This window comes from Apodemus sylvaticus, chromosome 20 (assembly GCF_947179515.1).
Source record: "Apodemus sylvaticus chromosome 20, mApoSyl1.1, whole genome shotgun sequence".
NCBI classification, from domain to species: domain Eukaryota; kingdom Metazoa; phylum Chordata; class Mammalia; order Rodentia; family Muridae; genus Apodemus; species Apodemus sylvaticus.
The window spans coordinates 39,728,144-39,799,695 of NC_067491.1; the positions used below are offsets into that span (position 1 = coordinate 39,728,144).

The 71,552-nt window shown below is 45.8% G+C and overlaps 1 protein-coding gene across 4 annotated transcripts; it reads left to right on the top strand.

Moving 5' to 3' along the window:
* The first annotated feature begins 22,637 nt into the window (after positions 1 to 22,637).
* Positions 22,638 to 59,698, top strand: Socs2 (suppressor of cytokine signaling 2). Of its 4 annotated transcripts, XM_052165390.1 has the most exons (5): positions 22,638 to 22,880; positions 24,315 to 24,675; positions 26,399 to 26,850; positions 56,201 to 56,335; positions 58,491 to 59,684. In XM_052165390.1, the coding sequence occupies exons 2-4, from the start codon at positions 24,537 to 24,539 to the stop codon at positions 56,291 to 56,293; spliced, it is 684 nt and encodes a 227-aa protein (XP_052021350.1). In that variant the 5' UTR covers positions 22,638 to 22,880; positions 24,315 to 24,536; the 3' UTR covers positions 56,294 to 56,335; positions 58,491 to 59,684. The 4 variants fall into 4 exon arrangements, with proteins under 4 accessions (XP_052021350.1, XP_052021349.1, XP_052021352.1 ...); XM_052165389.1 differs by having other exon boundaries at positions 56,201 to 59,698; XM_052165392.1 differs by lacking the exons at positions 56,201 to 56,335; positions 58,491 to 59,684 and adding an exon at positions 45,694 to 46,116.
* Positions 59,699 to 71,552: the final 11,854 nt, after the last annotated feature.

Here is a 71,552-nt window from a genome sequence, read left to right on the forward strand (position 1 = left end):
CAAGTTAGGACATGAATGTTAGACAAGTCCCCTGCCACAGTTGAATCCCCAAGGCAATGGGGGCAGGATTACTGTACAACAAAGACATGTTCTGAAGGAAATCCCCTATCCCTAAATGCTGATTGGTAGAATAATTTGGCACAGATGTTTGTGGAATTTGGGCATAAAAAGCCTGTAGGATCTGATCCATGGCCCTGGTTGACCAGTCCTGGGACGTATGCTCAATTAATATCCCTGTGTAACAATGGCGCCATTATCTTTTCATACATAAAGACGGAGTGTCTTTTAGTCATGCTTATCCTCCTGTCCCCCCTCCCCACTCCTCTTTCCCACTAGCCCTCTCTTGCTTACAATGTCTTTTTCATTTTTATATGATCCGATGAGTTCCATTAGGGTTGTTTGTAGGAGTGTGTGTGTGTGTGTGGGGGGGGGTCGTTTACAGGGCTGTGTGCACCTCACCGCTGACTACACCACTGAAGAAAACAATTCTCCTTCCTTCATTGATTCTCACCTTCAACCTACCATGGACTGCTGGCAGGTCCAATCTTGTAGACATCTTGTGCTGAGAACCATAGAGGCTGTGAGTTCAACAGCGTGCCAGCCGAGTCGTGCCCAGAGGTCAGTGGCTCCCCGTTTCCTCAGGTTTTGACATTCTTCCTACCCCTTCTTCTGTGCTATTCCCTGAACCTCAGAAGAGGCAGTATAGATGTCCTACTCATGGCTACACAGTCAGTGGTCATTTACTCTCATTACTTTGACCCGTTATGAGTCTTGAGGACGTTGCTGATGACAGCAGAGAGAGGCATCTATGTAGCTGCTGAGATGGTATCTGAGTCTCACGATCAGAGTTCCATCACCGGAAGACAGGAGGAGGTGGAGGGAAAAAACTGACAACTCAAGGTGTTTTTTGTGACATCCACACATTTACTGTAGTTTAGACACACACACACACACACACTGAGAGGGGGAGCAGAAAGAGGGAGAGAAGGAGGGAGAGAGAGAGAGAGAGAGAGAGAGAGAGAGAGAGAGAGAGAGAGAGAGAGAGAGAGAGAGAAATACAAAAGTTCTGGTCCCTGGTTCCTAGGGAGAGAAAAGGGGCTTCAGACTATATTCAACGACTATTCTAGTTTGGCATCTTAACCAATCCCTTCAAGGCCACATGTTGACTTGTTCTCAAGACTGAAGCATAATCAGTTTATAGAACCTTTAAGAGGTTGGGCTACTGGAAGGAAGTTAATTCATTACTGGATTGCCCTCAAAGGTGATATCAACACCCCAGCACCTCCCCTTCTTTCTTTACTCTCTGGTTGTCACCAGGTGGGCAGTTTTCCTCTGTCACACAGTCACCGTGGCTCATAGCCACGAGGAACAAGTGACCACAGACTGAGGGCTCTGAAACTGCGATTATCAAGTTATTATTATTGCTACTATTTTGTTACAACAAAAAGCTAACATAAGGACCGGTGATCATTCATGTGATCATTAATAAAACTGACAGCACCCCTCAGCAGCAGGGTTGGCAGCACCTCTGCAGTGAAGAGTACATTCACCCTTGAGGAGAATAGCATATCACAAACCCATGGAGCTGTGGGCCATTGTAGTTAATATTTAATCTCAATCAGGGGTTTTCTACTCCCGCCTTTGATCATTCAGTTCCCAGATAAAAGACACAAAACCTTTATATTTGTAATAAGCCTTTAAAGCACTAGAGCTGGGCAGATATCTACCGTCTAAGCTATTCAGATTTCCCCGTCAATAACCCCAAGTTATAAGTTTCCATTTTTCATCTGGGCCATCTTAACTCCAACTGGCCAGCCCCCAGGGCCACATTTTTCATGATTCACCCAAACCATGGTGTCTTTTCCTTTTCTACCTTCCCTCCCTCCCTCTCTCCTTCCCTCCCTCCCTCCCTCTCTCCCTCAACACAGTTCTTCTCAGACTTCAAGCCTGGAAGAACTTCAAGACTGAAATTGCCTATTTCTCTTCTGCCCAGCTATAGGCTGGAGGCATCTTTATTCTCCAATCAGGGCTAACTTGGGGTGGGGGAGGGGGCAAGGTTACAATAGTATTACTTGGGTTTACTTGAGAATCTCCTCAGCCCTGGGGCAACCAGGGCCAGTATTTAGCATTACAACAGACCAAACCTCAACAAGTGTTTCTCAACATTCCTAACACTACAACACAGTCTCTCAAGTTGTGGTGACCCCAGACCATAACATTATTTTAATTGCTACTTTATAACTGTTAATTCTGCTACTGTTACGAATTGTAATGTAAACATCTGTGCTTTCTGATAGTCTTGGAGACCCCTGTAGAAGCGCCTTTCAACCTCTAAAGGGGTCTTGACCCACAGGTTGAGAATTGCTGACATAGCAGATCATAGTGGGCCAGGCTCCTGAGATGAACTAAAGTTAAGTTCACTAGCCCCAAACGAAATTGGTGTCTGACTTTCCAAGAAATCAGAAGAAAGATAACAGCTGGATTTCCCCAGAGGCAGCTTCAGTTGGCAGGATAATGGTGCCCTTTCTGCCTTAATCCTTTATCTAAAATAGGTAACCTGGAGTGACTCAACATTAATGATATATTTGTCTACTTTTGTATCTTCCAGCTCGATGCCTTACCAGGAAAGCAGCTGGACACAACAAATTCACCTTTTCTTCTTTACTTTTGCTTCCTTCAGATCCCTTAACTTATAGACCAGCGGTTCTCAACCTGTAGGTCGCCTCCCCTTTGGGGGTCAAATGACCCTTTCACAGGGGTCTCCTAAAACCAGCAGAAAACACAGCTATTTACATCACAATTCATGGCGGTAGCAAAATTAAAGTGATAAAGCAGCAATGAAAACATTTTTATGGTTGGGGTCACCACAATACAGTGAGGACCTGTATTAAAGGGTCACAGTACTGGGAAGGTGGAAAACCCTTGCTGTAGGACCAAGCCCCTCTACTGAGCTCACTAAGATACTTTGGAATACTCTTGGATACTCTTCTGCCCAGCTATAGGCTGTAGGCATCTTTATTCAACAATCAGGGCTAACTTGGGGTAAGGGAGGGGGCAAGGTATCACTTGGGTTTACTTGAGAATCTCTGTCTCCAAGTACTGGGATTAAAGGTATATGTCATCAGCTGGGTGGTGGTGGCGCACGCCTGCAATCCCAGCACTCTGGGAGGCAGAGGCAGGTAGATTTCTGAGTTCGAGGCCAACCTGGTCTACCGAGTGAGTTCCAGGACAGCCAGGGCTATACAGAGAAACCCAGTCGGGGGGGGGGGGGGGGGGAAGGGGAGGGGAAGGGGGGAAAGTGTATGTCATCACCACTGACTGAGATAGGAGTCTCACTTAAGGAACTGTCCAGGTCCAATTGACCTGATGTGGATTGTAGAGGATTGTCTTCTTTGTTAATTGTTGTAGGAAGACCCAGCCAACTGTGGACAGTACCATTCCCTGAGCGGGTGGTCATGGGTTGTAAGGTACCTAAGAGTTGCCTTCCTCTAGAATTAGAAAATAGATTAACCTCCTGGGGTTTCGCTCAGTCATTGATTGTCCAGAGTGCGCAGAGCACTAGATGCGATTCTTAGCATTTCATAAAACTGAGCATGGCTACATGCACCTGTGATGCCAGTATGTCGAGGCAGAGGACTGGAAGGTCAAGGTTATCTTGGCAAGGTTACTACTACTACTATTACTACTACTACCCAATCTACTTTTGTCGTTTTGCCAAGTGGTTGGTTATGTTGTCAATCTACCTTCTAAATATTTCTATTTATACCCATAGATTTATATTTCTATCAACTTTAGTCAGGAAGGCTCCTTGTTCCCAGTAGTCAAGAGAGGTTTGTAACTCGTCAAAGTACTGAGGATAATGTCGGAGAGTGTTCATCCGCAGAGGAGGGATCTGTATGAGTACTTCGTCCCAAGGCTAAGAAAGCATGGCAGAGGAGAGGGTGGAGAGAATGTGAAGGCCAGGGGTGTGCTGTCTTCTGGACGTGGCATGGGCGTTGGCCACTGAGCTCATGAACTCAGATAGTGGTTACCTACCAGTCAAAATCCCAGCCTGGACAGGGAAGGAACTTCAGTGCTGTTGGCTGCTGCTGACTGCTGGGATAAAGAGAGTCGTTTTGCTTTGGGAATGTGTTGACTATTATGCCCATGTTCCACTGGAGGGCCCCACACCGTGCATGTATGGGCATCAGTAGTTGGACTCTGTGGGTGTCCTAGTTAGCCTTGCCTGTCAACTTGACGTAGCCTAGACTTATCTGAGAAAGGAGTCTCTTGGTTGTTGGCAGTCCTGGTTGTCCTAGGGCTCACTCTGTAGACCAAGCTGGCCTCCAACTCATGGAGATCCTCCTGCCTCTGTCTCCAAGTACTGGGATTAAAGGTGTATGCCATCACCACTCGACTGAGAAAGGAATCTCACTTAAGGAACTGTCCAGGTCCTGTTGGCCTGTTGTGGATTGCGGAGGATTGTCTTCTTTGTTAATTGTTGTAGGAAGGCCCAGCCAGCTGTGGATTGGACCATTGAGTAAGCGAGTGGTCGTGGGTTGTAAGGTTATACGAAAGCTAGCTAAGTGTGAATCTGTGAAGGGTCCCCAGGTTGCATGCCATGGTGGTTTCTGCTGTGCTCTTTGGCTGTGAATGAGGTGATGATGTGTGGAACAGCAAGCAGGCCTGCCTTCAAGATCCTGCCCTGACTTCTGTTAGTGGCAGACTGTGATCTGGAAGTGTAACCCTAATAGGTCCCTAAGTCACTTTAAGCCAGTGTTTTATCAAAGCAACAGAAAGGAAACATGAACAGTGTATTACTGAAGGAAAAAGATGTGGAGAGAGGGAAGGGACATTGTGATAAAAGTTATATTGGGGAATTGCCATGTAGTCTTTGAACTCACTGAGAAGCCAGTAAACAGTGGGCCTGTGCTTCCTGGTGGATTTCTGCTGGATGCTGTGTGTGTTCAGTTAGATGATACTTTGTTAATTATCTATCTCTCTATAACTATCATCTATCTATCTATCAATTAATCTATCTTATCTATCTTTCTATCTTTTACCTATTACTTGCTATTCATTCTTTTACTTAAATTTAATAAATTCATTCATTCAAAACCAGAAATACAATGATCAGAGGTCATTCTCTGGACCATTTGGAGACTTTTTTTTTTTTTTTTTTTTTTTTTTGTCTTTTGAGTTCTAAGAGTAGTTGGAGGGGGGAGAATAGGGGTTAGACATCATCAAAATGTATTATATATATATGTATAAAATTCTCAAGGAGTAAGGTTTTTTTTTTTTTAATTTTTAATGAAAATGCCTCATTCAGCTGGGTGGAATGGCACATACCTTTAATCCCAGCACTCAGGAAGAAGAGGCAAGTGGATCTCTGTGAGTTCAAGGCCAGCCCGGTCTACATAGTGAGTTCCAGGATATAGTGAGACCCTATCTGAGGGAAAAAAAACCACAACCAAACAACCAACCAACCAACCAAACAACCCAACCCAACCCAACCCAACCCAACCCAACCCAACCCAACCCAACCTAAACCAAACCAAATGAAGAGAAAGAGAGAGCCTGAGTCTGTCACAAAGTTTTATCCCAGCTTGAGGCAAAGGAATGCCCCCTCCCCCTTTTCAGAGGTCACGTTTGTTGGGGTAATTTTTTAAAAAGAGGATGTGAACTTGGAAGAGACACATTTATTTGGGCACAGGGGTCTGGAGGAGTTGGAGGTATGAAGGGAAGTAGTAGTGGGTAGATATAATCAAAATACATTGTATATACACATAAAACTTTGAAGAATACATGAAATGTTAAGAAGAGAGACAGAGTTAACATGATTGGGGTGCCTGGACATTTTTGCTCTGTGTTGTATAAAAAGAGGGAGCCTGCTTCAGGGCCAATGGGAAACACCGGTCTCATCCTTCAGTGGGGAGGTTAATCTTTCCTCCCATGGATCCCAAGGCCCGCCTGTGGCACACGGACAACCCCACCCATAGGCTCTTGAGTTCAGGCCAGGACAGGGTGGGTAACCTGGTGGTGGGCATGGAAACAGGTCCCAGAGAAATGGTCCACGAGAGGAGGCTGGCCTGCCAGCCCGAGGTGTGGGCTGCACAGACTGCACTGTGTGATGTGCACCGATCACTAACCCTCTCTGTGCTCATGTCCTGGCTCCAGAAACAAGTGCTTCTTCTCATCCCAAGCCAGCATGGCTGCCGAGAAACCACTCCAGGATGCAACTGGAGGAGGGACCTGGTATGAACTGAAGCTCCAAGACCCGTTTCAATAGACCAGTAGATTTTCCTCCACAAGTGTTTAGCCTAAAAAACATAATAAAATTTCAGATGCATAAGCACACAGCCTGCATACTCAGGAATGAGAACCTGCCAGAAGAGACCTACATTTCTAACAAGTTCCCAAGTGACTCACAACACCACGTATTAACTCTCAATTTAAAAAAGGAACAAAGAATTGCGCAGCTATGTGGCTTTAGAGAGCAAAAGAGGGTGATAACTCCCTTCACCCATAAAAGAAACAAGGGCAACACCCTCACAGCACAAGACAGGAGGCTAAGAAAAGGCTGATATGTTGATCTGATTATGTTTCTACCTGACATGAGGTCCTTCAGAATCTAGGACTCTGAAGCCCATGACAAGTCTATAGGTTTTAGGCACACTGGATATGTGTGGAGAACTGCAATTGTATTATGGTGCATGATGTAATGGGGGTGACGTAATGGGGGTGACGTAATGGGGGTGACGTAATGGGAATAGTGAGGGAGGAGTGGGAATCCAACGAGGCCTGTCCAGATTCTTCTTGGTATCTCTCTCTCTCTCTCTCCCTTTTCCCTCTCCCTTTCCCTCTCCCTCTCCCTCTCTCATTTCCCTCTCCCTTTCCCTGCCTCTCTCTCCCTCTTCCTCTCTCTTTGTTTTTTCAAGACAAGGTTTCTCTGTGTAGCCCTGGCTGTTCTGGAACTCACTCTGTAGACCAGGTTGGCTGGAACTCAGAGATCCATCTGCCTCTGCCTCCCAAGTGCTAGGATTACAGGCCAGTGCCACCACCACCCGGTGTTGGCATCTTGAGTGCCACCACCACCCGGTGTTGGCATCTTTTTATGACCTTCTTTCCTGTTGTGTGTGGAACAGGATCTTTCTAGAAGGAACTTATGGTCTACCACTACACAAAGAAGGCCAGAGAATTCCTTTATGGTCAGGTCACAGAAGGTGAAGATCTCTGAATGATACAGAGTTCACGGATGCCTTTGGAAAGAAGGATTTATAGTTTCTGGGACTCATCTTGAGGAACAAAGATGGCTTCTTCAGTTTGCCTTGGAGAAAAGGCATGGGATGGGGGCAAGAAAACAGAGGTCTAGATGGTGGAAATGGATTCAGTCTCTGAGATCTTTCAGTGCCATTTAATTCAAGGTACTCAGTTTGCCAAGGTGCTATACTCTGAGGTCTTGTTTTCTGAGATAAAGCAGCATTATCTTCTCTTTGACTCTAAGATGGAAGCAGCATCTCTCTCTCTCTCTCTCTCTCTCTCTCTCTCTCTCTCTGTGTGTGTGTGTGTGTGTGTGTGTGGTGGGCGAACAAAGCACATAATAAATTCTAGGAAAGGGTAAGCATTAATAGTGATGATTTTTTTTCATAGCTACCTTTGTTCATGCTATTGTGTCCATTATTTCTCCTAAGCTTTGTACCACTCCAGTTGGAGAAGAAACTAGAGAAGTACAAAGTGAGGGTACTGGTGGGAGAGACAAGCAATTACAAAGCAGGAGGCGCTACAGAAGGATGCCCACATAGGCCTTAACACATCTAAACGCCAGACCCTCCAAAAAATGGGCACTGGAAAGAGGGTGTTAGTGGATGGAGTGAATACATAGGATCATTAATCCCATACTTGCCTGAAAGTTGAGGCTTCAGACCGTAAAAGATGTACAACTGCCTCTATGGCAGTGATTCTCAATCTATGGGTTGAGACCCCTTTGGGAGATCAGCTAAGACCACTGGAAAACACAGATATTTATATTGATTCATAACAGTAGCAAAATTACAGTTATGAAGTAGCAATAAAACTAATTTTATAATTGGGGGTCACCACAACATGGGGAACTGTATTAAAGGGTCGCAGCGTTAGGAAGGTTGAGAACCACTGCCCTAGGACATAGGAAGTGCCAGGTATTAGTAGAGAACAGGTAATGTAATGGAGATTCAGTTTCTAATGAATACCCTGTCCTGTATTTTCAGGAGAAACTAGAAGGATGCCACTTTCTCTTCAACATCTAGATGTCCTGGAACACAGGACCACAGGACAGCAGGCCACAAAGAGCTGCCTGGTTTCCATGAACCTATATACAACTATATACAAGGCAGGGCTACATGGTCTTCTGCTCCTTGGGGGCCATGTATCCTGTCCAATATAGAAAGTGTCCACTGCTCTCTAGCCTTGTGTCAGGAAGGCCAGGCCCTGAGGGAGAACAGGCCTGAGTTCTTCTGTATGGGTTCCTACTGGGGAATCTCCCTGGCATCTAGAGATGCTAATACCAGCTGGGCAGGGATGGCACACACCTTTAATCTTGGTACTCAGGAGGCAGAGGCAGGCAGATCTCTGAGTTTGAGGCCAGCCTGGTCTACAGAGTCAGTTCCAGGACAGCCAAGGTTACACAGAGAAACCCTGTCTCAAAACAAAACAAAACAAAACAAAACAAAAAACAAGACAAAACAAAATAAACAACAGAAAGATGCTGATACCTGGGTCCCACCACAGGGGCTCTGGCTGAATTAATTCAGGACAGTCTAGGCCTTCCACTATGGTATCCCAGGTTAGAACCAGTGCTGTCTTATTCACCCATGTTTTCCAAGGACCCTTTGCTAGATGGCAGATGTATAGGGATGGTTACTATTAGGGGCATCTCCATCACTTGGTGGCTGATCCTTAGCTAGCCAAGTCTTCAGAATGCCCGGGATGGAGATGAGGGCCGATCACTGTAGAGCAAGTCAAGGTTGGCTTGTCCAATCACGTCCTTCCCTCTGGGAGGATCTGCAGGTCAGCCTGAGAGGAACAAGACTCATGAGAAGATTCTGGGGTTGCGTTTAGGTTCTGTTCCCACGGTGGAAACTCGCCTCTGTACTGGACTGGTACCCTCTTGTTCACAGCATTCAAACTGGAACGCTGAGATTTTTTTTTCAGCACTGTATGCCCAGTCCCAAGGCCCACGTGGGCCCAAGTCCAGGAATGCTTGCCTTCCCCGCCCTCTGTTCTCTGCCAGGCGGAGCTGCTATTCCAGGTACAACCGCAGATCAATTCTGCAAATATTATCGGAAATCTATTCTCTGACAAGCACCGTACTAGGAACCTGGAGGTATGTGATCATTGTCCTGTTAATCAACATTGTTCTTGGAATGTTAAGACTGGACAAGTTATCGGTTCTCCAAAGTACAGATTGCTCGGTCTACAAAATGTAATCTGTGTGGAAAGACTTCAGGGCCAGTGAGTTAAAACCCTTAGAACAGTGGTTCTTAGCCCTTGGATTGTAGCCCCTCTGGGGGTCAAACAATCCTTTCACAGGGGTCCCATATCAGACATCGTGCATATCAGATGTTTACATTATGATTCATAACAAGTAGCACAATTACAGTTATTAAGTAGTAATGAAAGAAGTTTATGGTTGGGGGTCAGCACACTATGAAGAACTGTGTTAAAGGGTCCCAGCATTGGGAAGGTTGAGAACCACTGGCGTAGAATGATTCTGGGCCTGCATTAAGTATCTAATAAACAATAGACAATGTTGTTTCTAAGGTTATTGTTGGCTACTGTGTAAACACTTGTGTTCTCTTGCGGTTCACTACTCCCCGGTGGTGGGACTTGGTGAGAAGGCAGAACTTGGTGAGAAGGCAGAACCCCAAAGTTAGATTAAGGTCCTTGTAAAGCAGACCAAGGGGGTGTGTAGGCCTCTAGTGTTGTACAGTGTAACAATAAGAAGGTGCTACCTTTGAAGTAGAGAGCTAGCCCTCAGCAGACAAAGAATCTTGAAGACTTTCTCATTTCTCCAGTGCCAGAACTCTGAGCAACATAGTTTCTAAATTTCTCAATGTAAGGAATTATATTCTCCAACTTGAATGGGCTAAGGCATGATTATGGCTACTGCCTCCATAGTAAACAAAATCCTTGCAGCCTTCAAGCTGATGGAAGGTACAGGGAACTGGGAAAATAAGCAGTTTGAAATGTGTGGTAGGTATCTCCCCAGACCGGGATGCAGAGGCACCATGGAAACATTTGGGCCGGACAGGATTGGGAGTGTGATAGTTTGAATGAGAGTGGCCTCTATAGGCTCATGTTTGGTTCCCAGTTGGTGGACTGTTGGAAAGGTTCAGGAAGCATGGCCTTGTTGGAGGAGGTGTGTCAACTGGGGGTGGGCTTCAAAGTTTCAAAAGCTCACACCAGGTCCAGTCTCTGTGTGTCTGCTGTCTGTGGATCCTCTCCACATCTACTTGCCTGCTACCGTGCTCCCCATCATGATAATGCCAGACTAATCCTCTGAAGCTATAAGCAAGCCTCAATTACATGGTCTCTTCTATAAGCTGCCTTGGTCATGGTTGGTATCTCATCATAGAAACAGACCAGTAATGAAGACGGAAACAACAGCTTACATGAGACCAAGAAATGACTAATGCAATGATCAGATATTGGAGGAATTTAGAGGAGAGGAGAAAGATCATTCTGTGCAGAGCGACAAACACTGTTTTGTCGGCAAGGGACAACGGAGTGGCCCTGGAGAAGCAGAAAGGTGAACAGGAGGAGAGAGGGTCACAGAGCTGAGGTTATGCAGGCCATGAAACCGATTGCGGAATTGTCTCTGACCCAGTAATACCACTTCTAGATTCATAGGCAAGTAAGTCTACAGAAAGACTTGTATGTGAATGCTCATAACATTTTTGTAATGGCTAAGTACTAAAAGCAAATACATGTTATGCAGTAGCATCCATAAACAAACTATATGACATCCCAAGCATTCAGTAATGCTGTGTTAAACCATAAGCTATTCTAAAAATCAGTATGCTGAAATATAAGCTGTATAAAACTGTATACTATATTATTATATTATTAGACCTATATTATTAGACCTAGACAACATTTTGTAAGACAGATTTCTGGGAAATGGAGTATGTGTATCACTGGGCCAGAGAATAAGTGTATGTTTACTGTGATAAGAAAGTCAGGTATTTTGTTGTTAGACAGTTTATGAAGGGTAGGTGTGATTGCTTCACTAGGTGTTTGGCAGAATTCACCCATGAAGTCTTTTGAACCTGCTTCAGTACAAACAGGACTATACAAACTGTCCATTTCTTCTTGAGTAAGCTTTGGAACATTGCATTTTATTATGTTTATATGCTTGGGCGTGTGTGTGTGTATGTGTGTGTGTGTGTTGTGTGCATGTGCACATTTTGTGTATGTGTGCATATGTTTATATGCTTGGGCATGTGTGTGTTGTGTGTGTGTGTGTACACGTGCATGCACAGAACCCCACTGAAGCCAAAAAGAGAGTGTTGAATCCCCTGGAAATGGAACTTCAGGTAATTGTGAGTCATCCTATATGGGTCCTGGGAGCCAAACTCTAAGGAGATTTGTGCATTGAGCGTATGTTTCATAAGAGACATACTTTAATGCTTGTTTTAGAAATTTTGGCATATGGATACTCACATACTTCTTGTCTGGGAGTATGTAAACACAAAACAGAAAAGATCTGACTTTTCCTAAGAATATTCTTAATAATTTCTTAGGAAGCCAGGTATTGTGCCTTAGATCTGTAGTCTCAACATTCTGGAGGTTGACAAAGGTTGATCTGGTTCCGTTGCTTCCCAGAATCCCACGACTATGCCAGGAATAGCATTTGTTGTTTATCGATAGGCTTTTCTTTTGCCTGTCTGGATTACCACTCCATCGCAGCAACCAGACCTACAACGTTGAGACCCTGTCTCAGAAAACAGTCAAGCAGACAAACAAACATCTTTTGGAGAGGCTGAAGAGATAGCTCATGGTTAAGAGCATTTGCCGCTCTTGCAGAAGACCTGGGTCCGAGCACCTAACTGGTGGCTCACATCCATCTGTTACCCCAGGTCCAGAGAATCTGATCCCTCCTCTGAGCCTTATAGGCACTGGGCACTCAAAGTGTTCATACACATACATGCAGACAAAACACTCATACATGTAAAATAAATGTCTTTAAAGCCCTTTGAATTTGCACTTATAATTATTTAAATGACCTCTTTTAAAAAGCAACTTTCTCTGTCAACTCCTCCCCCACATGAAATGCTACCTTAGTACACACTACATCACGGTTCTAAGGCAAATCTGCTCACAGCTACAGAATCGCCTGATTAATGGACTTTAGCTTGGTTTTGCTTACCTGTGAGGTAGGTTTTTTTTTTTTTTTTTTTTTTTTTTTTTTTTTTTTTTTGTCAACAATCATCAAAAGATATTTACAACAACAGATATATAGATGGCAATGTAGTGGTGGAAAGATATTACAACCACCATATATAAAGGTAGATGTTTCTTCATATATAAAGGTGGCTGTTCTTAGGTCACCTTTTCTTTATGGTGAGGCAGGAGCGTTCTAACGTTACCACACTAACTAAGATATCAGAGAAGACTATGTTTCTATGCCATCACCTGGCTTTCCTTTGGAGACGGCATATGCTGCTCTCCCTGTGGTGTGTGTGTGGAGGTGGCTGCAACTCATGGGGCCTGCTTTTTTGGCTCTGCCACATGTTTACAGCTAAAGTTCCTCTTAGCCATGATTGGTTGATCTGGTTCGGTTGCTTCTCAGAATCCCATGACTAAGCTAGGAATAGCATTTGTTATTTATTGATACGCATTTCTGTTGCTTGTCTCGATTACCACACCATCGCAGCAGACTTTGGTCTTTGTGATTGTGTCTGGAAAGTCAAATATATCTAGAGGCCTAGGGCTAACGACACCATCACCGGGAGGTTATGGAACAGAAGTTGGTTAGTTCAAATGAGAAGAAAACCTGTGTGTGTGTGTCTGTGTGTCTGTATGTGTGTGTGTATACACAAATTTATATGTACACCAATACATGTGTGTGCAGAGGCCAGAGGAATCCGGTGTGATCCCTTGCACACTGTCCATCATGTTATTTTTGAGACAGGGTCTCTCATTGGCATAGAACTCATCAATTAGGCTAGTCTAGATTGCCAGTGAACCCCAAGGACCCCCCCACTCGTGAAACAGAAACTTAAGGGTTCTATGGAGAATCAGTTGTGTTGGATGGTGTTTTGCTGGGGCAAGCACTTGAAGAAGTGTTTTCCTAAAGTGGACGCAGGTGAAGGCAGACTTGTGAAGGAATATTTTATTGAAACAGACGCAAGAAAGAGGATGTTCCACTAAAGCAAACACGTGAAGGGACACGTGATGAAGGACTCTTTGGTAACAACACACATTTATTAGTTCCCCTTACATTGAGTAGTTGTGCTCCATTTGTCGGGAATCTGCATACTTGGGCTGATTAAATGCACGGGCTGAGGCAAGACCTATGCTGAGGCGAGGCATGTGGAGGACAGGCGATGTTTGGAGGGTAGAAATAACACTCAACAGCGTGACAGAGACTGAGCTTGGCTTGCTGGTACGGCTAGCTAGCTGTACAATGCTTGTGGGTCTCACATTTTTGCTGATCTTCACTTCCCTAAGAGAGACACAGCAGAAAACTTGTGGTGTTCCCCTCAGTCCCTCCTGCTGACTCAAGTTGAGACTGAGGCCTGGCTGTCTCTGCTAGGTCGTGTCACCACTGTTGCTAACCTGACTCTACTGAAACTGGACTGCTGGGGGATCTGTGAAGTGTTTGAGGGAACTGAGCTGTCGCTGCTGACCTGCGAAATGAACTGCTGATTTCCAGACAACACAGACAGAAGTTGCTCCAAAGAACCTTTCTAAACAGGTCCGCTTCCCCTGTATCCTTTCTTCTCCATCACCTCTAGTGGGTGATGGGCTACGAGAGAGATGAAAGTACTTAAAAACCATCATTAAAAATAGGATTTAAATAATTAAAGTTACACCCCTGCCTTTCCCTCCCAGCTCCGCCATTGCTGTCCTCCTTTTCATGGGCTCTGGGGGGTCAGACTCAGGTCCTTGTGCTTACAAGGCAAACAGTTTACTAAATGAGCAGTTCCTCCAGCCTGAGAAGAAAGCTTAACAGTACATTTAACCCTCACACCCCCTTTTTCATGATACTAATGAGAAAACAGAAGTTCAAAGGAAATCTCTACAGAGATAGTTCAATACATAAAACCATTGCCGGACAAGGTGATGAGCCTGGAATCTCTGGAACTCACATCAAGGTGGAAGGAGAGAACTGACTCTGACTGCCACACATGCACCGTGGCATATACACAACGACAACAACAACAACAGCAGCAGCAACAACAACAACAGCAGCAACAACAACAACAGCATATTAATATCTACCAAGGGTCTTGATCAAAGTGCCCTCTTTTGTGAAGTTAGATGATATTTTCTTAGGTGGTCTGAATGATGCTTCCCAAGTGTCTGCAAAGCCTCACTTTGTGTTCTCCTGCCAAGACTCAGCTCCTGTTGGAATTATCCTTAGATGGAGTCCCTCTTACTGCACTGACCTTCTTAAGGGGTGAACCCAAAAGCCCAGAACACTGAAAGAACTCACGTGTGTTTTAGGATCAGGTGGTCTTGCCTATGCTCTTTGCTCCATACTACTTGTGGAGGGGGGTCAGCGTCACAAGGGATTGAGGAAAACTTCACGAGAGCCAGGATCCTCTGAGTCACAGGCCCAAGAGAGGAGTGAATCACCAGAGTAAGCTGAGAGATATATCAAAGTGTAAGATGAAGAGGCGAAGGTTTGCAAGCCAGAAGGAAGGCAGTAGACAGGCAATCCTGAGTCAACAATGCACCTCATCCATTTTGGCCATGTTTTGGTGGGTGCCTACTATGTTGGGGCTGTTTAGAGTACTAGGGTTATGGCAGTGGGGACACAGACCAAGTTTCTACTACTACTCAGAGTCCCATGGGGAAAAAAGACAAACACAAGAAATGAACAACCGTTGTCATGCCAAGTATCAGCAAAGGCATAGGTAAAAGGTTAAGCCAGAAAGAAAGAGGTAATCGCCAACAGGACTCAATCAAGAAGGCTTTTCTGACCAAAGGCCTGAGTTCAGTGAATGCTGTATGGATACTGGTGAGGAAGGGACAATGGCCTCAAGGCAGGCCGGCCTTATTGAGAAAAAAGGTGACAAGAGGTTAGAACAGCTTGGGGGAGAACAAAGGAGATAAAAACTGTCACTGGTGAAAATCGTCACCTTCCCAGAACTGATTGACTGATGCACCTTTGACTGTGCAGTCCAAGTGTGTCACTCCCCTGCTAAAGGCAACTTCTGTTTCTCAGAAGTCCCTATCGCGTCATGCCACTCAGCCCTGGCAATCAGCACTCTCACCAGAGGCTAACAGGGGAGTCACAGAGAACCTTGAGGAGACTTTAACCAAAACGAAACCAAACCAAACCAAACCAAACCAGAAAATCAGGGTCTCCTAAGGCAACCCCTAGAGCCCTGGTTCCCCCTGGAACTCACTATGTAGAGCAGGCTGGCTTCACACTCCTGGAGATCTTGCTTCTGTCTCCTGAGGGCAGGGATCGAAGGTGTTTAGTTGTAGCCTGTACCCAGAAGCCTATAAATCTAGGTAGGTACAGAGAAGAATAAAGAGAGTGAGTTGTGAGAATCCAGTCTCTTAAACACAGAGTACTTCACTCCTACTGACGAATATGCTTCCTCCACTACTCATGATACAACCCGTCTTTTAAAAATGTCTTTGAAATTACATGTATTTATTTATTTGTTTATCTAGTGGGTGTACATGCATGCAGTGGCATAAACCTGCCAAAGGATATCAGAGAATATCCTTTTTTTTTTTTTTTTTTTTGGTTTTTCAAGACAGGGTTTCTCTGTACAGCCCTGGCTGTTGTCCTGAAACTCATTCTGTAGACCAGGCTGGCCTCGAACTCAGAAATCTGCCTGCCTCTGCCTCCCAAGTGCTAGGATTAAAGACATGCGCCACCACTGCCTGGCAATCAGATACCATCCTTTTGGGACTTAGTTCTCTCTCTCTCTCTCTCTCTCTCTCTCTCTCTCTCTCTCTCTCTCTCTCTCTCTCTCTCTCCTGTGTGGGACTCAGGGATAGAACTCAGTTGTCAGGCCCCATGACAAGTACCTTCAGTCACTGAGCTGTCTCACTGGCTTTATATTTAAACTTTTGGGGCTTTCTCATATTTCCCCACTATGGATAGTGAGTTATTTCTCCACTGTAAGATAAAACCGTAAGGGTTCCAAAAAGCAACTCCTGTCCAGTGCTGGAGAGGTTCCAGGATAGGCAAGGACTGTGGCCAATGGGAGGGCCACGTGCTGGCCAAAGAAGGCAGCCACTACTCTGTGTCTGCTGATCCTGTCTGGAGGGAATGGGACCTCACATTGACAGATCATATACTTGGGCTAAAGAAGAGATTCATCTGTATATATGGGGGGGGGGTATGAAATCAGCTCTCTCTGCTTCTGGGACCATTCTCTCATCTAGAGCACATGTAAGCCTGGTAGGATAAGTAGAACATTATGAATGGAGCATGGTATGAAGAAACCCCTGGTAGAAAGTGGGAGATACTTCTTAGCCTAGAAGATGGCTCCTGTCTGCCTCTTCTCAGGACTCTACACTCCTTTCTCTAAATCCCTCCCACTTAGGCCAGCCACGGCCTAAGAATGCCTTTGCTTGCTGGGCAGTGGTGGCGCACACCTGTAATCCCAGCACTTGGGAGGCAGAAGCAGGCAGATTTCTGAGTTTGAGGCCAGCCGGGTCTACAGAGTGAGTTCCAGGACAGCCAAGGCTAAACAGAGAAACCCTGTCTTGAAAAACCAAAACCAAACAAACAAACAGACAAACAGACAAACAAACAATGCCTTCATTTACAGTTACAGAAACCTGAATCAAACCAGGCCAGGGAAAAGTAAATTCATCAGCTCCCATACCCACGATGTACAGCTTCACACAGGTTGGATTCCAACGCATGAGGTCCTTCTCTGTCCCTCCAGCCCGTTGCCTTCTGTCTTTGATGTGGCTAAAAGCAAGTTGACCTACTTGGTTATCATTGCTGTTTCTCCTGAAGCATTTGTGCTCAAAGACAAGGATCTTGTTGCCTGAAGGGGTTGTGACCCTAGACAAAGCCTTGTGTCCCATGGCATGAGTCACTCTTGTGGATAGAGCTTACATATGCTCTATCTTACATATGCTCTAGAAAAGAGAATGGTCCCCAAATCAGAGAGAGCTGAGGGTACCTGCATGGTGGCAGTACAGACGTGAGACGTGGAACATTTGAAGAGGAGGGGTAGTGTATACTTAAACACGTGCTTTCTGCCTATGTGTACACTAGAAACATATCAGATTTAGGTGCCAAAGATCATCCGTTGTTCACCCAACTTCTGTAAGTTGATAGAAGCTAGTCAACTTCAGTATTAGCATATTGTCATTGCAGAACAAACATGTCCAGTTTGGTACACTTTAAATGGGTGTTCAAGTCCAGGCCATTCCTCAATGCAGGCAATGAAAGAAGCTCTCTGGTCCTGTGAACCACACTCCCATGCTCTCCCAGGGTAGAGCCAGAGTAGGGATTTGCCATTGTCAATATGCCGTCCAACTCAACAGACATGTTCTTGGACATCCAGTAACAGAATTATATCACTTTCTGATCCTCTGTAAGTTTTATTTATTTATTTAAAACTTGTATTTTTTTTTTTTATGTGTGAGGTGTTTTGCCTAGGTGTTTTGTGTGTCTTTGCATTGTGTTCATGCCTCTGCCCTCAGAAACCAGAAGGCATCAGGTCCCCTGAAACTGGGCTCACAGATGGTTGTGAGCCACCGTGTGGGTGCTGAGAAGTCAGGCCTCCGAAGAGCAGCCAGTGCTCTAAACTACTAGCTCAAACCTCTAGCTGCTACACCCTATACAGTTTAAAGTTGAACCAGAACTCCCTGGAGTTCTTGAGCAGGCACAGATGGAAGTTTGTGGTGAGAATGGGGTGGTGGGGGTGGTGGTGGTCATTTCATTCTATATGGGCAAAAGTAAGATAAACTTCACCATACCAAACTCTCTGAGAGTACAAGGGCAAATGAAACACCAACCAGTCTTTAGATCAAATGCGCTTAGCACCAAAAATCTTTTCATGGGCTATTTTAATTGTCAGGTATCTTGTGGGGCTACATATCTGTTCAGTGGGCACCAGGCACAACATCCCCGTAAGTTAGGTTCTCTCACTGTCCCTCTAAGAGCCTAACTTGCCAAAGATCACACATGTAACAAATTGATGGTCTACACCTGGGAAGTGCACTCGTAAAGCCTTGATGGTGATTCATTCATTCATTCATTCGTTCATTCATTCCTATTTACATTCCTTAATGACGTCTAATGCCTCCTACATGTTAAGGCTGGTTCCAGGTGCTCAAGTAGCAGCCATATCTGTGAGCAGTTGAAGGAAAAAGCACATGACGCTCTAAAAGAGAAGAAATATTGTAAGTTGGACAGGTACATGAAATTTTATCGAAGTTGGTGCAGCGATTCTCAGCTTTCTTTTTTTTAAAGATTTATTTATAATTACATGTAAGTACACTGTAGCTGTCTTCAGATGCCAGAAGAGGGTGTCAGGATCTCATTATGGTTAGTTATGAGCCACATATGATTGCTGGGATTTGAACTCAGGAACTTTGGAAGAGCAGTCAGTGCTCTTAACCACTGAGCCATCTCACCAGCCCGGCTCATACCTTTCATGCCTGTGCTTGGGAAGCTGAGGCAGGAGGATTCCCTTGAGTCTGTGGCCAGCTTGGGCTACTGAGTGAAACTGTGTTCCTCTCCAAGGTCCTTCCCAAATAAAACATCAAAACAGTGAATAGGTGTGTGTGTGTGTGTGTGTGTAAATTCTAAATTGGGTGGTGAGTCTTGCTAAGAAAGGAACATTAAATAAAGATCTAATGAACATACTCAGGAGTTAACCATATAGATATCTGAATGAACACAAGACATGGAGCAGACAATTAGACCTGAAGAAGCAGCAGGAAAAGAACATGTTGGAAAAGACAGGGAGCCCAGATGCCTGAGACTGGATCTGACTGAGGCACGAGTGGGCTATGAGTCTAAACAGGACTGGGTCTCAGAGCTGTAGGAGAAAAGACCCGAAAGGCAAGTGGGGATGGATCTCGTAAGACCTTGCAAGTCGCAGGGTTCCATCTTTGATTTGCCTCTAAAGTAGTCATGTGGGTTGGGCCAGAGGGGGGAAAATGTGAAACGACCCAGTTTCCACACGCACACTCTTGCTTCTCCGTTGTGGAGAGGCTGCAAAGGGGCCAGGAAGCCATGAAAGAGTCACTGCTGTGACTTGGACAGAGGTCAGGCTAGTTTGTCCCGGTGTGCACTAGACGTGGGGCAAGCGCTTCAAGTCTAAGTTGGTTGTGAAACCCTGAGTGGAAGGATTGGCCGGAGGTGTGTAAGGGAGTAATTGGTCGTGTAGAGCCTCGAGCCTTTCAGCCCGGGCAACTGAACCCTGGGATCTGTGGCAGAAGAGGCAGGGCCAGTGCAGAGGAACAATGTGCTTTTGTTCTAAGTGGGAGGGGTCATCGGGGCTCGGATCAGGGATATTTAATTAGAGATACCTATTAGGCCATCTCTAAAGGTGATGCCGAGGGTCAGGCTGGGAGCTCAGGGGAGGGGTCCTTGGACACCAAAGTTCAAGGTGAATAAGAGAAGCTCTATTTCTGGGCAACTGAAGATGTTGATTCACACAGGACTTTGGCCAAATGCTGATTATCAAAAAACAAACAAAACGAAACAAAACAAAAAAAACCCAAAAACTAGATTCAAGAATGTCAAGTTTAAAACTCCACCCCTATTCTGCCACCCTCAGATACGTACTTGGCTTTCTCTATATTCCTTCCTGGTTTTGCCCACATGTACACATGATTGCATAATATGGTTCTACTGTATTTGCTTGCTCGGAGCTCATAGACATTTCCTACATGGCTCCTGCAGTGTTTGTGGAGGATTTGAAAGGCTGACAAAACGCGGGGCATGAAATAGGCTAAGAACAAAAGTTGAAAACTCCTACCTAACTTGATGCCCTGTAATCTTTACAGAGGGTTACTCCTTGTTTCGGAGACTGAACTTTGATACGAATGAAGGCAGGCCACCCTGCACTCAATCAGAGAGAGATTCTAGAAAAGGAGTCTGTGTAAAGGCCCAGGAGGCAAAGAAAAGCACATGCTATGGTTTGAATTAAAAAATATCCCATAAAGGCATATGTATTTGAACATTGCTTCTTAGCTGGTAGCACTCATCTTGAAGGTTGTGAAGCCTTTCAGACAGCAGTTCCCAACCTGTGGGTCATGACCCCTTTTGCAAACCTCTATCTCCAAAGTTATTTACATTATGATTCATAACAGTAGCAACATTACAGTTACAAAGTAGCAATGATAATAATTTTATGGTTGGAGGGTGGGTCACCATAGGAGGAACTGTATTAAAGGGTTGCTGCTTTAGGACGGTTGAGAACCACTGTGGGGCTTAGCCAAAGGAAGTGAGTTGTGGAGTCCGGCATGGGAGTGGTAAAAGCAGCCAATGAGAGTGATTTCCTGTCCCTCTTCTGCAGCTGACTGCACCACTAATTCCTGCCATCCCTGGAGGGTGTCTTTCAGGTCCCAAGTCTTCCCTGCCCTGTTGGATTGTGTCCTGTAAACCATGAGCCAAGATCAATCTTTCCTCCCTTACATTGCCTCTGCCAGGTGTTTGGGCATAGTACTCAGTAAAGTAAGGAGGCTGGAAGATTGACCACACCTGACAGGTAAAAATTAATCTGTACGGTCTCTGGAAAAAAAATAACCCTTTAGGGATACAGAAACATAGGCAAACACTTTCTCCGAGGTTTCTTCCAAGAAAGCATCAACCGTACATAAAATGTAGTGAACCCCAGACATTTTAGAGGCTTAAAAAGTTTAATTCGGGCCTCCCACAACACAGGAACTCCAGCCCGATCTGCTTTGTCCGTTCATGTTAACCTTTCCCCGGCAGCTTGTTTTTAATTGTACAGAAAAGATTAGGGATCTAAAGAAGGTTAAGCGCCCTGCTCAGTCGCTCACCTGTTTTACACAGGCTTTTTAAAACTTCAGTAAGAACCATCCATGCCATCAAAGATGCCAAGAAAACAGCCCCCGCCCCCGAATCCATCGCTGATGAAGCCCCTGTAAGCTGGCTTGTGTTCTGCCCTCTCATTCACCTGTTCTGTAAGTGTATAGAATTATTTAAGGGGAAAAAATTACTGTGGATAAAAATTGGTTCAGGGTTCCTGGCCTTGGAATTGGTTGGTTGTGTTTCCTTCCAGGGCCGGCAGGCGGGGCACCAGGCAAGGCTTGGAAGCCGCGCCTCCCCCAACCTCTCCTGGCCTCCCTTACCCAACTTCTCCATAACCACAGCTTCAACTAAAAGTGGCCATTGACCTTTCAAGCTTTTGAGCAGTGATGCAACAGAATAGTATTTCAAAGAAAAATGGTTATCGAAATTTTGAATCCGGTTTTCCCATGAGTGTTATTTTTTTTTCTGTTAAAAAAAAAAAGTAGGTCACATTCAAAGTGGGTCACATTTCAGGGGACGGTGTGCAGGCTGGAGGCCAGGTGGCCTCTTATGGAGTGGGAGGCGAGGGTCCCAATAGCAAAGAAGTACTGGGATCAATACGAACCCTGGGTCCCCGGCTTTGCAGGGAATCACAGAGACAAACGCACCAGACCTGTCACCCTGCACCCTGCACCCCACCCGGGCACAGGTAAAGAAAGGCATCTCCTCTGTAGTGTGGCCCGGGTGGGTCTCCCGAAGGACAAGCTGGAGTGAAGCTAAGGAGGAAAAAAGGAGCTGGGCAAGGCTGATGCAGGGGACTACCGGTCGGAGCTCCAGGGGATGGGATTGATAGCAGTCCGCGCAGCTTTAAGGAGGCGCTCCGCTCTTTCTTGGCCTTCTAGGATGCTGGCAGAGGGGACAGCCTCTGGTTCGCTTGCTGAGGTGTCCGGGGAGTGGTCGACGAGCAGGGCAGTGGCCTGCTAGCTGGGGCTCTGTGTGTCTTAGAGAGGGAGGGACCGACAGCTGAGCCCCGCCCCCTCCCCCCACGCCGCACCCTAAGTACTGAGCAGAGGAGGGTCGCGTCCGGCAGGCGGACCGCGGGGTGGATGGCTGGCATAAAGGTCCCCTCCTCCAAGGAGGGCTGGGGAGAAGAGGGGCTGCTATTCGCGGGACCAAGGTTCCCAGCCGATGCAGACAGGGGCAGGTACTGGGCACTTCATAGGCATTGGCTGGGGACTTCTCCTTGTCCCCGAGCACCCCGAGGTGCAGGGTCAGAGGAGGGTGGAGTCGCAGGCATCCACACCCCGCAGCCACCAGCACCCGCACCGGTTCTCCACCGGGCTCCCTTGAAGCCTGCGCATTAGCGCCGGGGCCTCTTTAAAGCGCTGGCGGGGGCTGCGGTCACGTGGGCCGGATTCCTGGAAAGTTCCTGGAAAGCGGCGTCCGCAGCGGCCGGGCGGGGCGCGAGGGGCGGGAGGCGGGCAGCGAGGGAGGCGCGTCGGCCCGGGAAGTCGCGCGCACACTCGGCTCCGGGGACAGACGTTTAACTCTTGCCAAGTCTCGCCGCCTCTGCGGCTCGCGGGCCTCGGGCTTTTCCCCCCTGAAGCATGAGCCTTTCCTCCCGCAGCCGCCAACGCTGCGCGGGTCGCGGACAGGGCGCGCCGGGGCTCCAGGCGCGCGGCCTCAAGATCCCTTGCGCCCGGAGCCCGGAAGCTTGCGGCAGGTACTGCTCCGCGAAGCCCGAAGGTTCCGCCCGGAGTGGGGGGACTGTGGCCGGGGAGGGCGGCGGGGTGCGAGCACCGGAGCGGCGGACTGCCTGGGCTTCCGCAGTTTAGGGCGCCCCGGGAGAGCTCAAGTCCGGGCTCTGCCCCATCCGGACTCAACTGCTTCCTCTCCCGGGTTCCTTCTCGGTCTCGGGAAATCTTACTAGCACCCCCCACCCCCAACAACTGCTATCCAAATTTATAATCCTAATAACCTGATCTCCCGCTCCTCCCCGCCAGCCTCCGCCCTTGCTCCCCCACCCCACCCCTTCTTTTTCGCCCATCTTCTCCGCCGCAGCCGGAGGGAAACCCGGAGCAGGCGAGCAGGGGTGTCAGCCTGGGGCGGAGAGTGGGGAAGCTAGGCGACGATCTCTGGGATTTTTTTTTGTTTTTTTGTCTGCCTTTGGCGCAGAAAAATCCGGCTGCTTCTACTGAGCGTAGAGCCGGTTGCATCCCCAGGCATCTCGTTCCATAAATAAACGTCACCCGGGGAACTCAGACGGACACCCCTCCTCGCCCCGTGGCTCCCCCGCCCCTTGTCCGCTGGAGAGGCTGCCTGGTGCGGAGGCGGCAGTCGCTGCGGCGGAGGTAAGACCTCAGTCCCAGTGGATGGCACAGCCCGCTGCGCTCGCTGTTGCGGGCTCAGCCCCGGCCTCCTATGGAGCTGCGGCGGGGGCTGCGTGCTCCGGCCGATTCCTCGACAGCGCCCGCGGCGGCAGCTGCAGGAGCGGCGGTCCGCGTTTTGGAGCGACTGCCGCTGCGCCCCCCGTCCGCGTCCGGAGCGTGCTCCGGGAAGCCGCAGGAGTGGGGGCGAGGCCGCCGCCGAGGCGGGGATGCAGCGCTTGGCGCGCCGCTGGCGCACCGCAGCACCCTCGGCTGGCGACCCAGGAGCCCTGCGGCGCTTTAGGGCGTGGAACCAGGCTTTTGCCCTTGCATCCTCCCAAAGGCCCTGGGGCTGTTCGAAATGTGGGATGGAAATGCCAAGTGCGGAGAACGGCTGAGTTCTTTGTGTTTATTATGGTTTTTCCCCCCTCGACTTGCCCTTGACAAAGGCCTATCCGGACCCGCAGGTGACTGTTTCCTGGGCTGCCTGTGTGTGTGTGATTCCTGCACACAGTTCTTCGGCGGGAAAACACCTTGTTTATTACTCTCATCCCGTCTCCCTCCTCGCCCCTCCACTCTGGCCAACTTTAGTGTCTTGGATCTCTGCCCTTTCTACCCGTCTTTCTCCAGAGTTGGGCAGGGCGTTAGCTGGATGCTCGGGGTTAAATGGTACAGAACACGCAGGCGGAGGAGTCCCTGGGATTTTCCACGTGTCTATTTACCCACCCCCACCTCAACCGTAAGGGTTCAGCCCAGACTGACCCAATCTCTGTCCCATTGTTTCTTAACAGGCGATCTGTGGGTGACTGTGTCTGCGAGAGACTTTGCCATACCATTCTGCCGGAATTTGGAGAGAAAGAACCAGCCGCTTCCAGTCCCCTCCCCCTCCGCCACCATTTCGGACACCCCGCACAGTCTCGTTTTGGGGTACCCCGTGACTTCCAGGCAGCACTCGAGGTACACTGGCCCCGGCTCGGGCGACCACCTGTCTCGGACGTGTTGATTCATCTCCCATGACCCTGCGGTGCCTGGAGTCCTCCGGGAATGGAGCGGACAGGACGCGGAGCCAGTGGGGGACCGCGGGGTCGCCGGAGGAACAGTCCCCCGAGGCGGCGCTTCTGGCGAAGGCCCTGCGCGAGCTCAGTCAAACAGGTAGGGAGCTGGCGGCCGGCGAGGAGTGCGAAACGGGGCGCCCCCATCCCCACCCCACCCCACCCAAGGCGGTGGCGGGGAGTGCCGCTGGGACTCGGACCCAGGTGGGGAGCACTGAAAGCGATGGAACTACGTCTCCTCGCGTCTGGTCTCGGCTCCGGGGTCCGGGAACCGCAGAGGGGGATGCCCGGATCTTGGGTGACCACAAAAGCAAAGTGGAGGGACGCTGAGGCTTGGGCGAGAGCCCAGAGCGAGCTGGGCTCATTTTGGAAATGCTCTCCCAACGCCGTGGAGCCTAGGCTGTTTTCAGCTGGGGCTCCGGCTCGCACCCGCGTGGGAGAAAAGCGGCCATCGCCTCTCTTAATGCCGGGTGCGCGGGAGGCCAGTGGGCTGTGCTGCCTCCTGTCTGGGCTGCGTGCGCTCCCGGGAGCAGCCGCCGCTGCCGCAGCCCGGGATGGTGGCAGCCAAGTTCAGACTGTATGGGTCGCAGCTGCGGGGGTAGCCTGGCCTGGGGTAGACCGCACCCGCAATGCGGAAGCGCTCCCAGCATCTGAAAGCAAAGAAGAGAAATTGCTATTTTCTCCCAATAGCTGGAAAGCAATTTGGGTCTAAAAAATCTGGTTTCTGAAAACTTAACCTTTGCGGCAAGACAACTTTTGTAGCAGTAGATCTTGGGAGAGGAAAAAAAAGTTCTAGTCTTTCCTTTCTACCCTGGGCTTTCCTTGGGAAAGTTTCCAGGTAATTTTTTTGTGGTGGGGGAGGGGGGAAGCTGTCGGCTGAAACAGGGCGGGTGGGGGGGCACATTATTGTTCAAAGTTATTAAACGAAGTATCTTGAGTTACTTTTCTAAGTGAGATGAAGAATGTGACCAAGATGAATCAAATGGAGAATTCAGAGAACAGGGTTATAATACAGTTTGAACCAGGGCAAAGTCCAAAAGAATATAGTGAAGACTGTAAACTGTTTCTGCTCTTCCTCGGAAGCTTAGCTAGTTGTAATCAAAGCAGTCAGCAGTAGTGCCTTCTAGGGCTTCTAACAGGCTAAATGTTACAAGTAATAAGGTCAGGGCACTACCAGCCAGTCAAAAAAGTTGCTTCTGTTTTTACTGGAATTACTGGAGATGAGTTTTCCATTTTGTTCCCTATACTTCTAAACTTCACTTCTAAGTTAGTTCTGACTTGCTATTTTCTTAGGCTTTTGTTTCAGTTAAACTGTACTGAAAAGTCAGGCTCTCTCTCTCTTATTTTGGTCAGTCAATATGTCTGTCATATTGCAAAAGTTCTTTTAGCTCATTAGAAGAAAACCTTAACATAATTTAAAGAAAAACTACAGAAAAATCATTTGAAAAGAAAAAAATTGGTTTACAGTTGTGCCTAGACTGGACTTAAGTTTTTATTAAATACTTACCCAAAGATTTGTAGTAGGCCTTGGTAAACTTTCACTTACATGCTTAAAAAAAAAAGGTATAACAAGAGAAATTAGTTGAGCATGGTGGTATAGGCCTATAAATCCCAGGACTTGGGAGGTGAATGCAGAAGAACAAGAAATTCAAGGTTATCCTTGGCTACAAAGTAAAATTGAGGCCAGCCTGTGCTACAGAAGGTCCTGTCTCAAAGCAAAACAACTAGAAAAATGACTGCCAAGTACAGACCATATTCTAAAAATTCTTAATAATAACTATTTCACTTTCTTTTTTTTTTTCTTTTTGAATGAAAAACCCCAGGATGGTACTGGGGAAGTATGACTGTTAATGAAGCCAAAGAGAAATTAAAAGAGGCGCCAGAAGGAACTTTCTTGATTAGAGATAGTTCACATTCAGACTACCTACTCACTATATCTGTTAAGACGTCAGCTGGACCGACTAACCTGCGGATTGAGTACCAAGATGGGAAATTCAGATTGGATTCTATCATATGTGTCAAATCCAAGCTCAAACAGTTTGACAGCGTGGTTCATCTGATCGACTACTATGTCCAGATGTGCAAGGATAAACGGACAGGCCCAGAAGCCCCCCGGAATGGGACCGTTCACCTGTACCTGACCAAACCTCTGTATACATCAGCACCGACTCTGCAGCATTTCTGTCGACTCGCCATTAACAAATGTACCGGTACGATCTGGGGACTGCCTTTACCAACACGACTCAAAGATTACTTGGAAGAATATAAATTCCAGGTATAAGTATTGCTCTTTTTCTAAACACATGCCTCATATAGCATATCTCCGAATGCAGCTATGTGGAAGAGAACCCGGAGGCCCTCCTCTGGATAACTGCGGAGATAAGTCTTTCTCAAGAACACTTGAGCTCGGTCTAATTTAAAGTTGTGAAGATGTAGCTAGGTATTTTTTTAAAAGTTTCCCCTTAGGTAGTCTCAGCTGAATGATACTTTCTTTCCTATAGCTGATCAAGACCAAATGGCCTTTTAAATGAAAACAACAACAACAACAAAATGTCCCAAGGAAAGGCAAGAGAATATTCCTGTCAGAATGACTTGCCTTCTTTTTGGGGTCCCTATGCACTGGGTCAAAAGTCCAAGCACCATAGGAGAGGAAGACTTCTGTGTGGAGGGCTGAGGGAGGGAAAGACCCTGGCTGACCCAGGCCTCAGCTCCGCCCCTCGATGCCTGGCGATCAGTCTGTGTTAGAGCACGCTATAGTTTGCATCCTGATAGATCCGGTGGGACTTCCGTTAAGCCGGTCACTCACGCTTGTACTTAGCCCTTGTTTTTATGCAACTAATCAAATCAACCAAAAAGAAAAAAACCCGTCCCCATGAGATCCTGTATTTGTCTTTTTTTACTCCATGTGTGAACTCCCCCTGAATGAGTGCTGGAGTGATCCATTTCAAGGCAGCCTTACTTCAGAAACATTTCAAACTGGTGCAAACAGAAAAGACTTCTCTCTCTTTTCCTTTAAGGTTAAAGACAAGAATGTCACGCTACACAGGTGCAACTCAATCCTCGAAAACAAAAACCAATGCAGACAGAGACACTTTACCCCTTGACGTAGCTGTGAGGCCTAACCTATTGCCATTGGGTTTCTTTGTTTGTTTGTTTGTTTTTTTGAAAAGACTTTAGAACTTTCCAAGTTGTCCTTGAATTGTCTGACCAGGACATCAATAGCTGCCTCCCTTCTACCATGTAGAATTCTCTCACTTACTTTTCTTCCAGATATAGGGGGCTACCTGCCTGTTTTTTTCAAAGTGTTTATTTACTGCTGTTACTATTTGATTAGAATGTATTAAATAAAGACAAACCTGACTTTTACAAGTTGCACTCGTTGCTTTGAGTTGTAGATGTACATTTCCATGCTAATAAAAGGTTGCCATAAAGACTCAAGTGAAATAAACTGAAGCAATCAGCACAGGGTAGAACATTAACTCGCTTGCCTCCAAATAAGGTCCGCACCTGCTCTGTGCATTTTAGAATGCGTGCTTTATAAGCTAGGAATTGTCAAGATAGCCCGAGTGAGTGTGCGCAGGCTGGATGGGCATAGTCCTTGTGCCTTCTGTGTGTCCAAAAGGAATGGTTTAGAAGTGATAGAAATGATGTCAGGGTCTGAGCTTTAAGAAGTTGAACAGACACAATACTAAGTAAAAATGACAAGTTCTGCGGCAGCTTTCTCTTGGCCGTACCATCTCCCAACTGCTGCAATGTGCCATCTTTTCTGAAGTCTAGAGACTACCCTTGCCGCCGTTTAGTTTTCCTGGCCGTCTGTAGGCTCCTGTGTGCGGGCCAAAGGAGAACCTGTGGTATTGTGTGCACACTCTTGAGTGAATAGGAAAGTATAAAATCCGCAGACTAGTAGAATTTGCTTACCTTGCAGTTTTTGAAATCCCCAGTTTTACACCTGGAAGGGAACATTAAGCTTATCCAAACTGGGAGGGTTGCTGGGTGTGGTTTTCAAAGAGCCTACTATTTAAAGACCAGCCAGCTGCTGGGTGGTGGGGCAATAACCTTTGCATTGGGATGCTTAGATTGACTCTTTCCGATCTCCCTTTTTTACACCAACGGTTCTCTGGTAGAATGCTTCACTCGTGGGAAAACTCTCACAGGACTGGTAGCAAGGGTCTCCTGCCGCTCCTCAGATATTGGGAGTGAGGAGGGAGTCATGAGGCACTTGTGCCTGTGGAGTCAGGACAAGCTCTGCAGTATTGTGCTCAGCGGCCTGCAGGTGGGGGAAGCCCAGACTCACTGCATCGGGCTGTGAAATGGATCACCATATGTCTCCAATCCTGAAGGCAAGGAAGTTGATAAGCATCACGGGACAGGTTTTTTTTTTTTTTTCTTGCTTTATGGTTTCTAATATTTATTTATTGAGTTCCTTGTGTGCCAGCTTCTGACTCAATACTTCATCCTTGTTATCACATTTGATCCTCGTAAGGACAGAAAGAGCAAAGTGCAGTATTTATAGGAAGTGGATATTTCCACACTGATCCGGTTAACAAGTTAGAGCCGGCTTTAATAGCAACCCTCAGCGTTTTTGCTGTGGTCTCAACCAGACTAGTGCAGAAACCTTAATGAGTCAACGTTGTGTTCTCTTGTCTTTGAAAAAACGTTTTCAAGAAATGATTTCTTGGTGCATGTGTGTATGTGTGCCATGTCATAATATGTGGGAGGTGGAGCATGCCTTGTCTGCTCTGTCCTTTCACTGTGTGGGTTCCAGGGGTTGAAACTCAGGCTTTACCGGCGAGCTCTCTTACCCACTGAGACATCTTGCCAGTCCTCCAGTCAGTCTTGCCAATAGCCTTTTCCTTGAAGACCCCCGAGCTCACAATAAGTGGTGAAGGGGCCAGGTGAGTGGGGAAAGGGAGTTTGCCCCCTTACTGGGTGACTGCTAGATGATTCTAGGCATTAGTGATTGGCACATTTAACAACAGAAACAAAACCGTATTCAACCAAAGTATCCTCAACTGAGGCTGGAGATTTTTTTTTTCCGTGTTGTTTTTCTGTGTGGGGTGGCGTGAAACCTTAGTAAGGAGATTTATTATTGGGGTTCTAATGGTTGCTGTTCTTGTGGAATGTGCTGTGTAGGATTTGTAGATCCACCCATCCTACCCCTGGCTTAAATGATTGCTCTGAGTTTCTGCGAAAGAAATAAGAGGTGAAGGAGTGTATGTCATCCCATCTAAAGTGGTAATGACATTTGCTTTATAGGGATGGGGACATCCTGGCTTGTGTGCGCTTGGAGGTCTTGCTTAGTGTTGTCGGTATGAAAGTCTGACTTCATTGTAATTACATAATCCAAATAGGTGACAGAAAGGGACTGTTGGTTGTTCCACACGGTTTATTTTCTTGGGAAGACTTTCCCCTGCTTTTAGAAAATTGTACCCTGTTTGACGGAGGGTAGGAGACAGAGACGTCATCAAGTCATTCAAGGGATGGAATGTCCGGAGGGCGGACTGTGCCCTTTTGGTTGTGGGTTTGGGCACAGGGCAGGAGGGGGTGAGTGGCCGCCGTTCTAACAGCTGGGCTGAAGGCTCACTGCCTCCCAGAAGTCCTGTCCATCTTTTGGACCTCTCTACCCTCCTGTGAAAGAATGTGGCTCTGGGCCTGTCATTCCCTCAGAGGCTCTGTACTCTGGTCATCCAGTTGTTAACTCCCTAGAATCCTGGAGTCCGGAACACACTGTTTGGGGTCACTCAGCTCAGGTCCCTTATATTAACCAGAACAGTTCAGATTCAGGGATTAGAGATCTCCTGCCCACGGTGCCTTGGCCAGCAAACGGGCAACATCCAAACAACAGAGCTTAGGTCTCGTATCAGTAGAAATGCCACACTTCTGCCCTGGGCTAAAATGGCTCTGTACCCTTCCTTGCTGCAGTTAATGTAACTCAAAACGTTCTCCCTCTGACATGCAACATCAGGCTTTGGAATATCACCACAGTAAGATACTTTGAATTCTTGGCTTCTTCTGCCCCACTCTCCAGGATTACCCCCCTTTTGCTGGATTTCAACATGTCTTGATCCACGGTAGAGTGTAGAGGTCTGTGTTAATTTGAATTCCTCGGTTCTTTTTTTTTTTCTTCTTTTTGTCGTTTTGGAGATGGAACCTAAGACTTTCCTCCTGCTTGGCAAGCACCCAGGCGTTGAGCCACATCTCCCAGGCCATCTCAATGTCCCTAATCTGTTTACTGTTTTAAAGCCGCAGTCCTCGGGCTTTATAACAGCAAATAGTCCTTGCCGTGACTGTCTACTCTCCTGTGCTTACTTACTAATAGAATCCATTTTGGCTTTTGTCCCCCCACCCCTTACACAGGTAGCTTCTTCCCTGCCCTACTTTCTCATTCTCTTTCCATGATGCTGTCTTTTTAGTCTGTTAGATAAATCCTTGGTGGCTGTGTTATGGCGAGTCAAGTCTACTTGAACTAGGTACATTGACAGATTTAGGGTCCTTAGGATTAAGTCTCTGTTTCTCTTTAGCTCTCTTCAGGATTTAAAAACCAAAGCCAGCTCCTAACACCACACTTCAACACTTTTTTTTTTTTTAAATTTTGTTTATTTAGACAGCCATAGGCTCCTTACTGGCTAGTTTATGCTCTGTTGGGAAAGAAGAAAGAAGCTCTTCTCAGCTGTTTGTGGCTGAGAGCTATCCTTGCAGCCGGTTTGCTCTTCTCCTCCTCCTCTTCAGCTGCCTTTTAAGATTTTTCTCCAGTTTTCCCTCTGTGTGGTTTCAGAGTAAGTCACCTCACCTCACACTCAGCTTAAGTGACAGCTGTTGCTTGGAGTCAGCCTCTAAAAGCCCCGTTTGTCCCGAATGCTTGGCTAGCAGGTCAGCTAAAGCAGAGGCATTGTGGTCTTCCTCCCCCTGTCCTCAGCTCTGTCCACAAGGGAGGTCTGAGCTGCCAAATCTGACGGGGGACTCACTTCAATAAACATTTACTGAGTCATAAAAATAAAACTGCTTTTATAGACAACTCTCACTTTGAACTCCATTCTTCACTCAGAGGGAACGGCGCTCAACCTCAGCAGGAGCAGTTTGTGATGGGTTATACAGCACGTCTGTGGCCTCATAGCAGTGAGGAACAGAGGGAAGAGAGCCTCAAGCCAGAGTCTTGGTGAGAGCTAAGAAAATGATACCAGCTGCCTTCCTCTTCTGTTTCAGCCGAAGTTCCTCCCAGAGAGCCCCTTTGCTGCGGCGAAACAAGACATATTTGCTAGTTAAATCATCACCGGACTTCATAGATTTTTCCTAGACTGTCCCAGTTTCCAGTCATGTTAAGATAAAAAGATAGCCTTTTTGCCAAATGGTTTTTCCCTTCTGTTCTTTTGGCAGCCCTTTTCCTGTTTAGATTTTGATCTTGTGTCGCTGTGATCTTTCTTAGTCTTTCAGGAAAACCCTCCCCATGTTGTTTCTGCCCAGGGAAGTTGTTTTCCCACTTTGACTCTCGTCACCCAGATGAACCGATGAACTGTGTTCCCTTAGGTAGTCGACTTAACTGTGGGTTTGGTCGGAAAGTGCGTTCTTGTTTCGGGCTCTTTATTTACTTACCTGTTGGGATGAAGGGTGGAGAGCATGTGCAGTCAGACAAACCCTCTGCTTCCTTCCGTTCATTCTCACTGGAATCACTGTCAGAAACAATGGCTTCTTGTCATTATTTAAGGACATTGAAGGCCATAAAAGGGCTGGGGAAAGTAAACAATCAAGTCTGTCTGGCGAGGCGAGGGGCTCCCCTGAGTCCGGCATTAGGTGTAGAGCTCACACAAGACTATGACCAGTTTATTTCTATCATCCTTTGTGCCTGTCCTCGTTCTTGAGCTGGGGTCGGACTGAGCAATTTTAGGAAAAAAATTCTTCTAAGACAGGGTCTTAGGTATCCTAGACTCAAGGTAGCTACAGGTTATCCTGAACTCCTAATCCTCCTGCCTCCATCTTTCAGCTGCTGTATCAAGCCTGGTTATTGCAGTGAAACCACTTCCTGTGCTCCAGGCAAGTTCTTGACCAAGGCAGCCACTTTCCCAGACACTGGCAACCATTTTCTTCAAAATCGGGTTCCACTTTTATATTGCGGAGGGTTACCTTTTCCTGGTGGACCAGACACTTTCTGATTCAGCATCTTTTCTTCATCCATTACAGTGTTATCAGTGTAGAGTTGAGAGTTGGGGAGAATGGATATCCTTCAAGTCTTTATTTTTTTAATGATATATTTTATGTATGTGTGTATGTAATGTATAGTATACATATATACGTGTGTGTGTGTGTGTGTGTGTGTGTGTGTGTGTGTGTGTACATACCCAGAAAAGGCCAGAAGAGGATGTCAGATTATGGTTATGAGCTGCCATTGGGTGTTGGGGATTGAATTCAGGTCCTTTGGAAGAGAAGTAAATGCTCATGGTGTCTGAGCCATCTCTTCTGTCCCCATCCACAAAGTCTTGGGACCCAGGTCTAATAAAACAAGGTTTTAACCTTCTATCTCTTCATTTGATTGCATAGCTACCCCTCCCCCCCACCTGCTTTCTCTCTACCCTCTCTCCTTCCTGGCAACATTTATTGGGGACCTGTTATATTATTCATAAGGATTCCAGGGAAGAGTCGCACTCTTACATTACAGGAGCTCTTTTACTTTATGGGAAGAGATGGAGAAGACAGGATTCATAGTTATTAATAGTTTGGTCTGTCTCATGCTTCCTGGCACCATTGTGTTTAATCTCCACACAGCAGCCAGGACCATTACAGACTTGTACACTGAAAATAAGACAGAAGCTTGAAGATGGAAAACGTACCACCCAGCAGTATTGCCCTCAGACTAGGAATTTGTCCTGTATGGACACTACGGGACAAAATGTGGCGTTGTAACTATGAGCGGTCACCATGAGCACAGGTGCCCTGTGCCTGCCTCTGGGCACATACCATGTATCTAAGCAGTAAGGCAGGAAGGGGTCTTCAGATGGACTAGAGAAGAAGACCTTTTGGCTGTGGGTTGAAGAAGGTAGAGAAAAGGCTTGTGGGATGTACTGTCAGAGAATGAGTTGGAACCGACCTTACCTTGATGGAAGTTTTAGGTGTATCCTGTGGGTAGAGGCAACTGATAAAATGCTTTTTTTTTCCCACCCCGAGAGTGTTCCAATAGGATTTCTTTATTATTAGCAGATAATCATTGTACACAGTAAGGGTTCTCTATGATGTTTTTAACCCAGGTATGTAATACACTTAGTAATGTGCCTTAGTCTGTTAAAGAACTGGCTTAGAGAACTGGCTTAGCCTGGTGCGGCGTACCCTGGGTGGTGGGGCTTGGAGGCTGGAAGGAGAGTGAGGGGGGTGTGGCAGGCAGGCAGGCAGGCAGGCAGGCAGGCAGGCAGGCAGGAAGCAGGTTCCTGGGAGAGTGGAGTGGAGAGGCAGACAGAATGCTTAAGTTTGTCATCAGGCTCAGATTTGACCCAGAATGTGGAGCGCTGGGTCTGAAAGCTTTCCGTTTGATACCAGCTTCCACTTGGGGCGAGTTAATCCAACCCTTCATTTTCAGGAAAGCGGGGAGTGGTGGCACAGGGTTGGGGGGTGGGCTGGGGAGGAGGTGGTGGTGGGCGTGGTGGTTGCATTCTGACCTGGGAATGTAAAGAGATTATTTCTAATTGCTTTGTCTTGGACCAAACACTGAGCTTAGAGTCTCAGACACTGCATTTGTAAAATGTTGAGCTTGCAGTACTGATGTCCACATTCCCTTTCAGGAAGTAACCGTCACCTGTGAGCACATCCCGGGGTGGGAGGAGACAGGAGAGGCTAACTCTATACCTTGTTGGGGGTCTCAGGCTGACTTACGTTTTAACAGATTTTTGCCTCTAGGCCATCATAGACTTTTATCATAGATTATTTGGGGAAATAAATTCTCTGTACTGTAAATTGGTTTTTTCCCCCCTCTTTCACAGTCAGAGTCAGTAGACTGTTTTTAGTATGGTAAGAGGAATTGTATGTTGTTTTCTGAGCTATGGGTCTTTGCGCTCTGGCCTGTATTCAGAGTATAGACCTGGGGTTTTAGATCTTGGTTGTGATGGAGGCTCTGATGTATACCTGTCGTTAGCCTGATAACCCTGGGGATGAATTTCTGTCATCTAGGGACCCAGATGACTGTCCTTGCTGCTCTCAGTCCTCTGGGGGAAGTGTGGGCAAAGGATAATGTCTCCAGTTATAGATTATCCGAACTTTTGATTGGTGGTCTTCGAGGTTTGTGTTTTCTTGTCAAGTGATTCTTTTTTTTTGTTTTGTTTTGTTTTGTGTTTTGTTTTTTGTTTTTGTTTTTTTTTTTTTTGTTTTTGGTTTTTGGTTCTTTGAGACAGGGTTTCTCTGTGTAGCCCTGGCTGTCCTGGAACTCACTCTGTAGACCAGGCTGGCCTCGAACTCGGAAATCCGCCTGCCTCTGCCTCCCAAGTGCTGGGATTAAAGGTGTGCGCCACCACCGCCCGGCTTTGTCAAGTGATTCTTTACGAAAGTTACAATTTATTACAAAATGCAGCCCCCACCCCGTGAAAGGTATTAGGGAGATTCTTAGACTTTGGTAAAAACGGAAAGAATTGCTCCTTTTTTTTCCTGATCAGCAACCCCTGGGCTTTGCTCGCATTCAAACAGACTTCAGTATCTGGCGTCATGGGCTCCATTCCGCTGCAAAAGAAACAGCTAGGGTGTTTGATGGCTTAAAACAGCAGAGTTTTATGTCTCAAAAAAAAAAAAAAATCACAAAGATTCCTCCGTCTGAGTCTGCCGGGTCAGCAGCAAGGCTGGCCACTCCACACCCTAGCCTGATGCTGCAATCACCCTTTGGATGACTCTGGAATGCTGAGACGAGGGGGGGGGGGAGCGAGAACTCAGAACATCGAGCAGTACTCGCACTAATCAAAGCCCCCTGCTCTCAGCACGTGGGCCGGAATTCTCTTAAGATGGTGCCACCCAACCGAAAGGGGCAGGCAGTATGACCCTCCCTTGTCTCTGGAAGGATGAAACGAAAACTTGGTGAACCACCTTAACCATCACACACTGTGTCACATGCCGGACAGCACATGGTTTGATTTAGTCCTGAGTGACTTTGTGGGACACATATGGATTCCTTAGCTGTGTCCTCATATTCCCTTTGGTTTTGCAAGTAGCCACAGTCACTTGTGAGCAAAGGGGAAAGGTCTGGCGCCTTGAGGTGGAACCACACCGTGTGCTGAAGCTGAAGTCTGAGTCTCACGGGCTTCTGAACCTTGTGGAAATTAATCCTGTCATGATACAGTGTGAATAATTCAACATGAATAAATTATATGCCCACTCACTTTTGGCATTTACTTCTTTACCTAATTTACCTATTCAGCATTACCTAATAATTACCTTTCTTCCTTTTCTTTCCCTTCTCTTCCCTTCTCTTCCCTTTCCTTTCCTCTCCTCTCCTCTCCTCTCCTCTCCTCCCCTCCCCTCCCCTCCCCTCCCCTTCCCTCCCTTCCCCTTCCTTTGCTTTTCCCTTCCTTCCTCTCTCCTTCCTTCCTTCCTTCCTTCCTTCCTTCCTTCCTTCCTTCCTTCCTTCCTTTCTTCTTTTCTCCTCCTCTTGTTATTTTTACAATCTTTTTTTCTTTTTTTAGATGTGGGTTTTATGTAGCACAGGCTAACCTTGAACTTGCTAAGTAGCTGAGGCTGGTCTTGAACTTGTGGTCTTCCTGTCTTTAATTCCTAAGTGCTGGGATTATAGGCATCGTTTACCATGTCCAACTGTTGGTTGTTTTATTTTTTTAAATCAATTTTCAATCAAGCATGAAGCCTTTTTAGACACATTACAACTGTGATGGACTTTTTTTAAATGATAAATTGATAGCTAATCACTGATTTTAAATTGCTTTTGTGAGGACTATATTCTAATTTCCAACAACTGAGTTCTACAGAAAGCAGCTGTATAACCAGAATAACACGCTGCGTCTTAATGGACTGCAATCCTCTACTGAATTTTTAGATTGCTAGGTCTGACAAAACTAGGACATAAAAATATGCTTACTTTAAAACAGCATCCGGGTTCCTTCAGTGCTGTCTCTCAGATCTCGTATGCTTATCTGAATTGAAAACTTTCACATTATTGACTTTTCTCCCTCTTCATATTTCTCTCCCATCTGATTATTTAGTTAGATATTCTATCCATTTGCTTATTCACACAGTCAGCCCACAAATATTTATTAAACATCTCCTTGGATCATGCATACGACAGGGTCCTAGGGAAAGTTGAAAGAACACTGTCTGTCCTTAAGCAAATCACAATTCCAAAATTACAGGATCGGTCCTGCCCCCATCTTTGAGCGATGAGTTGGAAGACTATAGGGTGCTTGTTCTCAGCCCTCTGGCTCCTCATGTTGTAGCGCCCCTCCCCCCCCACCATAAAATTATTTCGTTACAGCTGTACCACTGTGATTTCACTACTGTTATGAATCATAATGTAAGCATCTCTGTTTTTTGATGGTCTTAGGTGATTCCTAGGGAAGGATTGCTTGACTTCTCCACCACCACCACCACCAAGGGGTCACCACTCCATAGGTTGAGAACCTCTGCTCCAGGGGATGCTTAAAGTCAATAATGGTATATACTGTGTCACACACACACACACACACACACACACACACACACACACACATGCCCCGTAAGAAGGTTTCACTTATGAAAAGACACAGTATAATATTAACAATGGCTAAGAATAAAATAGAATAATTATAACAACACACCAGAAGAAAAGCTAAGACTTACAGTAGCAGGGTGTGGTGGGGCATACCTTCCATCCCAGCATCCAGGATGCAGTGACAGGTAGATCCCTGCAGGGTTGGGGCCAGCCTGATCTACAGAGTGAGTTCCTGGCTAGTCAGAACTATAGGGTGAGACCTTGTGTTAAGAATAATTAAGTAACTAAATAAGTAACAATAGAACTAGAGCAGAGTGTCCACTTGTCTACCTTGGGCAAGGCCCTGATTCAATTCACAGCCCCACCCAAACAACAATGAACCCAGAACAAGACAGCCCCAGAAAGAGCTGTGCTTTTTTTATTATTTGTAACTTCTGCTTCAGGGAATGCATGAAATCATAGAGAGTATATACTGTGTTTCACACATGAACACACACACACACCCCTATAGGAAGGTTTTACTTATACACACAGTATAATATTAACAATGGCTAGAATAAAATAGAATTCATTATTGATATTTTCAGGATTGGAGTTCAGTACCTGATGTTTTCCAGACCACAGCCAATCATGGACCAATGAAACTGAGGGAAACGAAGCCTGGGCCAATGGGAGTACAGGATAATGCCTCTAAATGTCTAGATGTTAACCCATGCAATCAGACAACACAAATAAAGGATATTTTTAGAAGGCTGTGATTGTACTGACTACACGCAAGTTTGTCTCTTCATTGCCTCCCAGACAGTGTAACAGGTGTTTGGTATAAGTGTTGCATTAATTACTTATCGATACTCAAATCACCCCGAGACACACACACACACACACACACACACACACACACACTATTCTAATATGCCTTAAACAGAGCAATGGCTGGGTCACTCCCACACTTCCACATTGCTTACGCCCCCCCCCCACTCCTGAATTATTACTAAAATCTAAATTCCATCTTTGCCACCCTAGACCCAAATGGGGTACCCTTGGGTCCACTCTTCCCAGGCGTTTACGTGGCTGTGTGCACTTGAATCTCCTGCTCTCAGGCCTCATCTTTCTGTGCCCCCTCCTGCCCCCCAACCCCCCTCCCGCCCCCTCCAACCCCCTCCCGCCCCCTCCAACCCCCCTCCCGCCCCCCCAACCCCCCCTCCCCACAAAGCGATTCTTAATTCTTCTTCCCTGGGTTCCCTTGCAGGTGAAATCTAAAGTCCAGCTTCTGTCTCCCTGCCCAGCCATTGGCTGCCTAGACCTTTATTTACCAACTAGAGCCAACTGGGGGCAGGGACCCGCAGCATCTTCCATGCAGTTGTACGAATTCCCGTGTAATTTGGTAACCCAATTAAATAATATAAGCAATAAACCAAATCCACAACATATAAGTGTGATACTGCGTCATAAGCAATCTAGAGATGATTTAAAGTTGGCCCTTGAGTCACATACAAATGCTCTGCCATTTTACATAAGGTACATGTGAGGTTTGGGGTGTCATGTACAGGTCCTGGATACTTGTAGATTGGAAGAACAGTGCATTCTGGGAGAGAACTTGTAGATTTGTCTGAGGAAATCCAGGGAGACATCTGGGAGGAGGTGACTTCTGACCCGAGACCTAGAAGATGACTTGGCCTGGAGGATAGACAAGCACTAAGGGCTTTGCCTGCCTTTCAGAATTGTTGAATGCTTCCCCGGGGAAATGAAAGCCCTTAAAGGCTTTTGAGTAGAGAGTGAGAGCCTCAGGTGTGGGGTCCAGAGCCTTTCAACTGCATCCCTGGACTCGCAAGGGACCCAAAGCTACACTGTGTGGGGTCATGACCTTGTCGAGCAAAGCAGTTTACTCGGGATCATTGTCAGCATCTCCTAAACAAGAAGGCACTTTCCTCCAGATGTGAGTTTATTAATTAACAGATGACGTGGAATTAGCAGAGGATGTGAGATCATCACCTGTGGAAACCTGGCATTTTGATATGTGATTACAGTTACTGCTTATAGTACAAAATATGTTTTATACTTAAACAACCCAAACTTGGAAGTGAATATGGATATCTATTGTGCTGTCTTTTTTTTTTTTTTTGGTTTTTTGGATTTGGCTTTTTCCAGACAGGATTTCTCTGTATAGCCTTGGATGTCCTGGAACTCACTCTGTAGACCAGGCTAGCCTTGAACTCTGAAATCTGCCTGCCTCTCCCTCCCAGAGTGATGGGATTATAGGCGTGCGCCACCAACGCCCGGCTCTGTCTTTTACTTTTAAAGATTATAATGACATCCTTTTCCCTTTCCCCGCTTCCATTCAGACGCATGGTCTCTTTTATCACTAACTTGTTACATACATATATGTATATCTACACACACACACACACACACACACACACACATTTCTAAAGACATAAATACAACCTTCTTAGTCTGTACAGTGTTAATTGTACACATGGTTTCAGGGCTGACCATTTGGTGTCAGCTAACCCATAGGTGTGTTCCTCCCAGGGGAAGACTGTCCCCTTCTCAGGTCTCAGCTTGGCTGGCCTGTGTTCTTCATGTAGGGTGGAGGCCTCCTGGGGCCGGGGCGACATCTTTTCATGCTTACTGAGCCCTTTCCTTCTTCCCTGTTGTCGCCTTTTAAAATTTCACCCAAGTAAAACATGTAGCGTGTTTTCATCAATGGTGGAGTATGGAAAGTCATACTGAATAAGTAGCCTCCTGGGCTCTCCTCCTGTCTGTCTGTCTGTCTGTCCTGACATTTATGATTTTTTTTTTTTTTGAGACACTGTCATGTAGCCCAAGCTGGCTTTGACCTTCCTGTGTCACCGAGGCTGGCCTTGAACTCTTCCACGTCCTTCATGTTTCCTAAACAAGTCGGGTCTAATTTAGGCCTCCACCTTTTTTTGAACCTCTGTCTTCTCCTTCCTGGGCCAGAGTGTGAGTGGTATGCAGACCACGCCCCGGAGTCTGTAGCCCTACTATTCTTTTTCACTGTAGGTGTTGAATAAATGACTTTGGGAAGACAGAGTCTTTCCAAAGATAGTTCCTGTTTCGAGGTCACTGTATTATTTATCAACTCTCAATACCAGTTTTAGAAGCTGCAGTTGCAAATAAATAATGTATTCATGTGAGCTTCTGTGTTGTTTTCTGAGTTAAAGAATGCATTTAATGTTACCTCAAGACAGAAATAAAAAAGGTGAGTTAGAAATGTCCTGCTGTCCACTGCTTTTTATGTTTTGTTTTGTTTTGTTTTGCTTTTGTTTAACTATGGTTTGGTTTTCTTTTGTTGTCCTGAGCCCTGGGATTCAGGGAGGTTGGTGTCAACTCTGCTGCCTGGGCTCTGAACTGCAGATGACACAGCAGCTGGGCTCCGGAGTTGGCTCGCCGTGGTCCCTTGCTGTGCTTACTGTGAGGTCCAGGGATGTATAGTTTTGCGGTCTGATATATTTTGATGGTTGCCAGATAAAATTGATGTCTGGCACTTTTTTTTCTAAGAAAAACACATTCAGACATTTCCAAGCTGATTTGTAGGACTTCATGTCATTAGGACTTTGTGGCAAAAAACGTTTTCTCAAGTGGCTGAAGACATAAAGGAACTTCAGTCTTGAGGGCTGTTCACAGCACGTCCTGTGAGTGCCAGAGAGAGAGGCGGACAACGGCCTGGATTGTTTAGCCGGCCTTTCTTCAAAAATAACCGAGTCTTTGGACTTTTTCCAATAAGGAAACTAACAGCTTTAGCTACTGACACCAGATTAGTCTCACAACTTAGGAAAAACAGGGTACCTTTTCCTCTCTTTTCTAATAACATTTCTCAGTCTGGCTGAGAGGACTCAGCTTAGACTTGAAGGTTTGATTGCTGTCTGCCATTCTGTCCTTGGTTGTTTTTTGTTTCTTTCCAGCAAGAAGAACTTGGGTTGTGAGAAACACACTGCTGAGAAGTTAGCTTCCCAGTCCAGGCATGCAAATCACAGTCTTTTTCTTCATTTATGTCATAAGTATCTTGGATGCGTGTTAAGAGGATGTTATGAAGGGGTGTGTGTGTGTGAGAGAGAGAGACAGAGATAGAGACAGACAGAGACAGAGAGGCAGAGAGAGAGAGAGAGGCAGAGAAAGACAGAGAGATAGAGAGACAGAGACGGGGAGAACCTGGTGGTGATACACAAGTCACTTTTTCTTTAAGCTCCCTGGCTTCTCTCTAATGCCAGCCGGTGGCTAACAAGTCTTTACTTGTTGGCAGTGCATTGAAGCCTCTTGGAACAAAATGACTATTGAAAACAAAAAAGCAGCGTCATGAGATACATTTCAGCTAGGGAGCTAGGGAGTAAATATTTTAGATTTGGAAGAACGTTTTTTTTTTTTTTTAAAGCTACAGATCTCCCGAAAGACTTGGCATTTAATTTGTAGGTTAATGAGGCGTGAGGACAGAAAACTTGGTCTGTTTAAAGCACCTACAAAAAACTCAGCCATAGCCTGGAAGCAATTCGACCTTGATTTACAAACACAGAAGTGAGGACTAGGCCGGCTTTGACTATTTCGAGGAACTGGATAAGGGAGAGGGATCAAACAGGGAAAAAGGTGTGTGTGTGTGTGTGTGTGTGTGTGTGTGTGTGTGTGTGTGTGTGTATCTATGGTCTCCATTCTTTCTGCGGGGGCCCACGCTGTCTGGGTCCCCCTCCCCGTGGCCGGGCAGAGAGAAGGGCAGAGGTGACACAGAAGGCGTCCTTTTTCCGTGGCTATCCAGGAGTGCGCAGCCCATTGGGTCCAACTGGCAGCTCCTGCTGGCTCCCCGGAGCCTGCGGATTTCTGGGAGTGGGGTGCGCGGGGGTGGGGGTGGGGGTGGGCTCCTTACGGAAGGCCACAGCTACAGAGGAGGCACCACCAAATGCGTGCTGTGGCGCTGGGCATGTAGGGCCGGTTTTGATGTTTTCTCCTACAGAGAATGTGTTAACATCTTCTACAAGGGCCGCCTCCGCCTCCCCCCCAACGTTTTCCTCTTACAAACAGGATTAGCTGCCACTGTCTGCTAACAGAGTACCTCTCTTGTTTCTGTTAATCCAGAGTAAATATAATCTTTTATTAGCTAGTTTCTCAGTTATTCTGACAGCGACCTGATCTACTCGGGGTTAAAAAAAAAATCTAGATCAGCAAGTCGCTAAAGCAGGGGACGGAACTGCCCACCTCCCTCCCCACCCCGTCCCCTAGGACCTGTGATCTATTTGTAAAAAAGATTTCAGAACGTTCTAATGCCATAGAAGCATCTATTTTTAATCGCTTTTTTTTTTCTTAAACACACACACACACACACCAACAGTATCATGCACGCATACCTGCTGCTCTGTAATTTGCTTCTCGGGTTTGCTATTTGGGGGTCTGTATAGCTTTTCTTGGTCCTTATGTGGTCCAAGCTTTTTCTCAGTCATTCTTCTCATCAGCTGCAACATAGTCCAGCCCACAGATGCGCCGTTGTTGGTCGTTGATGGGCTTGGTCCCCATCAGTGGACACTTAGGTTGAGGTTGTGTCTGCCCTCACAACAGTGGAGCAACGCCTCTGGTCTTGAACGTTCTGTGTGCTTCTGGAAGCACACACATGGAGTAAGTCCCTGGCCCCGGAACTGTTTTGGTAAAGGGTTACTCACATGGGACACGTTAGAAGGTTTTTCAAAAGCGCGTAGTCTTAGCAATATTTCAGACTTAAATAAGTTACCATCTTTCACATCTCCAGCCTTTACAAGGCTTTCTTGACGACACTGTTAATGTTTAAATGACACATTCGGTATTGGGAGCTAATCAGCTTGCGTTTAGTTGCTAATTAAGTGTCTTTAAAGTTAAGTTTCTAGTCCCACACAGAGGCCTCTGGCGTGTGCAATTCCCTGCCAGGGCCTTTAGGTCTAGCAAGAAGCCAGCCGTGACAAACTCATCCCAGTCTCCAGAGACATCAACGTCTGTGGCATGTGGCTCCGGAAACTCTAGGGCCGGATTGGGAAAGCGTTCGCTTCATGTGTGAGAGTGTTGTCTCCAATTAATTCACTTCAGAAGCACCGACTAAATATGACCATAGCAAAAGTTTCCCCTCCCCCTGCCTCTCTCTCTACCAGCCTCGTGACACCAGATGGGAGCCCAGTTCTAGGAACCACAAAATTAATTTCCTGCTACTGAAAGGTGACCCAGCAAAGGGATTAGGATGTCACCGGGGTGGCCATACATTCTATCTAGATCTTGCCCCCAAAGGGATATCTGGCCTGCTTATGAGTTTGATGGCTCAAAGCACAAAACAATCCACTTTATTCCTCAGTTTTATAGGTAGAATTTTATAGGTAGAAACATTGCAGAGGAGACCAATGGATGAGTCAAGTTTTAGAACGTGGGATTCAAGCTTCTATTAAATTGTTTTAATAGGTGATCCTAGTAGCACTATCCCTCCCCCATAGCCTTTTAGATTTTAGTCAACCTTGGTGGGGAGTGGGGTGGGGGTTGTACAGAGTGTTGACAATTGTCTTATTTTCCCAAATACCCACTTGACTGAAAAAAAAAAAAAAAGGCTGTTTCAAAAGCAAACTCTCCCATCCTCAGAACTCATCTTCAACAAAGGCACTGTCACATTGGGATAGGGGGACATCCTAGAGGAAAACAAAAACAAACAAACAAAAGCAAAGTCCAAACCAAACCAGATGAAAAGAAAAGAAACTTCCCTTTCTGGGTCCGAATCTGAGCTATCAGATGCCTCCACCCTTCTCAGATTTATGGCCTAAGATAAAGGAGGCAAATCACAGGCCTGAGGAAACTGCCTGCTAAAAGCCTCTGATTTCAAACCAGTGTCCAGCAATACACGGACGGGTGAGTCGGAAGAACAAGGAAGGTGAAATGGATTGTCCCGCGGTGTCCTTAAATAGAATGGTCCTTTCTCAACGGTCAGGAAGCACCTGGGGACTTAGTTGCTTAGAAATTCAGACAGAACTTGTTTCTGCAATTAGGGGGAAATGAGGTTTCTAAGTGCCGGCGCCTTTAATATCTTCAAGCCTTTATCTCCTTTTGCCATCAACCTGAATCACAATGATAATGCGTTCAAGTCTACACCACTTTGTAACTTCGGTGCAGTAGAAGAAGTGGCGCAGAGCTAGGAAGGCCACTTAGACCAGACACTTGGCTTTATCTCTGAATCTCCCTCTCCTGCTTGACCGGAGCCTGCACTCCCGGCCTACAGGACTTTCATTTTTACAGCTCTTTTCAAGATTCTGTTTAAAAGTCGAAAAGTGAAACGAAGATGTTTTAATTAGTACAACGTCTACCACCTCTTTTCATATTTTTTTCTTTCTTAACATCCTGCAACCCTTTAATACAGTTTCTTGTGTTGTGGTGACACCCACCCCCCCTCCCCAACCATAAAATTAGTTTTGTTGCTACCTCGTAGCTGCAATTTTGCCACTGTTATGAATCATAGTGTAAGATATCTGATGTGCAGGGTATGTGGTAGGGGCCCCCTGTGGAAGGGTTATTTGCACACCACCCTGCAAGGGGTCACCCCCACAGGTTGAGAAACACTTGCTTTAGAAACTATTCTTTCCCAAAGTCTCCTTTACTAGCCAATGACCAGGGTTCTTTAATTTTTCTTTTTTAAAAAAAGATATTTATTTTTATTTTTTACTTATTCACATTACTTCTGCTCCTGCCCCCTTCCTGTCACCCCTCCCACAATCCTTTCCCTCCATCTCCTCTCCCCTTCTCCTCTGAGTGGGTGGGGACACCCCTGTGTGCCTCCCACCCTATGACAAATGTTCTTAATATAGGATTTTTCCTTTCCCTAAGAAGTATTATTCCACCTCCTTTGTTATTCTTGTTTCTTTAGATATGATCAATCCTTCGTTTTCCTTTGGCACTTTCAATATGAAGGCAGTTGATTTGTTTGAGAATTCTGTTGTTCCGGTGCTTTGAGAGTGTGAATCCACAGTCACCAGATTGCTAGGAAAGGACGGTCACCAGTCAGCTTCTGGCTCTGGAGCGCTGGTAGTGAAGGGGAAGGGTTGAACTTGCCCGCCGTTGATCTTTGCGTTTTAAATAAGAGTTAAAAGAGAGAGAGAAAAAAAATCTGTGGTTATGTAACCGGTCCTTGGAGCAAGTTTTGCTACACTCTCTTCAAATATCAAATTGAATAATCCAGTCAGAAGCGCGGGGTCCCAAAGTCGTGTCAACAGTCTTCTGAAAGTGGAGATTTATTGCGTTTTCTTTCATTGCCTCGGTTTTATTACTTTTGAAAAATATGTGATGGTATTAGCCTTGGATTTACTGGGGTTCTTAAGGTCTTGTCAAAATGAAACAAGCCCTCCCTCTTTGTGGTATGAATCGCCCGTCAGCACAGGGATGAGGGGAAGCTTTTGCCTGGAGAATCTCACTCCTAAAAACAAACTAGGCTCAGCTCTCTCTCTTTTTTTCCAGTAATCATCTATTTTACCGACTCTGAGCCAATGGTCCACTTCGGGGATACTTCACATAGTTCAACTAACTGCGTGAGCTGCTTTTTAAACACGGCTTGCGTTTCCTGCCCCTCGGCCCGTTTAAAAACCTGATGGGATGTTTCTGAAGACACAGCACAGACTCTGTCTCTGTGACTCGAGAGAGAAGCTCTACTCTCTCCACCACCATTCTTTGTGGTCCAGAGTCCAGATCTGAAACGGGCTCCATGTCAACCCCAATGCACCTTGAGAGGCAGGAGCCTCGGTTCACGTTTCCTGCCTGTGTGAGCCCCTCCGGTTGGAATGTTTCTCTTCTGCCAACTGAAAGTAGAGCCTGCTCCTCTTCTAGATCAAGTCTGCGTTCACTCCTTTGAAATTAGATTGGTTCCTGATCAGAAATGCCTTAAAGAAAAAGAAAAGAAAAGAAAAGAAAAGAAAAGAAAGAAAAGAAAAGAAAAGAAAGAAAAGAAAAGAAAAGAAAAGAAAAGAAAAGAAAAGAAAAGAAGCCAAACCTCCAAAAACCAAACAAAACCAAACCAAAAAACAAAACCAAACCACAGCCTATAGTCTTTCTACTATTTTGGACTTAATCTAATAGAATCTCCTTTCCTCTTCCTTTCCCTCTCCTCTGACGCCCTTTCTTCTTTTCTCCCCTACCTCCTTTTCCTCCTTTCCCTCCTATCTAGTAACTTTTATTTCTTGAGCTCTGGGGTTTTTCTCTGTGAGAGTGTGTATGTAAGCCTGTGCACATGCAGAGGCCAGGAAGTCCACTTGGTTATCTCTCCTCCTCAGGTACTGTCACTGTTTTTTGAGACAGGGTATCTCTGGGACCAGCGGTTCTTTGATTTGGCCAGGCTGGCTGGTCAGTGAACCCAAGGGATACATCCTCATGACCAACTGGCGTTCACCTGCATTCCGAGGGCATCGACTGAGCTCAGGCCCTCACGACTGCACGGCAAGTAGTTTACCCACTGACGAGGATCCCCAGACCTGGCGTGTACTTGCTTTATCAAAAAGTTATCTTTATTTCTACTTATTTATGCGTGTGCGTAACACTAGCATCCTGAAGACATCAGATCCACTAGAGATGGCTGTGAGCTCCTGAGCTGGGTGCTGAGACTCCAACTTGGGTAGGTTCTGGCAGAGAAGCAAGTGTTCCTGTTGTTGTTGTTGTTGTTGTTGTTTGTTTTGTTTTGCTTTTAGAGCCGGCTCTCTGTGTAATCTTCCTGGCTGCCTGGAACTTGCTGCATAACCAGGCTGACCTGGGACTCGGAGATCTGCCTCCCTCTGTGTCCCTGAGTGCTGGGATTAGAGGCATGTGCTGCCACACCCACAGCAGATGCTAACCCATCAAGCCCTCTCTCCAACCCCTGGTCTGCTTTCCTTGGCCTTTTCTCTGGGGTTATAACTCTTCACAGTCTGCAGGCTTACACAACCAGACAAGCCTTTTTCTATTTTCTTTTTTTTTTTTATGTGTGTGTGTGTGTGTGTGTGTGTGTGTGTGTGTATGTATGTGTAGAAGGATGGTTCTTTCACTAATACCACCCAGCAGCAGAGGACAGGGGCCGTTCAAGGGATTTTCCTGGGTTTGTTCCCCCATGCTTACCCTTCAGTACTTCCCAAACCCAGCACAAAACCTTAGTTACACAGTTGGTCAGGAAAATCTATAGGAAGGGGCTGGGGACAAAGGATGAACATATTTGGATTTTTTTTAATGCCTGATGTGAGGCTGTTTCCTCAAAGTAAACTTTTATGTGAATGTGTTTTTGTCTGTGTGCCACATCTGTGCCTTGTGTCTGGTGTCCATGGAGGCCAGAGTAGAACACTGGATCCCCTGGCTCTGGGCTTGTGGGTTGTTGTTCTGTGGGTGCTGGGAGTTGAACCCAGGTCCTCTGGAATAGCAGCCAGTGTGCTCTTAACCACTGAGCCATCTCTTCAGCCTGATTTCTTTTGTTGTCAGGAGTGGGGGAAACTTATTGTATCTGCCAACTTTTACAGCAAGTTCTTTCCATATACTATTGGATTCAATCCTCACAACACCAATTCTGGCATGTAATTGCATTGTGACCATTTTGTTCAGAATCTCTCTTTTTAAAAATTAATTAATTAATTTTAATTTATTTAAATTTCAAGTATTATTCCCTTACCCAGTTTCCCCCCTTCCTTGAAACCCCTTATCCTATCTCCCCACCCTCCTGCTTCTATGAGGGTGTTTCTCCACCCGCCCACCCACTCCCACCTCCCTGCCCTTGATTCCCCTACACTGGGGCATCTATTGAGCCTTCATAGGACCAAGGACCTCTCCTCTCTTTGATGCCTGACAAGGCCATCCTCTGCTGCATATGCAGCTGGAGCCATGTGTACCCCTTGGTTGGTGGCTTAGTCCCTGGGAGCTCTGGGAGGTCTGGTTGGTTGATATTGTTGTTCTTCCTATGGGATTGGAAACCTCTTCAGCTCCTTTTTGGGGATCCCGTGCTCAGTCCAATGGTTGGCTGTGAGCATCTGCCTCTGTATTTGTCAGGCTCTGGCAGAGCCTCTCAGGAGACAGCCATATCAGGCTCCTGTCAGCAAGCCTTCTTAGCATCCACAATAGCGCATTGTGACCATTTTGAAGATAAAGAAACTTGGGGTACAAAGGAAGGCGAAACAGAAAGGCTTCTCATCACTGTGTCTGAGCTGCGATTTGGAACTAGGCTGATTTTAATATCAGATTTAATCCAGACTCTCAAGCAACGTAGCGCAGCCAGAGCAACTAACTAGAATGTTTCTGCTGGACCATCTTTAGAGAAGGCTATGAAAGGACATCGACTCACACATTCACTAATCTGACTCGTTCAAGGCAACTGTAGGCCTCAGAGGCCTTCTTGCTGTGCCCTCTATCACTATTTTATGACCCTTTCTGGAGAAGGCAGCAAGTGTCTCTTGAGCTGAGATAGGGTATCAATAACAGATCAAAGTGGTTCTACCCTAGTGTTGCCTGGTGAGCCCTCGGGTCTCACGAGGTTTGCTTCCGGCGGCCTAAGGTGAGCCAGTGGTTGCCAGTTCCTTGCAGGAGCATATACAGCTTACAGGAGGCTGCACCAATGAAGAGAAAGTCTCTCTGTAATTTTTCATAGCCATGGCTATAAACCCTCAGGGAGGATCCTGCTCCTCCCCAGTCCGTGAAAGAAAGTTAATGGGCTCAGTCTTGCTCAGGTCTGCTGTGGTAATTACAGCCTCTGAGAGTTCAAGAGGGTAACTGCCATCGTGTCAGACTTGGAGGATGGTATTTCTCAAAAAACAAACAAACAAAAAAAACCCCAAAAACCAACAACAACAAAAACAACAACAATCCTTGCTTATGTGCACTTGAGACCTTAGTTCAGGTGGACTATAGATGTATTTTTCTTTGAAATTTTTAAATAGTTATGGATGTCCCAGGAAAGTATAAAAAGAAGTGACAGAAAGGGCCTGACCTGTGTCCCCTTTGGCCAGTTCCCCCATGGCCCCAGCTTATATGACCACAGGGTACAGAACCTTGACGCTGGTGTAAAACTGTGTGTAAGGATCTGCAATGCTTTTACCCACCATAGATCACAATGGCTACAGCTGAACTCAGCACAGACAGCTGTAGCCACAAGGATCTGCTTGGGCCACACCCCCCCCCCCTTAGAGTCACCTTTTCCTGTCCCCCGACTTGCGCAACCGATGACTCTTTTTTTGTTTCTTAAATTTCTCAATTCAAATCTCTGTCTCAGAAACATTAACTTATTTTCATTTCTGCTTATGGTTTGTGCCTGCATGAGTGGATGTGTGTGACATGCTTGCAGGAGCCTACAGAGGTCAGAGGAGATTGTCGAATCCCCTGGGGTTGGATTCAAGGAAGTTGTGAGCCACCCCATGGAGGTCGGGAACTAAACCAAGGTTCTCTCTGCAAGAGCAGCACCAGCTCCTTAAATCTCTTTCTTATTAGCTGGGTGGTGGTGCACGCCTTTAATCCCAGCACTTGGGAGGCAGAGGCAGGTGGATTTCTGAGTTCAAGGCCAGCCTGGTCTACAGAGTGAGTTCCAGGACAGCCAGGGCTATACAGAGAAACCCTGTCCTGAAAAACCAAAAAATAAATAAATAAATAAATAAATAAAATAAAATAAAAATAAAAAATCTCTTTCTTATTAATTAATTAGTTAGTTAATTAATTAATTTTCAAGACAGGATCTCACCATGAAGCCCAGGCTGACCTTGAACTCATGTTCCTCCTATTGTCTCAGTCTTCCATGTACTGGGAATACAAGTATGCACCGCCATGCCTGACTTCAAGTTTCTTGTGAGTACAGAGAAGACTGTAATGGTGCTTATAAAACATTCCCACTGCAAATTATTATATTATTTCTTTCACAAATCCATTTGAAGGCCTTTGTGTCTTACTCTCCGATCTTTTTTTTTTTCTTTCTTGTAACCCTATCTGACTTGGAACTCACTTTGTAGACCAATCGGCCTTGAACTTAGAGAATTCCCTGTGTCTTTGCTTCCAAGAGCTGAGATTAAAGGTGTCTGCCACCATGCCTGGCCCACTCTCTGTTCCTGTAGGTTTACCTTTCCTAGAGACATCTCCTCCAAATGCTACTAGACGTCCTGCCTGTCCAGGTTTCCATCTTTGCATACATCACTGTGTGTAAACACTAGATAGTATATGTTGTGGGTTTGGACTAACACTCGTATTATGTTAATTGGGTCCCCAAAGTTGCATGAGAATCCACATGTTAAGACCCTGAGAGTCCCTGTCCTCAGTTGGTTCTGACTGATAAATAAAGTTGCTGGTGGCCAATGACTGGGCAGGGAGACATGGCGGAACTTTAGGATTCACGGGCAAAGGGACCAGAGAAGAAGGATTTAAAACCACGATGCTGGAAAAGGAGTAAGGACCAGGTCTGAGAGGTGCAGATGAGAAAGCATACGAATCATGTAAGAGCTGGGGTAGAGCAGCCCCAGGGGGCTCCTGATTGGGTCTGAGGCAACAAAGATAAAATAAAGTAATTCAGGAATATCGGAGGGGCGGTGTCAGCCACATGGTGGTCTTAGAGTGGCCCAGCCATTGAGCTGTTTAAGGCATATTAAAATATGTGGCTGTGTGTGTGTGTGTGTCTTTCATTCAGAGACCCAGAATACTGGGGTGGGTAGCAAGAAATGCACTGCTGCCAGGCAGTGGTAGCACACGCCTGTAATCCTAGCACTCTGGGAGGCAGAGGCAGGTGGATTTCTGAGTTCGAGGCCAGCCTGGTCTACAGAGTGAGTTCCAGGACAGCCAGGGCTATACAGAGAAACCCTGTCTCGAAAAAACTAAATCCAAAAAACCAAAAAAGAAAAGAAAAGAGAAGAGAAGAGAAGAGAAGAGAAGAGAAGAGAAAAGAAATGCACTGCTGCTGCCAGGATGATTTGAGGAGAGGTTAATCAGTGACCACAACAAGTATATAGTGTTGTAACTTCAAAATGTATCTAAGTAAGACAACATCTACTTATTTGTGTATTTATAATGTGAGAGGCTCTGCTCTTCACCTTGGGAATATAGTGGTGGATGGGCAATAATGAGATAATTGACCATGATTCTGTTTGTTGTTTTCCTTTTGTTTGTTTTAATGAGACAGGATCTCACTGTGTAGCCCTGACTATTTAGAGCCTTCTGTGTAGACCATCATGGCCTTGAACTCACAAAAGATCTGCTGCTTGCCTCTGCCTCTAGAATATTGGGATTAAAGGCCTGCCGCACTCAGTCACTAATTGTATGATTCTAAAATATGGAAACGTTAAAATGTGGCCCTGTTTATTTCAGGTAGGCAGGGGAGATGGGGACATGAGGGGTTTGACAAGTATGGTGGTTTGAATGTCATGTCCTCCCATAGTATCTGATGTTTGAATGCTTGGTCCCCAGTTTGTGGCACTGTTTGGGTAGGATTAGGAGGTGTGACCTTGCTGAAGGAAATAGGACACTGAGAATGGGCGTCTAAATTTCTTTCTTTCTTTCTTTTTTGTTTTTTGTTTTTTGGATTTGGTTTTATCGAGACAGGGTTTCTCTGTATAGCCCTGGCTGTCCTGGAACTCACTCTGTAGATCAGGCTGGCCTCGAACTCAGAAATTCGCCTGCCTTTGCCTCCCAGAGTGCTGGGATTACAGGCGTGGGAGGCGGGCTTGTTTAAATTTCAAAAGCCTGAAGCCATTCCAAGTTCATCCTCTCTGCTTCCTGTTTATGGTTTAAGATGGGCTATTAGCTTCCAGTTCCAGCCACCATGCTTGTTTCCTGTCATATTTCCCTGCCGTGATGGTGGTGGACTCTTATCCCTCCGGAACCATAATCTAAAACAAACCGTTAGGTCCATTTGGTGCTGTGGCTACATTGTTTCATCAGAGCAACAAGGAAGTAACTAAAGCAGCAGTTGGTACCTGGAGGGGGCGTTGGCTCCGATGTGCTTCACTGTGGTTTTGTTTTCAGGATTGAGGAAGACTTTGGAATCTTGAACTAAAAAAGTTGCTGAGCGTTTTAAGTGGATCATAATGGGTCTCCCTAGTAGACCAGGTAGGGTTCATACATCTCTGTCTCTAGAGTGCAGTTAAGGACCATCTGGAAAATAAACAGAATCTGTAGCAGAATTTTCCCTTTCCAGTCACTTTAAATATTAATACAACAAGAAGCCTGTGATTGGACGGGGAAAGGGAGGTGGAGTGATGAGTTTCAGAGACGGGGACAGAGAAGAGACAGAGATGTATGGACCCATCCTATGCATGAGAACCTCCACTCCCTTTCTTCTCAACAGTTAGAATCATGATACGATTTTAACCATTGCCTAGCCTTCAAATTGGTGGCTCATGCTTGCAATACTGTGACCCAGAAGGCTGTGACCGAAGGATTACTGTGAACTGGAGGCCTGTTTGGTCTATAGAGTAAGTTTCAGGCCAGCTTGGGCTATGTAGCGAGACTCTGTCAAAGAAATGAAATTAGCCAATAGACTGAGCATAAGGTCCCCAATGGAGCAGCTAGAGAAAGGACCTAGCCTAGAAAGGCTGAGGAAGTTTGCAGCCCCTTAGGAGGAACAACAATATGAACCAACCAGTACTCCCAGAGCTCCCAGGGACTAAACCACCAACCAAAGAGTACACAGGGAGGGACCCATGGCTCCAGATGCATATGCAGCAGAGGGTGGCCTGGTCAGACATCTATGAGAGGAAAGGCCATTGGTCCTGTGAAGGCTCGATGACCAGTGTAGGGGAATGCTGGGTCAGGAAAGTGGGAGGGAGGTGTTAGTAAGCAGGGGGAGTGGGAAGGGGATAGGGGGTTTTCAGATGGGTAATGTATCTAATAAAAAAAGAAATGAAAATTTAAAAAAATCACATCATTTTTAAAATTTGCATATCCTGATTACTATATATCTTTTGCCCTTTAGATCTATCTTTTTTCTTCCTTCCTCCCTTCCTTCCTTTCTTTCTTTCTCCTTCCTTCCTTCTCTCTCTTTCTTTTTTCTCTTTCCTTCCTTCTCTCATTCTTTCTCTCTTTCTCTTTCTTTCTTTTTCCTTCCTTCCTTCTCTCTCTCTCTCTCTCTCTCTCTCTCTCTCTCTCTCGCTCTCTCGCTCTCTCGCTCTCTCGCTCTCTTTCTCTTTCCTTCCTTCCTTCCTTCCTTCCTTCCTTCCTTCCTTCCTTCCTTCCTTCCTTCCTTCCTTCCTTCCTTCCTTCTTTGACATGGTTTCTCTGTGTAGCCCTGGCTGTCCTGGAAACCACTTTGGAAACCAGGCTAGCCTGGATCCACCTGTCTCTGCCTCCCAAGTGCTGGAAATAAAGGCGTGACTAGATTTTATTTCCTGAGAACCTATTGCTCTTAGCTTGTGTTCATCCTCTTGGCATTTTTATTCATTTGGGAGACTTTATATACTCAGGATAATAACACTTTTATGGGTTAATAGAAATTGCACTTGCTGGCCTTGCACATTTTTAGCACTGTGCCCCTGAACTTCACTCCAGCGCTGTCTTCATGCTTTATAGTGGCAGCTTACATTTTAATTCCTACTCTGGCCTGATTTAGCATTATCGTTCTTTGCTTACCCCGAGGTCCTACAGTCATTCTGTAAATGAGGTAGAATATGGATTTCTTTTTCTCCTTTCTTTTCAAATGGCTGTGCCCATGGGCATGTGCTTATCACTTGCCTTTTACTTTGCCCTGTGCTGTGACAGCCAATGCCACAGCTTTAGGATAAGCCTTTTTGTCCGGTGTGGCCAGGTGTCTTTCTGTTATCTTGGTGATTTCTGGTTAATTCTTTAGTAGGATCATAAGAACAAACTTGTCATATACCACAGGGGAAAATATAGATGTCAGTTGTAGTTGCAATACAGTTATATGTTTACTGGAAAGTATTGCCAGTATTGTGTCTTCTCGTGGTGAACTTGATGTGTCTTTTCATTTACTTCTCTGTGTTGTGGGTCAATCTAACTTGACTCCATCTCAATCACCCTTTGTTACATCTGTCTTCGAATTCCCCACAGTTTTATTGCTATTATTAATGGACATTTTTTTTAAAAAAAGTTATTCCCTTTCTTAGTTATCTGAATATACATGAGATCACTGTTAATTTGTGGATATTTAATTTTTATCTAAGTACCTTGCTGAACTCTTAAATGGTTCTAAGTTAATTTAAAGAGTCTTGGATTTAAAGAAACAATGTGAATCCGAGCTTCCATTTACTGTTTTGTATATATGCAGGGTTAAAAAATGGACATGGATACTTATTCTTGGTACATTATAAAGTATCTTTATACATTAACTTTTTTTATTACTAACTCCCATTCCTTCTTCTATTAATTTTCATGGAAAATTTAAAAGCTGACAACAAAAACTTTGAATATATAGTACAAATTTAAATCTTTAAAAAGTAGAGACCTCACATTGTTGATGACCTAATTATCATGTGGCTTTCTAATCATCGACAACATGTGACTGTGGACTGAGACACTTACTGGGACATCTTATAAATCTGGGGAGGTGATAAGAAAGAATGAGAAAAGGAAAATCGTCAATCTTCAACATTGTTAGCACATGTATGTATATGTGTGTGCACACATGTGCTTGCAGGCACATGCACACCATTTGTCAATGTGTAAAATCATGTGAGTCATATAAGTTATTGGCGTGAAGAAAACATGTACCATGAAAATGAAAAATCAAATCTGGGTAGTTGCTGCATATCCTGAGTAACTGTGGGTGCTCTTGATTGTCTACCGATTGAATGCATTTCTAACTAGAGTCTCGGGGTAGATGATTGGCCTGTAGGAGACCATGGAGGTATTATTTCAGGGGTTGGGCATCTCTGATAGATCCCTCAGTTGAGGGTCGATTGATGTTCGAGTGGTGCTTGCTGCCTAGGACTATCCAGGCTGCCCTCCATAAAGGCTGGTTATGACAAAAAGGCCTGGTCAATGCTCAGTCTCTTGTTGAAACATTAAGCACCAAAGATGGGCTCTCTCAAGGGCTTGGCTGGTCACATAGAATCGGAGGGGCTTGTTTTCCAAGAGTGTTAAACTCCGCTGGAGTGAGGTCTAGGATGTGGTCCGAACCAAAAGGCAATTGCCAGGCTCTTTGGTTCCCCACTACTGAATCTACTTGGTCAAAGACCGAGTCATAGCTCTTCTCCAAAGCTATGCAAATAAACAGCGTGCCCTATTTTTAGGACGTCATTGCTAACGAAAATAGCTCAAAACCCAGACATTTGAATGTCAGCAGACTTCAGCTTAAGGTGCTATCCTGTGGCAGCCATGCCAGGGGCGATGCTGATATTTTCTCCGGGGCCGTTGTTTGATCTTTAACGTACTGTTATTCCTGTTTTCATTTAGGAAAACCAAGGCTCGGAAAGGTTAGGTGACCCAGCCCAAGTCAGCCTTTCACAAGCAGAGCTCTAGCCTGACATCACAGTTCTCCATTTCGAACATATTTCCTTCCCACCTTGCCACATTCCATCTTGACACTGGTAACGGGATGTTGTTACATGGGACCCGGTCCAGTTTCCTGAAAGGAATTTAGTTGCTACATTAGATTCAAGTTACATAATCAGGAAATTACTTATCCTTCTTAGCATCTTATTTGCTTTATTAAAAAAGCGGTTGGAGGAGCTGGAAAGATGGCTCCACAGTCAAGAGCACTGGCTGTTCTTCCAGAGGACCAGACTGAATGCCCAACACACACATAACAGCTCACACCTGTCTGTAACTCCAGTTCCAGGAGATCTGACACACTCACATAGGCCTGCGTGTAGGCAAAACACTAGTGCTCCTAAAATAAAAATCAGTTACACATTTTAAAAAAGAAGCCCATTTGTAAAGAGAGAAAGAGGTGAGAAAAGAAGAGGAGGAGGAAGAGGAGGAGGAAGAGGAGGAGGAAGAGGAGGAGGAAGAGGAGGAGGAAGAGGAGGAGGAAGAGGAGGAGGAAGAAGCATCAGATTTGTTTACTAAGCTCATTTCATTGTGTTCCTTTCTACAGAGACTCAAGATCTTTTTGCCGACGTTGCACTGTCTGTGGCAATTGTTTGACAATTTAAAGGGCTCCCAGGAGTTGCATGCAATACAATCTTAGGACACGCAATAAAGCCCACCAGACTCTGGACAAGCTCCACAGGTGAGACCAGAAGAGAAGCTGCCTTCCCTCGCTGATTGCTTTAACCCAAGTTAAGACCAAGTTCAGGATCCCATGCTTGCAGAAGCGATTGACAGGCACCGCAGGAGAAACTACATCTGGGGGATTTCTCACCAGGATCTACTGATCTCACTTCAATCTAATATGGAACACAAATGTTGGTTTGGTTGACCAAAACAAAAGCACTGAGAGTGCCCAGCACCCTTGTGGACATAATACACATAGTTTCAGTTTGGTATCTCTCGCTAGGAAGGTGATGCTGGCTGTTTCCTGATGAATCCTGTCGGCTCTAAAAGCTTCCTCACTGAACACCTGTAGCAGGGGTTGGCTCAAACAGCGTGGGAAACTGTACCTGTTCAGGGCTCAATTACTGAACACTTTCTTTTCTTTCTGTTCTTCTGAACTGGAAGATTCTAAACAAACAAACAAACAAACAAACAAACAACCCCAGAAAACTAAAATTGAATTTCTGTTGCTGTTGTTCCAGGGCGGATGGGACTGTGATAATAATGTCCTTGTACAAATAGGGTGTACATGAAGGAAGACATGCTTCTTTAAAAATTCAATATGCCAGTGATCTGCAGTTTTATTCTCTAGAATAACAACAACAAAAGGATTTGTCCAATCTAATATTTATATGCTTGAAAGTTTTCAAACGATCACATATCAAAATTAGCTATAATGATTATGATTAAAAGCATTTTTAGCTGGGTACACTGGCATGGGCACGTGATTTCAGTTACTTGGGAAGCTGAGTCAGGAGTGTTATAAGTTGGCAAGGGTCACAAGGCTTGCCCGGGATGCAGAGTTCAAATCCAGGCTGGGCAGCTCAGTGAGACCATGTCTCAAAATAAAAAGTGTGAAAAGGGCTGGGATGTAGCCTTGAATTCTTAGGAGCCTGTGTGAAATCCAAGGCTCAATCTGTGATACAGATGCAATCACATTTTAAAAGTAATTACAGTTAGAAAGACAAACGTGCCTGGATTCATCTGGGTCAAGGTGCAAGCGGTTCCCTCTTATCTTCTTACTCACGGGACATTGTCCTTGCACTCCTGGCCCAAGATGGCTCTTGATTCTTACATTATTTCCTTTCTCCCAGCTATGTTCAAATACCTGACAAAGGCAACTTAAGGGAGGGAGGGTTTGTCTCACGGTTAGAGAGGACTGTCCATCATAGTGGGAAAAGCACAGCAGGCGCAGGAGGCAGCCGGTTACAATGTAGCTTCATGCCGGAGGGAGAGGAACGTTGGAATTCCACTCCCCTCCTCCACTTTGTTCCGTCTAGGGCCATAGTCCTGGGGTTGATGGCATCTGCAATTTGGGACTGGGTTTTCCCTACTCAGTTAAGCCTTTTGGGGAACACCCTCTTAAACACACCCACAGGTGTTGATTCTAAAGCCCACCAAATTAATAGGCTTGATGAAGATTAACCATTTTCCCTTTATAACCTTTAACTGCTGCTCATATTTCTTTGGCCAAAATGGGATTGCCTGAGCCCATCTGACTGCAAGGGAAGTTGGGAAATGTAGTCTTTGTTCTGTACAGCCATGTTTGACCAACTGTAAAACTAGGTTTCTAGGGCTGGGGAGATGGCTCAGCTAAGTGCCCGTTGAGCAAACGTGAATATAAGTGTTTGGGTGCCCAGCAAACATGCAAAAGTTGGTTGTGTCTATATCCCCAGCCTTATCAGGGAGGAGACAGGGAGACCTCTGAAGCTCCCTCATCAGCTAGCTGTGCAAAATTGATCAGGCCCAGGTTCAGTGAAAGACCTGATCTAAATTTTAAGATAGAAAGCCATTGTGGAAGTCACACAGTGCTAACCTCTGGTTTTCCCATATGTGTGCACACATGAACAAGTGCATTGCACTTATACACACAACACACATGCACAAACCTTTAAACTTCAATCCTAATAGAAGAAGAGATAGTTACTTGGAGTCACTTAGACATCTGTGGCTTCTTTTTTTTTTTTCCCCCAAAACTAGGAGTCAGGTACAAATGAATGCATTCATTATTCAAGAAAAAGAGAGATCAAGTTACTTTCTGAGGAAACACAGGGCTAGTTCTTTGTGAACCTTTTGGGTGTGACTTTGTTTCTGTTCCCTTTGTATTTGTCTCTCATTTTTTTGCATTCTAGGACTAGAATCATGGTGGAGATACCTCTGCCTTCTTGGGACTGCCACAGCACACTGGTACCTCATCTCACCATACCACTTAAGATGTCTAGGAAGGTGCCCCATGCATTTCCTTCAAAGTTCAAAGCAAGCACGTATTTAATTTTTTGTTCAAGGAATTCTATGATACTTATTGAGCAATGGGTAGTACGTTTGAGTGTTGCTTAATCAAAACTGGGAACTAGACCAAGGGAGCACCAGTCTTTGGTTTGATTCAGATTATACCTGACTTGTAGTTAGATTAGAAAATCCATTCCTAAAACTTCTCTCCTTTCCTTCCTTCTTTCTTCCTCCTATGTTCTACCCAATTTTGTTTTGTTTTGTTTTTTGCTTATTTGTTTTTAGCTTTTTGATATAAGGTCCCAGATATCTCAGGCAAGCCTTGAACTCACAAGATATCCAAAAGTGGCCTGAATTCTGAATCCTTGTTCTCCATCTCCCAAATATTGCTATTACAGATGTGTGCCACCTGCCCTTGAGATCTTTTTAATGAAGAAGGAAATACTTCCAAGTACGTGGGAACTAGATCCAGGATGATTAAGAGCTCAGAGGGCTACATAGGGACTTTGAAGCTAGCCTGGGCTATATCATACACACACACACACACACACACACACACACACACACTTCAATAAAAAAAGAGAAAAATTTTTAAAAAGATATTGTTTCTATATTTTTTCCCCCAGAGGACAATGTTGATACAAAGACAATTTCCTAAGGTGGCAGATTTTCTAGAAAGAATTTTATTAAAGAGAAAAAAAAAAACACCATTGAAAACAGATGTTGTTCTTCTACATCATCTAACCACTGGCATCTTCCATGGAGCAAAATTTGGCAGGAGGTTTTGGTTCTGGGTTCCCCAACCCCCAGAGCACAATTTCCAACAGATGCTATCTGTGCACTGGAAACAAAATTTGAAACAGGGAAACCTGACTTGTCGAAGTTCGAATCTGGGGTTTTCCAAGCTCGTGTTCCAGATGCAGAGGACTTGCCCCAGAAGGCCTGTGGTAGAAGTCACATTTGCAGAGTCAGGTCCACCTTTGGTAGCAAAAATCACCAAGATTTTAAAAACCTTTATAACCAAAAGATGTTAATTTAATGCTGCATTTTAAAAATAAATGTTAAAAATGATCAAGGTGAGCAAATGTCATATCTACATTTATTTTTATTCTTAAAATTTCAGACATGTATAAAATGAAATATGATCATGTCCCCACTGCGTTTCCTTATTTCTCCAAATCACCCAGCCCAGCCAGCACCCAATTTCATGCTTTTTGTTTGTTTGTTTGCTTGCTTGCTTTTTAAATAACCCATTGATTGGAGGAGGGTCTTGTGCTCTGTGGTGTATTTCTGTGCCTCATGATCTATCTACATTCAGGACTCAGGCATTGTCATGAATATTGAAGAATCTCCCGAATCAATGTCGTGTCAAGACTGTTCCCCAATTATTAATAATTAATAATGATTAATAATTATAAATTAAATAATTAATATTAGTTAATATTGGTTAATAAAAGACCGAATAGCCAATGACTAGGCAGAGGAGATAAAAAGTTTGAACTTTCAATACCAGTCAGGGGTCCAAGAAAAAAGCCAGGAGAAGGAGCTATGAGGCAGGTGAGGGTGCAGGAGAGGAAGTCCAGGAGGCAAGGGGAAGAAGAAGAAGGAGGAGGAGGAGGAGGAAGAGGAGGGAGGAGGGGGGAGAGGGGGAAGGAGGGGAAGGAAGAGGGAAGAGGAGGAGGAGGAAGAAGGAGGAGGAGAAGAAGGGGGAGGAGGAAGAGGAAGAGGGAGGAGGAAGAGAAGAAGGAGGGAGGAGGAGATGGAGGAGGAGGAGGAGGGAGGAGGAGGAGGGGGAGGAGGGAAGTCAGCACGTGTGAGGAGCAGTCACCAAAAGAGTTCGCCACGAGGATGCACATGAACAGAGCAAGCCAGCGAGTCAAGGGAATGAAACTGCAAGTAACACGGCATGTGCTGAGACGTAGGTAGCTTAGCGGGTTAGAATAGCATATAATGTGTGTAAGCTTGCTACTAAACTTAATAGGATTCTGTGATGGTTTCTATATGCTCGGCCCAGGGAGTGGCAGTATTAGAAGGTAGGACCTTGTTGGAGGAAGTTTGGCCTTGCAGTAGGTGTGTCACTGTGGGTGTGGGCTTTAATTAAGACTCTCTTCCTAGCTACCTGGAAGTCAAGTCGTCTGCTAGCAGCCTTCAGATGAAGATGTAGAACTCTCAGCTCCTCCTGCACCATGCCTGCCTGGACGCTGCCATGTCCCCTCCCCGCCTTGATGATACTGGACTGAACCTCTGAACCTGTAAGCCAGCCCCAATTAAATGTTGTCCTTATAAGAGTTGCCTTGGTCATAGTGTCTGTTTACAGCAGTAGAATTCTAACTAAGACAGACTCTGTCTCAATTATTTGGGAGGTAGCCAGGTTAGAAAAAACTGCTACCTTTAAATATCATCCTACACCCAACAAGTCCAGTTAGTGCTGCTTATATGTGCATAGTTGTAGGGCCACACACTAGAGCTTGGGAAACAAGCCAGTGGCCAAACACTCAAAAAATTGGATGATTCTCCCTTCCTTAAGTGGCTATCAACTGCCAATAGCTTCTTGGTAAGAGGCAGGTCCTAGAGAGTGTTGGGGTTCTGTCTAAGCTCCACCCCACACCTACCTGGTAATAGCCAGGTATGCCCCACCCCAGAGATCTGGCCCACTATAAGAGGGGCTACTTGCTCCTCCTCTCTCTCTTTGCCTTCTGCTCTCCCACATACTCTCACCTCTCTGCCCCTGGGGCTCTTCCCCCCTCCACGTGGTCATGGCTGACCTCCACTCCACATTCTCTCTCTCTCTCTCTCTCTCTCTCTCTCTCTCTCTCTCCCTCCCTTTCCCTCTCTCCCTCCCTCCCTTTCTCTCTACCTCTCTCTACCACTAACTCCCATCCCTTATTCTGAATAAACTCTATTCTATACTATGTCTGTGTGTGTGTGGTCCCTCAGGGGCAGAGGTGCCTAGGCAAGGACCCGCCTGGACACCTTCCCCCAGGCTGCCTAGCCACACTCACCTAACCCCCTATACTCCCCCCTTTTAAGCCCTTTCAGAGAGAGCTCCCCTTGTCTATGCCGGAAGTTTGGCTGGCTTGATCTTACTCAGGTCTTGTGCAAGCAACTAAACCCACCATGCGTTCCTGAGTGCTGCAGTCACACAAAGACTAGAAGCTTGCCTTTCAGAGCATCCCTCCCTGTTCTCTGACTCTTACGTTCTTTCTGCTCGCTGAGCCTTGGGGACAGTGGTGGTTGTGATGGGTGTGCCAAGAAAGACGTCCCATTTAGAACTGATCACCCAGTCCCCTATTACCGACACTTGGACCAGTTATGCGTTTGCACACCGACTGATGCCTACTGCAAAATGAAGCTTCTCTGACCACAGTTCAGAACAGCCCAGGTCTATGGGTAAAAGTTAAATATTTAGAAAGCAGTTTGACAACTGCAAGACCATAGCAAGTTAACAATAGCAGGTTCTGTCCCAGGGCTGGTGTCTTCCTTAGTCCCGGGCATTTGAAATGCCAAGATTTTAAATAAAGAAAGAGCAGTTCGGTTTTTTGCTTTGCTGCTGTCTTTTTGTGTAATGAAAACATTAATTTCTCACAAGGCCGCCAAGTTCCTGGTCCCCAGATTTTACTTCTTTGCTGGATGGGTTATAGCAATTACAGTTGTGTGAATTACATACATTACATACATACAATTACAGCTGGTTGGTGTGCGGGCTTTATACATATCTACCTCTATGATAGAGCCTTAATTTTTCTCACTGACTTCAAAATAAGGGAAGTGTCTTAGTCAGGGTTTCTATTCCTGCACAAACATCATGACCAAGAAGCAAGTTGGGGAGGAAAGGGTTTATTCAGCTTACACTTCCACACAGCTGTTCATCACCAAAGGAAGTCAGGACTGGAACTCAAGCAGGTCAGGAAGCAGGAGCTGATGCTGAGGCCATGGAGGGATGTTTCTTACTGGCTTGCTTCCCCTGGCTTGCTCAGCCTGCTCTCTTATAGAATCCAAGAATACCAGTCCAGGGATGGCCCCACCCACAAGCGGCCCTCCCCCCTTGATCACCAATTGGATCTCATGGAGGATCACAGTTGGATCTCATGGAGGCGCTTCCCCAACTGAAACTCCTTTCTCTGTGATAACTCCAGCCTGTGTCAAGTTGACACACAAAACCAGCCAGTACAGGAAGCTACTTGGAGGAGTGTATACATAGTGCTCATTTTCCCCATTGCTTCCGGCTTCAATATGGCTCCAAAAAGTGGTGTTCAAGACCTTCATGGTAGGGATGTAGTTCCACGTTAGAACACTTATTTGAGCATGTGCAAAGACCTGAGTTTGATCCCCTGCACCAGAAACAAAGTAGACCAGGCAGTGGTGGCGCACGCCTTTATTCCCAGCACTTGGGAGGCAGAGGCATGCGGATTTCTGAGTTTGAGGCCAGGTCAGCCAGGGCTACACAGAGAGACCCTGTCTCAAAAACCAGATAGATAGATAGATAGATAGATAGATAGAAAGATAGACGGACGGATGGACAGACGGACGGACGGACAGACAGACAGACAGACAGATAGATAGATGGATAGACGGATAGATGGATAGATGGACAGATGGATAGATGGATGGATGGATGCACAGACAGACAGATCGATAGATAGAAAGATAGACAGATAGACAGACAGGTAGCTAGATAGACAGACAGACAGATAGATAGAAAGATAGATAGAAAGATAGAAAGTAGATAGAAAGATAGATAGACAGACAGATAGATAGATAGATAGATAGATAGATAGATAGATAGAAAGATAACGACAAACAAATCTCCAGACAACCCATGGGTCATTCTAGCTGCTCCGTGACTCATCCCGGTTAGAATACCAGGGCCACACCTTATTATCTGAGTACCCCAGCTCTCTAATACCAGGGCCTCATCTTACTATCTGAGTACCCCTGCTCTCTAATACCAGGGCCTCATCTTACTATCTGAGTACCCTTGCTCTCCCTCCTGCCTTCAGAGGACACAGCAATAGGCTTGTGGCCCATCTGTCACAGGAGAACAAAGAATCCAGCTCTTCCTTTGACACAGGGAACATCAGAAAACAAATCTGCTACTGCCTTAAGATCTTGAACCTTCCAGTCTCTCTGGAACACTCACATTCCTGTTCTCTTAAAAATATATTTTATTAGCATTATATTAACTACACGTAGTAATGGGGTTTCATTGTGATGCTGTTTCCTTTTTGTTTTGTTTTGTTTTTGAGACAGGGTTTCTCTGTGTAGCCCTGGCTGTCCTGGAACTCACTCTGTAGACCAGGCTGGCCTCGAACTCAGAAATCCACTTGCCTCTGCCTCCCAAGTGCTGGAATCAAAGGCATGTGCCATGACCGCCCCGGCCCTATTGTGATAGTTTCAAACATTGTCTTAGCAAGGGTTTCCATAGCTGTGAAGAGACACCATGACCAAGGCAACCCTTATAAAGACAACATTTAACTGGCTTACTGGTTCTGAGGTTCAGTCCATTATCATGGTGGGAACATGGCAGTGTCCAGGCAGGGATGGTGCTGGAGGAGCCGAGAGTTCCGCCTCTTGTTCTGAAGGCAAAGAGAAAACCATCAGGCATCTAGGAGGAGGGTTTCAAAGCCCACACCCACAGTGACACACTTCCCCAAACAAGACTACACCTACTCCAACAAGGCCAGACCTCCTAATAGTGCCATTCCCCGCTCCAAGCATATTTAAATCATCACATACATGTATATAGTGTAGTTTAATCATGCTACTCCCATCATCCTCCGTCCACCTTCCATTCTTGTTGATCTTCCCAACCAGCGTTTCTACTTTCTGGCCTCCTGCTGCGTGTATGAGACTCCATGAGTTTAACCAGGGTTGCTCACAGGCGCCTTCCCAGCAGCCGCAGCACTGAAAATGCCCAACGCCCCCCCTCCCCAGAGCAACCATTAACTACCTGAAGCTCAGGGAGGAATGAGGCCTCATGAGTCCCTCCCCTCCCCTTGAACATTTTGTTGTTTATAATTACCCAGTCTAAGGACTTTTGTTTCAGTAGCAGGATGACACGGGACACAAAGCTGGAACAGTTTTGTGATGTCCAATGGATGTCCAAACTTGAGGTCTGTGCTGGTTAATTTTATATCTACCTGACATAAGGGCAAAGACACCAGAGAGGAGGGAGTCTCAGTTGAGAAAATAGCTCCATAAGATGGGGTATAGGCGATTCTGTAATAGAGCATTGTAGCTGAACTAATTTAAACTTATCCCTATCTAGCTTACAAACAAATGGGGCTCTGAGTGTGGTTATTTTATTTGGCTTTGATGAGTACTGGGGAGTAACCCCTAATCTACTTTTCTAACTCCTGTGCTGGCTACCTCTCCAGCTGTGTACCTCAGATACTTACTGTTTTTCATGGTTCCTCTCCCCTCATGGTGGCTTTCTCCTCTCTCTCCATTCTCCCTCCTTCTCCTCCTGGTCTCTCTCCCCCAAACATGTCACTCCAAACCCACCCACCTCTTATCCCTCCAGTAATTGGCTGTAGCTGTTTTTTATTTAACCAGTTGTTTTAAATTAAGGAACAAGGTTTGTACAGCAAAAGCAGGTGAAAGTGAGAATTCACTCTTAGGCAACTAGACCTTCGGGTACAGAACTCAGCATTAATCAATACACATCAGCAGTCCAAACAAACCTCAAGAGAACATTTTCTTGATTAGTGATTGACAAAGGTGGGCCCAGCTCCTTGTGGGTAGGGCAAATCCTGGGCTGGTGGTTTTGGGTTCTATAAGAAATCAGGCTGAGCAAGCCAGTAAGCAACATCCCTCCATGACCTCTGCATCAGCTCCTGCCTCCAGGTTTCTGTTCTTTTCGAGTTCCTGTCCTGACTTCCTCCACTGATGAACAGTAGGGTAGTTTGAAAGAAAATGGCCCCATAGGCTCACAGGAAGTGACACTATTAGGAAGTGTGGCCTTTCTGGAGTATATTTGGTTTTGTTGAACGAAGTATGTCATTGGGGGTGGGCTTTGAGGTCTCAGATACTCAAGCCAGGCCAGTGGCTCAGTCTCTTCCTGATGCCCATAGATCCCGATGTAGAACTCACAGTTGCTCCAGCACCATGTCTGCCTGCTATGCTTCCCACCACGACAGTGGACTGGACCTCTGAACTGTAAGCAAACCACAATTAAATGTTTTCCTTTACAAGAGTTGTCATGGTCAGGGCGTCTCTTCATAGCAATGAAAACCTTAAGACAAACAGTGAGTGATATGGAAGTGTAAGCCAAATAAACTCTGTTCTTCCCCAACTTGCTTGGGTCATGGTGTCTCATAACAGCAATAGTAATTCTAAGATAGGTTCCATTTCTGAAGGCCAAGGGATACTCAACTGTTAGATCCAGTGTCTCTCATCACATTGCGAAGCTGACAGTATTGTCCCCATTTTACAAACAACAAAACCATGACTCAGAATGGATTAGTAATTTCCTTGAAGTGTTTCTAGGAAGTGTTTCTAACCCAGGTCTGACACCCCGCAGTTCCCCACTCCACTCCCCACCCCCCACCCCTTGTTAACTCACAAAGGAGTTGGCTCTGTTACTTTTTGGATGAATTCTCTTCCCAGTTTGGAGGTTCCCTAGTTTCCCAGGGAGACAGGCTTCAGGCCAGTCTTTAAGCAGCTCTATAATGGATAAAGCAGGGTCCTGGGGAGAGCGTTAGGGTGAGGTAGGATTTCTTGGCAGGTATCATTACAAGTCACTTTGGAAACTTTAGAAAAGACCAAGAAAATGTCAAGATGTTATTTTTGCTTTGCAGATTGAATTGTGTTATTCCAACAATTTTTGTATTATCAAGTGTGCAAACCCAAGCCACCTAATTGTCTATTAAAAGTATTTCTTGGATTCCTGTAGAAGAATTTTAATCCAGCAACATGGCTGCTCTGGCTGGGATCACATCCAAAGAGCTTCTAGCTCTGTGTGATCTGGATGGAATGTCACACCTTTGACCCTTCTGGCTGGAATAAGACACACCCTTATACACACCTTTAATCCCAAACAATAAAGGAAAAGTTAGTTTATAGAAGAAAACAGTCTTGTTTAAAAGTGACATCTAGTTGAGGGGCAGACAAAGTGACTAATTGGAGAAAGATTTAACAGAAGAGTCGATAGATGCGCTCATGAGAACAGCACAGGAAAGAAAGGCTACTTAAGGCAGCACAGAGTGAGTTTAGTTTGTGAAGGAAAGGAGCAGTTTTTCCAATAGAGCAATTCAGTGGGAAGTCGAGAGAAGCCCGTTTGAATCAGTCAACTTAGAGAAGAGTTTGAGACAGAACAACTGAGTTGAACCAGCAAGCCAGAGTTCAGAAAGAACAAGAAATATCGACTTTATTCAGCAGTAAGTCTCAGAGGCTGAAACATTGTAGGTCTAGGTTAGCAGATGGAGGCTGGAACTGAAGCCTTCAAGGTCTCAGATTGCAGAAGATTAGATTGTATGGAGGCTAGAAGCTTCCAGGCCTGCGCCTAGGGATAGTTAGTACGAGGAAAGAAAGGCTCTGGGCTCAATCCAAATTCTGCATTTACAGTGATTATTTTCTTTCTTTCTTTTTTTTTTTCACAGTGAAGGCCTAGGTCAGACAGTTCCTCCATCTTCCTTTAAAACCATCCCTCTGCTCAGAGAACTGCTTAGTTTGGTCATCAACAACCAGTTACAGTTTCAACTCAATGGCTGGTCAGGGACACAATCCTGGGGGATGTTACTCCTTGATTCTATGACACGCTGGAGATGCTGTGAGCACCCAGGGTAATGCCCGCCTGGTGAGGCTGTGATACCGGTGAAGATGTGTGGCTCACGTTCTGAGCCTGTGCCTGGTATGTACTCACAGCAGTTGATCAAGACCTGCCCATCTTAAATGAAACACCTGTAAGGTGCCAGCTCCACTCACTTCACTCCAGCCCAATGCCTTTCCCTAACGGAAGCCCAACCCTTGGCTCCAGGCTCCATGTTGGTTCCTATTGGTTTTCCAGTGCCATTTACCTCTCCTTTGTAACACCAATCATATAGCCCACATACTTCTTTTCCTATGTCGGTTTCCCTCCTCTATCTGACTGTGTGAGGCTTTCAGTGGCCGGTCAGACGCACCCTCACATTGAGTACTTGTTTTTGTTTGTTTGTTTGTTTTGTTTTGTTTTTGCCTCAGTTGCTACAATGTAGCCTTAGGCTGCCTGACTGCCTTCAGCACAAAAAAGCTACTTTCCTCAGGCCCACAGTTCATTTCAATGACTGAATTGTGGCTCTAAAAGTTCAGCCATCATACCTTATATAATATATGCATATATTTATATACATACACACACATATATGTATGTTTGTTTTTGGACAGAGTCTCACCTCTTAACCGTGACTGTCCTGAAACATGCTATGCAGACAAGGCTGGTCATGAACTCACAAGACACCCACCTGCCTCTCACTCCCAAGTGAACTACCACACCCAGCATAAGCTATACTCTGGGCTAATGTGCTGCTTGAATCTTAGAGCTGGCTTCCTGGGAGTTAGGATGTGCCGCCATGCCCTTGGTTAAGGAAGGGACTGTGTTTGCCAGTTGTGTGTGTTTCCAAGGGTCTCTCAGAGTCTCTGGCAGTGGGTGGGAATTGAGCTGATAAATCAAGAGCAGTTGAACCTTTGAGAATTTCTGCTCCTGGCTTGTCCTACCCCCTTCTGCACAGGAATCTTTTGAGCTTCTGTCCTGGTGTCTTGGGGTTTCCACTGCTGTGAAGAGACACCATGACCAAGGCAACTCTTAGGATAGACACCATTTAATTGGGTCTGGCTTACAGGTTCAGTCCATTATCATCATGGCAGGAAGCGTGGCAGCATCAGGGCAGGCGTGGTGCTGGAGGAGCTGAGAGTTCTGCATCTTGATATGACTGCAGCCAGGAGAGACTCTCTCTTCTGCAGGTAGCCAGGAGGAGGGTCTTTTTCACACTGAGTGAAGCTTCAAAGTCCACCCTCTCAGTGATACGCTTCTTCAAACAAGGCCACACCTACTCCAACAAGGCCACACCTACTCCAACAAGGCCACACCTCCTAAAAGGGCCACTTCCCATGGGTCAATCATATTCAAACGCCCACACCTAGAATCTGTTTCTTCCTCTTCACTCTGGTCCATGTTCACTTTCTTAGTCCCCTCCCCCCATGTTTGTCCCCCTTCCCTCCCATCTTCCTCCTCTTCCCCTTCCCCTGCTCTTCCCCTTGCTCCGTTTGTGGCTCTTACCCAGGCAGCTGAGGAGCCCCAGAGGAGAGAGCCTGATAAGAGCAGCTAAGATGCATGGGAACAGCTCGGTGAGGTGAGGTGTGGGTAACTCCACCGTCTTCCCTTGGAAGCTGGTGTGGACCTTTTAAAAAGTTGTGCTGCTCTGAGGAAATCGATATCCCAAGGTGCTGCTTGCTAATTGCACGGCAGCGTCAGAGGGTATTTTCTCATTCCGAATGAGAAGAAAGAGCCCTTTAAAGCAACAACGCTCCTGTATAAACAGAGGGAAGAGAGAGCTCTCATTTTGAATCCTTGTGAAAAATGGCCTCTTTGTTGTTAAATTCTCATCCTCAGAACTGCTATCCTGCTGCCAGTCCAGCGTTGTAGGTCTTTTTCAAAAAGGTCCTTCTGTCTGTCTCAGAGAAAACATGAGACTCAGCTCGGAATTCTGAGTTTGAGACCCAGACCCAAGTGCTTGGGAGGCTGTCTAGTGTCTCCAGACTCATCCGCCGGGCACACACTGCTAATCAGCCCATGTGGTCTACAGGGCACTCCATGCATGTGAGCACACTTTGAATACTTCAAAGGACACTGAAAAGAAATTGTCACTTGATCCTCAGTTAAACAGAGCTTGAAAGATAAGGTTGATATAAAACAAATAGAAGAAAGAAATATACTTCAAGGCCAATATAAAGTTTTAGAAAGTATTATTTTTCATTTTGGATGGATGTTTGGCCATGCTCTGTAGCGTGTAGCTTTTGTTCTGGGCAGACTGTGCTACCAGCTCCCACCCAGATTCCCTTGGATCCACGGATTAAAAACAACAACAACAACAACGACGACAATACACGCGCACACACACACACACACACACACACACACACACACACACACACACACGTGCATGCACCAGTTAACCTTAAAATGCCTTTGCTAACCCAATGACTGGGCACTCTTAAACCTCCCCTGCTACTCCAGGCGTAAACGGATAGATTGGCCACTCTAACGGAAAACTCACATGGCTGGTTGGCTTTATCTCCTGTCACCACTCCCCCTTCTCTTCCCCAGTTCTCCTGATTCTCTCTGCATCCTCCTGCTCAACTCTAAGTGTCCCGCCCCATCCTAAGTCATTGGTCTCTGGAATCTTTATTGATCAATCAAGAACCAATTGGGGAGCAGGACCTTAACATGAGAACCATGTGTAATCATTTGCTGATAACACAGCAGACCTGGGAAGATGCCTGCTCTGTGAACCACAGCCTTGGGATGCTGAGGTTGGCAGACATTATTGTGCTGGGCCAATGGGTTCTTTTCCTGTTACTCTTTTGCCTGAGGTCTCTCTGGTTCACATGCACCCCTATTTCCTCCAAACATGCGATGCTCTGAGAATGGGCACTATTAGGGGAAGTCTTTCATTCATCCATCTGAACATGGGGGAAGCAACATGTCTTCCGCCGTTTTCCACAGCAAATGGGCCTTTCTCTTTTCTGTAGAGGGCGGGTGGATGAGGGGCCAGAAGAGGCTCCAAATGGCTGCTCTTTTAATGAGAATGGATTATAAAATCCTTTTCGTATTTAGGGTATGCCGAGGTCTTAGAATTGCTATATGATCAGATGTGAGCACTCAAGGATGTAGCCAACTTCTAGGCAGGGATGTGTGGATCACAGTAAAGAGCTTTGGAACAGGAGTGAGCTTTTCAAAAGCTTTAGGCTCAGGTATAGCCATTTTCTGGCAGGGTTAAGCCTTATATTCTGTGTGAAATAGTGAGATGTTACATGTACTAACATATGTGCGCATACACACACACACACACACACAAAACCTCACAAAAACAAGGAGACAGATGCTGTGTCTGACATGATGAAGATGGTAAGACCATAGGCTTGGCACTTTGTGGGTGTGTCACTGTGTGTCTGTGACATACCTGCATGTGGACACACGTGTGTGGGTAAATGTGGAGGCCAAAGGTTGACACTGGATGTTTTCCTTGACTTCTCTCCACTTTATTTACTTGAGGTGAGGTCTCTCTCACTGAACCTTGAGCACCCTGATTCTGGCTAGTCTATCTAACCTACTTGCAGAGGGGATCCCTGATTCCTCCCAGAAGCTTGGATTACAATGGGCTAAAATGCCCACTCAGCTTTTATATGGGTGCTAGGAATCAGAACTTTTCCTAGGTTTTCACCTTGGAAACTCTGAAGGGTCTTCAAGGTTACAGGATAAGCACTTTATCCACTGAGCCCATCTCTCTACGCCTAATTCTAGTCTTAATTTTTCTGACCCTCTGTCCTTCCAATTTATGCTTTTCAAAACGTGAAATGATGTTATTATCCTGCTCAGAATTCTTCCATGGCTCCTACATAAAACCCAGCTGAGGTGGTTGTTTAAATAGTCAACTTGACACACCTCTTGGGAGAGTCTCCATGAGGAGAGGTTTAGATCAGTTTGGCCTGTGGGTATGTCTGTAGGGGGGTTAACTTGATTTTCTTAACTGATGTAGGAGCCTGAAAATAGGTAGCAGTGGGTTTTGGATTGGGGTCCCAGACTATATAAGAAAAAGCTAACTGAGTGCTAAGTTTGCCCTGTTCATTTCTCACTGCTCTCAAGGACGTGTTGTAATGAGTTGCTTCAAGGTCCTCCTGCTGTCACCACAATTGTAAAGTCAACATTCTCTCCCCTAAGTTGATCTTCATCAGGATATATATATGTATATGTATACATATATACGTTT

Coding starts and splice junctions, on each gene's coding strand:
- Socs2 (XM_052165389.1), top strand. CDS start 24,537: ATGACCCTGCGGTGCCTGGAGTCCTCCGGGAATGGAGCGGACAGGACG. Junction 24,676..26,398: donor GCGCGAGCTCAGTCAAACAG/GTAGGGAGCTGG, acceptor GAAAAACCCCAG/GATGGTACTGGGGAAGTATG. Junction 26,851..56,200: donor TGGAAGAATATAAATTCCAG/GTATAAGTATTG, acceptor TCCTTTCTACAG/AGACTCAAGATCTTTTTGCC.